The sequence below is a fragment of the Chelonoidis abingdonii genome, chromosome 15, assembly GCF_003597395.2.
Source record: "Chelonoidis abingdonii isolate Lonesome George chromosome 15, CheloAbing_2.0, whole genome shotgun sequence".
NCBI lineage: Eukaryota > Metazoa > Chordata > Testudines > Testudinidae > Chelonoidis > Chelonoidis abingdonii.
The window spans coordinates 53,673,111-53,737,732 of record NC_133783.1 but is presented as its reverse complement, the minus strand read 5'-3'; the positions used below and the strand labels follow the sequence as shown (position 1 = coordinate 53,737,732).

General features: G+C 42.1%; 1 protein-coding gene across 1 annotated transcript; it reads left to right on the top strand.

The window, feature by feature from the left end:
* Positions 1–4,000: 4,000 nt before the first annotated feature.
* FHIP2A (FHF complex subunit HOOK interacting protein 2A) lies at positions 4,001–55,033 on the top strand. Its single transcript, XM_032764158.2, has 17 exons — positions 4,001–4,266; positions 14,015–14,093; positions 16,348–16,517; positions 19,884–19,988; positions 20,347–20,469; positions 25,726–25,998; positions 26,859–27,055; positions 28,319–28,433; positions 28,545–28,621; positions 28,724–28,916; positions 32,533–32,702; positions 33,644–33,787; positions 35,923–36,013; positions 37,569–37,712; positions 48,068–48,208; positions 50,412–50,515; positions 50,601–55,033. Exons 1-17 carry the CDS (start codon positions 4,222–4,224, stop codon positions 50,704–50,706), a joined length of 2,277 nt encoding a protein of 758 aa, XP_032620049.1. The 5' UTR covers positions 4,001–4,221; the 3' UTR covers positions 50,707–55,033.
* Positions 55,034–64,622: the final 9,589 nt, after the last annotated feature.

Genomic DNA, 64,622 nt, shown 5'->3' with positions numbered 1-64,622 from the left:
GTGGGGCTTTGGGCAGCGTGATGCTTGGGGGGTGGGGCTTCAGGCGGCATGGTGCTCGGGGGGGCTGACGTGGCACTCGGAGGGGGCAGGGGCTTCATGCAGCATGGCACTCAAGGGCGGGCTTCGGGCAGGGGCGGAGGGGCAGCGCAGCGCTTGGAGGGGGCGAGGCTTCAGGCGGCATGATGCTCGGGGGGTGGGGCTTTGGGCAGCGTGATGCTTGGGGGGTGGGGCTTCAGGCGGCATGGTGCTCGGGGGGGCTGACGTGGCACTCGGAGGGGGCAGGGGCTTCATGCAGCATGGCACTCAAGGGCGGGCTTCGGGCAGCGTGGTGCTCAGGGGCGGGGGTTTTGGCAGCGCGGCGCTCACGGGGGGGGTACAGCAGGGCGGCGTTCTTCTTTTTTGCTTGGGGCAGCAAAAAAGTTAGAGCCGGCCCTGCTTGAAAGCATGTCTCTTTCACCATCAGAAGATGGTTCAATAAAAGATATTACCTCACTCACCTTGTGTCTCTAGATCAGAGGTTCATTCTGTGCAGGGGTCAAATCCCATATTCAATTATGATTTGTGGGTAGGGTATAAATTCAGGATTCCATACTTCCCTCTATCTACAGCAATCTTCTACTGAGATCATTGAGAGGTTAGCAGAGAACCTGGCCTTTTAATAACTAAACTTTTAGGTGGTGTTTGTTCAGAACCTTACACATTCACATAGTTCAGTGAGAAAATCTATTCTTCTGTAGGACTACCACCATATCTGCCCTTTATTTCTCTTCCTTCCCGCTCTGCTACGTTTTTCTCCCTTTTTCCTGTCTCCTTTGTTCTTCCCTTTGCATTTCCTCTTCTCTGCAGCTACTCCCATTTCCCACCTCCCAATTTGTTTCACTCCTACTACATTTTGAAGTCCACCTCCTAAAAGAATCAGCAATTAAATAGCTGATGTTGACACAGAAGTATCATCCCTGGGCTTTAGGGAATTAACACTTCAGAGTTATTGTCTGACTCTTTCTGAAGCTGCAGGCAGACATCACGGCATCAGTTACATTCCATTCAATTTGGAAAGTTTTCTTCAAAACCATGAGGGCTAGAAATTTACTTCTTTTTTAAATGAAAGAAGAGACTATGTCCTGTAGGTCATAGGCTGTATATTTGACACCCCTGGTCTGAATACTATATTAAATATTATTATTATTATTATTATTTGTCTTTTGGAAGCACATGGGAGACCTCATCTGGACCAGGACCACATCATGCTAGGCTCTGTACAAACAAATAATAAAATGATGGCCCTTGCCTCAAAGAACTTACTGTTAAAACAGGTCCAAACCCACTGAAAAAGGCCAATTAAAACTTTTTATCTTAATCTCACATTATGGACACTTTCCAGACATATGATCAAATGAATTAATTACCTCAATACATAAGATACATGCAGAGATACCCTCAACTTCTTTACCATTGCTCATATACAAAACATACATCTACTAAGAACATACTGTAAAATATGGCTACTTGGGCAACCTAGAAAAGATAAATTTAGTAACCTGAAAATAAAAGCCTCAATAAAAACAAAACATTTTTACTATGCCTTCTTTTGTTATGAAAAAGAAATGTCCTAGCTGTGCTCCACGGCAGCCGCTGTTCCTCAAGTACCTATGTACAATTATTCACTTGCAAAAACCAGTTTTGTTTGGTTTTAACTCTCACTTGTCATGTCACGTTAAATTTAGGCCCCAATCACACATGCACTTAGACCCCAGTCCTTCAAAGCTCACAGAAGAAAAGTTAAGCAAATGAGTAAATATCGGCAGGATCAGAGCCTTACACCAGGACTACTCAGCTGTGTACAGTTAAGCACGTGCATAAAAGCTTGCAGTGGCCCTGATTCTGCAAGCTACTCCATTCATGAGGAACCCCATGAAGTGACTGGAGCGCCCTGCGGGTACTTCCAAACAAACCAGTTTGCAAGATTGGATTGACAGACCTATGATCCCATTGTCTGACAGAGACCTGAAATTGCCATTATTTCTACACTTTGCTAATGCTTTTACTTAATATGTTTCCTTTTACCCAGTTTGCCATCATATGGGAATCTCTGATCTCTATAGGCAGGATGAAAGGGACTCCACCACCCTTCCTCCCAGTATGGGATCCTTGGTGTCTATGTGGCTGGTGAGAAGATTCCTCCCCACTGCAGGTGCACCCACCTCAGAAAAAATAATGGACTCTTGAGTCTCTGTGGAGCTGTTAGAGGAGATTTCCCCTACCCCCCCAAATATGGGATCTCTTGTGTCTATAGGCTGAATAAAAGGAATTTCCCCCCCAAAATATGAATTTTGGGGGGGAAAATTCCTTTTATTCAGCCTATAGACACAAGGAGATTCCTATAGGGCTAAACAAAGGGACTGGTGCCATTGGGGCTAGAGGTGGGGGTTCCTGTGGGACTAAACAAAAGGACTGGTGCCATTGGGGCTAGAAGTGGGGGGGTTCCCGTGAGACTAAACAAAAGGGCTGGAGCCACTGGGGCTAGAAGTGGGGGGGTTCCCGTGGGACTAAACAAAAGGGCTGGTGCCACTGGGGCTAGAGGTGGGGGTTCCCGTGGGACTAACAAAGGGGCTGGTGCCCCTGGGGCTAGAGGTGGGGGTTCCCGTGGGACTAACAAAGGGGCTGGTGCCCCTGGGGCTAGAGGTGGGGGTTCCCGTGGGACTAACAAAGGGGCTGGTGCCCCTGGGGCTAGAGGTGGGGGTTCCCGTGGGACTAACAAAGGGGCTGGTGCCCCTGGGGCTAGAGGTGGGGGTTCCCGTGGGACTAACAAAGGGGCTGGTGCCCCTGGGGCTAGAGGTGGGGGTTCCCGTGGGACTAACAAAGGGGCTGGTGCCCCTGGGGCTAGAGGTGGGGGTTCCCGTGGGACTAACAAAGGGGCTGGTGCCCCTGGGGCTAGAGGTGGGGGTTCCCGTGGGACTAACAAAGGGGCTGGTGCCCCTGGGGCTAGAGGTGGGGGTTCCCGTGGGACTAACAAAGGGGCTGGTGCCCCTGGGGCTAGAGGTGGGGGTTCCCGTGGGACTAACAAAGGGGCTGGTGCCCCTGGGGCTAGAGGTGGGGGTTCCCGTGGGACTAACAAAGGGGCTGGTGCCCCTGGGGCTAGAGGTGGGGGTTCCCGTGGGACTAACAAAGGGGCTGGTGCCCCTGGGGCTAGAGGTGGGGGTTCCCGTGGGACTAACAAAGGGGCTGGTGCCCCTGGGGCTAGAGGTGGGGGTTCCCGTGGGACTAACAAAGGGGCTGGTGCCCCTGGGGCTAGAGGTGGGGGTTCCCGTGGGACTAACAAAGGGGCTGGTGCCCCTGGGGCTAGAGGTGGGGGTTCCCGTGGGACTAACAAAGGGGCTGGTGCCCCTGGGGCTAGAGGTGGGGGTTCCCGTGGGACTAACAAAGGGGCTGGTGCCCCTGGGGCTAGAGGTGGGGGTTCCCGTGGGACTAACAAAGGGGCTGGTGCCCCTGGGGCTAGAGGTGGGGGTTCCCGTGGGACTAACAAAGGGGCTGGTGCCCCTGGGGCTAGAGGTGGGGGTTCCCGTGGGACTAACAAAGGGGCTGGTGCCCCTGGGGCTAGAGGTGGGGGTTCCCGTGGGACTAACAAAGGGGCTGGTGCCCCTGGGGCTAGAGGTGGGGGTTCCCGTGGGACTAACAAAGGGGCTGGTGCCCCTGGGGCTAGAGGTGGGGGTTCCCGTGGGACTAACAAAGGGGCTGGTGCCCCTGGGGCTAGAGGTGGGGGTTCCCGTGGGACTAACAAAGGGGCTGGTGCCCCTGGGGCTAGAGGTGGGGGTTCCCGTGGGACTAACAAAGGGGCTGGTGCCCCTGGGGCTAGAGGTGGGGGTTCCCGTGGGACTAACAAAGGGGCTGGTGCCACTGGGTCCAGAGGAGGAGGCTCCATGACGGGGCTCACAGGCCCAGCAGCAGGGACTCCCCGCCCGGATCCGCTCTGTGCCGTGGAGGCAGCGGCCCCTGCAGGCCGAGCGGGGAAAGGCGTCTCCTCAGCAGCCGGCGCCGCAGAGCGGGCGGGTGTCAGTGCCACGGTGTCTGTCGGGGAGGGCGAGGAGAAGGTGCCTGGCTGCGCCCGCAGCCCGATCCCCGCGCCCAGGCCCCCCGCATGCAGCCCTCACCCTGGAGCGGAGGCGGCGGATCGAGGAGCTCTCGCGATCCTCCCGGCAGCGGCTGCTCCAGTCCAGGGACAGGATGTTCTCCAAGCTCACCTCCATCCTGCAGCACGCCGTGGAGGCGGTAAGGCCGCCGGCCGGCCCAGCCACGCCACACCGGGGATCCAGCTGGGGCCTAGTCGGGGAGCGGGGCCGCCCGGGGGAAACACGCGCGTTGATTGCCCCGTCTCTCTCCTTCCACGTTGATCCTGTTCCGGATCCCCGCTTGCCCCTCCGCCTCCTCCTGGCTCCCGCTGCCGGGGAGGGAGGTGACAGAGGTGGGGCGCGATCCCCATTGTGCCCCTTCCTGTGCCCGCTTGGGGGGGGGGCTGTTACGGCCCCTGCAGCCCGGGGAGCGGTTCCTGGTTGGCCTGCCCCCAGGGCAGGGCGGCGAGGGGTCGGGGCCCGGGCGGGTGCGGGGTGACCGGTGTTAGCCGCACTGTTCCCTTCACCTTCCCCCGGGAAGGGGTAAATTTACCCTCCCCGCCGCGGGGGGCACAAGGAGCGCTGAGGGCAGCCAGGACACCCTAGGCCCGTGGAGAGCAATCACCCCGGCCGGGGTCACTGGCATAACCCCCCTGTCCCCGCAGCTAGCGGGGAGAGGCGAAGATCTCTCCCTCGGGCCTTTGGGACGGGCTGAGACATCCCCCACAGACCCAGCCACCGGTAGCATCGTCGTTAATAAACCCCCAATAAGCCCAGTCTCCGTCACCTGCTGCCCCAAAGGGCAGAGGGGTAGAGATGCATCTTCCTCCTACTACAGGTTTTTAGAGCCAGCGTGTAGCAGCATTCCCATTAATAGCTCCCCTTTGCCCCAAGGCAGAGCTGAGGATACCTTCAGTGGTGGTGATTAGTTATTGTTTCTGGGGGCCTAAAAACATGCTGGGTGCTTTGCAGACCCAAATAAAAACACACTTGGTTTAGGGGAGGTGCCCAGGATTTTCTCAGTCAGTGGGTGTAGCAGTGTAAGGCTTTCCTTACACCAGAGTCTCTCTTTGGTGCCCTGTGCAGTTAACAGCCTTCAGAAATTCTGCTTTTTAGTAGATAAACATTTTTTTGTTTTAAATGTATTGACTGAAAAATCAGACTGGATTTATACCAGGCTAAGTCAGTTGCATAGCCTCCAAAAAGGCTGCATTTTGGGATGTTAAAGAGCAGGGCCTATTTCTCAACCTGTTGCTTTTGCAAACTATGTAGCTATGATTTGTTTATGAAGATGGGTTTATTTTATTTTAGCTATTTGCATATAGTATTTGTTTTTCACAAGACCCAGATTTTTAAAATAGTTTATGAATTGCGTACCTTTTCTCACTGACCTGTAAGTCTTAATTTGTCTTTTTTACTGTTATTTTTTATTTATCTCTGAAAAGTGTTTTAAGATAAGTGACTATATTGACAACTTTATGAAACCTGTAAGGCACTGGTCCTACAAACACTTATGCACATACTCAGGTTTAAGCACCTGAGTAGCCCCATGACTTCAGTGGGCATGATTGCAGGATTGGAGCTTGAAACAATACAGCCTTAGTTTGGATGTTAAAGATTAGCAGTGAAATAATAGGAATAATCATAAAATTTATTAAAGTAACCCTTAATGTTCTTAGAGATGAAAACTGGTCTGCCTTAAAGTTGTTAATACCTGATGGGAGATGCATGTTCAAGTGTTAATTTAGGCTGTGATCTCTTAACTTTATGCATGTGAGTAGTCGCATTGATTTCAGTAAGACTGGTCACGTGTAAAATTAGGCTCGTGTTTGTTTTCAAGATCATCTTCTTACTGAGGCTATAGATTTTAAAACTATAAAACCACTAATGAGTGAAGTTTTTAAAAAAGAGAGTTATTTCCATGAAAACACTGTGTTGGTGACCTGTACAAATACAATAATAAATAGAAGATGTATGTAGGACCAACAAATACTGGATGCATGTCCCTGGAAACAATATTCTTGTGAGCAATTCCATTGTCTTCAGTGGAACTGCTTAAGTGAGTAAGGGGACAGGATTGGGTTAAAGACTCTTATTCTTGCTGGCTCTACAATGAAATTTAACTAATAAATATTAGTATTCCCAGAACTGGGCTTACATGATTGTTTACTGATTTGTGTGCCAGTATAATCAAAAGTACCTGTGTTCATTTTAGGGCCACAAGAAATACTAAGAAAAATCAATATGCCTATCAGTAAAGATATTAAAAGATATTATATGCAATTAGAGGATAAAACAAAATAAAATTAAATTTAAAAAAATGGGAGGCATGTAATTTTGTGACTGCTATGAACCAAAATTCTCAGCTCTTGGCATCCTGTTTACAAGTTGAAGTCCTCATCCTGTGTCTCTTATTCCTATGAGTAAGCTCAACAAGTGTTGTGGTGCTAATCACAGTAGTAGGTACTATGTGCAGTAGTATTTGCATTATTAGGATATAAATAGCAAGAATTATAACCGTATAAGAGTGAAACATGAACTCAAAAGTGAGAGGGTATCGAGCATGGCTACAACTTTCTCTCTGAGAGGGGTGTGGTATAGTAGTCTAACCACAGGACTGAGACCCAGAAACTCCTAATTTCTAATCCTAGTTTTTACTCCTTTGTGGTTTTAGTGCAGTGTGTCCTGGAAGTCAATAAACCCTGGACTATTTCCTATCAAGCAGGTGGGAAGGAAGGTTAGCTGGCTCCAGAGCAGTTTAGAATCGCCTTCTATTTGTAACGTTTATAGAAACATGATTTTCAGAACATGTTGGAGCACTAGTGCCATATCCTGCGTCTGGAAGTGATCCATGCCTGATGCTACAGAGGCAAATGTTCTCTGCTTTACCAGTAAAATTCATAGGTACATTTTACAGTGCAGTGGAGAGGGATGATGCTTTTCTGATCTCTTCAGGCATGCGGTTTTATTCATTTTCGTAATGCTCCTGTCCCACCCTCTAAGTAGAGGAACAATTAACTTTAGAAACATATATTCCTATAGTCTGAGTTTCCAACTTGCAAGGTAACAGTTGATTACCCTTATTATTTTAGCTTTCACATATGAAATAATAATCCAGCCACAGTGACTGACTGTGACCTATGGCAAGGAATTCCAAAGGTTGACAGTACAGTGTGTAATCATTTTTTCCAACTGTACTGCCCTTTAATTCATTGATTATCCTCTTGTTCCAACATTGTGATGGGGAAAAAGTAAGGAGCCAGTCATTTTTTCATTTTGCTCTCTTAATTTTGAATATCTCAATCAAAATATCCTCTAGTTTTTCTCCTTTGCTGCCTAAATAATCCTAGTTTGTGGATGCTTTCTAAACACATCTCTTCTGTATCTGCTGAAGTTCTTTATAATACAATCTTTTAAAAGTCCTAGTTGTTTGCAGTCTCTTATCGCCTGTAAATCCTACCCCTATCTCAGCTATCTTTGCTGCCCTTCTCAATCTCTGCAAAGATGAAGACAGTAATCCAGATGAGGATCCACCATTGTGTGATGTGTTATCCTGATAGCATGATCATAATAACTGTAATAGCCAAGTACAGTAGTGCTATCTCAAGACAGAGGCATCCTTGAATTTGATTTTGTGTGTGTGTTTTCCTGTTGTTCTGTGTTGTTTTAGGTCCAAATTCTTAGTGATACTACAGGTATTTGATCGGGTTGATTGGTATGTTCCAGAGTATCTGTCACAGGTTTGTTACAAACAGATGTTTTTACTCTGCCATTAGACAGATGTGCTTCCTACCAGTCTATTTGTGTCTGGCTAATCCAAAGCGTGTTGAATCTTCAGGGCTGCCAAGAAGTGAATGACAATGGACAGCAAATGGGGTTTCGAGTTGTTTTTTAGCTCTCTTTCCCCCCCTTGTCATAAATAGATAGCTAAGGGTTAATGTTTCTTTTACCTGTAAAGGGTTAACAAAGGGAACCAAACACCTGACCAGAGGACCAATCAGGAAACCGGATTTTTCAAAGCTCAAGGAGAAATTGGATGTGTCCTTTGTCTGTCTCCTCTAGCGTCTCTCGGCTCTGGAGAGAGAATCTTCTCTACCTTCAGCTTCTAATCTTCTCTTTCCCAGTTGTAAGTATCAGATAACAATAAGTTCTTTATATGTTTTGTATTACATGGTGTAGTTTGCTGAAATTTTCAATTGTATTCTTTTTAATAAGGCTGTATTATTTTGTTTCTTTTAAGCCATACCTGTATATTTGCTATACAAACCATTTTTATGTCTTTCTTTCTTTTATATAAGTTTTCTTTTAAGACCTGTTTTTTTTTTCTCTGTTAAGGCTAATGAACGAAGGGAGGGATCTCTTGATTAGAGTTCTAAGCTGAATTTGTATAGCCTCTGGAGAGGGATGAGAAACTTGATCTCTCGGTTGGTATTCAAGGAATTGAAATAGTGATCATCCCGGCATCCAGGAGAGGAAGCCTGGAGGAGTAAGAAAGACAAGGGAGGCGGTTGGTAAACGTCGTCTCAAATCTGGACTTAGAGTTCAACATCGAGTGTTTACTGTGAACTCCCCAAGCTTATACCCAGCTGGATCTTATTGCGCTGCCACCAATATTGAGCTACTTCAGCCTGGTTCCCAAATTCTTGGGGACCCCCTCTCTGGCCTCCCCACTTCCTGGGAGATCCCAGACCAGACCCCTGGTCTCCTATTCATCACCCAGCTTCCCCCTTCCTTGAGCTGGCGCTGTGACTTAACTCCTGAATGCAAAACCAAGAACTATTTACCTCCCGCCAGGCTAGGCATTCAACAGCAGTCCGCTAACACACCAGAGATTCACCCCTCCCTGTCTGTGAGAGACTAAGAAAACCTCAAACCCAAGAGACGAGGTATTCTTTCTCTCTTCCCCGGCCTGTCCTGCCTGGAACAATAGGAAGCAACACAGAAGTATGCTTCCCTCCCCCTCTCTGTTTCCCTTGGGAAACAGATACCTGTACAGAAATCTACCTTGCCGTCACTAGGAAAAGAAACTCCCACAAGTTTTAAAAAACTTATATAAAAAGAAAATACGAACAATATACTGCATTAAGAGATCATACAGCTCTTGCTTATAGAATATGAATAAACGATCTATTAAAAATAGCCCCTTTAAACCATCCAGCACAGTACACCACACATGTAACTACAAATCAAGCTCATCACAGCCGATTACTGTTTCCTTTTGTACTCCAAGATGTTTAGGAAGATTTGAAAGAAGAGGAGTTAGAAGAAAAGCTTGTTTACTCACAGCCGAGGAAAACAAAAAACCCAGAACAAAGCCAAAAACGCCAGATGTCCACCTTTACTTTTGAAAATCCTATTTCCGATTGGTCTCTGTCAGGTGTTGGTTCCCTTGTGAACCCTACAGTAAAGAAAAAGTAACCCTTACCTTACCTATCTATCTTATGACAGTTATTCCCTTTGTGTGGAGATCAGGGCATCTGAGTCGTGGTCCCCAGAAGGTTTGGGAACCAGAGTGAGCCAAACACTGGAATTTTGTTGACGTGCAGCGTATCATCTAAGCTGGTAAATAAGCTTGGAGGTTTCATGCTAGCATCTTATTTTCTGAACTCTAAGGTTCAGATCTGAATAGGAAAGCTATGACACCCCTATACTCTGCACTTTTCTGTCCATTGAAAGAAATTGAATCTCGGTGGGATTCTTGGTCTGTATTCGAACAAGTATGTGCTCCATTGTTTGGTCCGGGTTGTGTCAAGATTGATTCTGCGAATTGCTAAGAGCTTGTCTACACTTAAAATGCTGTAGTTGTACCTCTGCAGCTGCGCCACTGTAGCACTTCAGTGAAGACGCTATTTGTGCCAATGTGAGGGGTTCTCTGTCAGCACTGGTAAACAAGGTCCTTGAGAGGTAGTAGCTAGGTCGATGGGAGAATTCTCCAGTGCTGTCTACACTGAGGGTTAGGTTGATTCTTCACACGCCTGAGTGACACTAATTTCCTCATGTAGGTCAGGTTTAAGTCCTTTCAATGCTAACCTTTGGGACTTTTTAGAGATATTTACATTTAGCGAGAAAATCATAAACTTTGAGCATTTGGAACAGCTGTCAATTTCACTTCAAAGCAGGATAATTCTGTATCATTATATAGCTGATTGGCAGTAACAATAAGTGTTAGCTGCTGCTAGGGTCTGTAAATTCTTACTTAATCTCTCTAAATGCTTATCTCTCAGAGCTAGTCTACACTGACAGCTCTACAGCACTACCGCAGCAGCACTTTAATGTCCCTTGTGTGGTCGTGGTGCAGCACTGGGAGAGAGCTCTCCCAGCACTCTAAAAAAACCACCTCCACGAGGGGCGTAGCTCCCAGCTCTGGGAGCTCGGTTCCCAGCACTGGGGCACTGTTTACACTGGCGCTTTTACAGGACTGCAACTTGCTGTGTTCAGTGGGGTGTTTTTTCACACCCCTGAGCAAGAAAGTTGCACACTGTTAATTGCCAGTGTAGACAAGCCCTCAGTTGTACCTTATTACAAAGATACCTAATTTGTTTTAACTCCAGTTTCCTTTCTATTATTGTCATGACAGGTTCCTTCTAGTCTAAACTGACTTTAACAAATGGCTAGGCTTTTCTTTTAAAGAATCACTTCAACTTGCTTATACTGCCCCGAATCCTTACCTTCATCTGTATAAGTACTCAGAATGAGGTGTTGTCTACATGATTAGATATAATGTAATAACTCATGTGTTTTTGAGAGCAGATTAGACCAAACCCTCCCATTATAATTTCCTAATGATTTACCAAGGACTGTGGTGGAGTCTCTATTGCTGGTAATTTTTAAATCAGGGTTAGATTTTTTTTAACAGTACACTCTAGTTCTCACGGGAAACATGCAGAGAAGTCCTATGACCTGTATTATTTAGGTTAGGCTAGAATCCTTATGATCACAATAGTCCCTTCCAGTCTTATAATTTATGAATAAAATAAGAAAGTATTTCTAATGGTAACAGCTATAAGCTAAAGCTGTTTAGCAGCGCTTAGGACTTTGCGGGGGAGGGATGTGGCATGCTCCGAAGAGGAGGTAAAGTGGGGAGAGGTGGGCCTGGAGTGGAGCGGGGACAGGAAGAGGCGGGCCTGGAGCATTCCCGCCAAAGTCCAAGCCTGTTCTTCTCTGGGGAAGCTGCCTCAGCTGCTGCAAAGGTGCTTCCTAGTGTCCTTGCCTGTAGCGGGCTATGCCTGTGAGGGGTAAAGCCAGAGGCACTCCCTAATCACAGTACTGTACTGTACAGTATATAATGCCTTTGTCTGCCCCCCAAAAATTTCCTTGGGACCTAACCCCCCGCATTTATATTAAATCTTATGGGAAAATTGGATTCGTTTAACATCGTTTCACTTAAAGTTGCATTTTTCAGGAACATAACTACAATGTTAAGTGATGAGTTACTCTATACCAATACAAAATGTATGTGTATACCAGGGATAAAAAAAAATTATGTAGACAAGCCCTTAGTCTAGGGCTGTCAATGGCTTTCACCTGCACTAAATCCTTTCTAGCCTAAGAAAAGAAAAATCTAAAACTTTAAAAAGAAATATTTTTCTTCAGTTTGCTCTCTCCCTCTGAAGGAATGATTCATTAGTAGAGGCGTTTCACTCCCTCAAATGCCCTCCTTTCCTGCTCAGCCTGTTATTTTTCTTCCTCTCAGTCTCTTATATTTTATAAGATTAAGCCATTTGTGAAAGCAAAGAAAACATCTTAAATAAGAGGAGACAGGAGAGTGTCTGAAAACAAAGTGCTGAGCACCTTGAGCCACAAGGTGGGGATTTCAGGAGCACGTAGGCTGAGGGACCAGTCGTGCACTCCTCAATCAGGAAAACTCAGTGATGCCAATAAGAATTTTAATTGACTAAGAACAGCAGGATCTAGCCCTGAATTACCTTTTCGCCTCTAAGAGCAGTCCCTTGAGGGCTGTGTTGGGGCAATTTATTGGGGGAGAGACAATGTCTGGGAAGCTTGTGGTTGCTGCTGCTCTCTCTGTGGATAAATTGTCAGTGTTGGAAATTGAAATCCTCAGTCTGGCACAGGCTTTCAGAAACACTGAATTAACCTAGAAATAGATGAGGCTAGAATAGAAATGGAGAGGAAAATCACATCAGTCAAGGGTGAATTTTTAATATAATCTATTTTAGTGTTACTTTTGAAAATAATATGTGCTGAAAAGCTTTTTATCCCTAAGAAGTGCTCTCTGCAGCCATTTATGAAGCAAAATTTAGTTCTGACTGTTTTATTCTAGAAACCAGTACAAATTGATGGTGGTAATGGCTTCAGCCACCCATCCTCGACCAGCAAGGAAAACAAAACCTGATATGTAAAGATCTGTCCTGTGTTTTTAGTTAGTTCTCTGTTTTTCAGTAACCAAACAAGATGTAGAGTAAAATAAATATTCTGCTCAATATGAGACTTTCAGATGTTTTTTTTTTACCTCATGACATTTGGTGCACTAAAATGTTATGAGGTAAAATGTAATGTCAATGCCCCGGATAGCCTTGGGGGAGAAGAAGAGCAGTCAGATAGCAGAGAATGGATAAACAGTGTGTAAATTTGATTGCTTAGTTGACATTTGGGAGTGAGTGTCCTAACCCTGATATGGGCATATTTAGCCACGGTGCACAGTTACTTTTGGATGTCTTTCATTTCGAAGTCCTGTGTACAAAAGGTCAGTAATATTAAGAACTCTTTCCTCGGCACATGATGTGCTGTTCATATATTGGATTTTGCGTTTTTAGCCAAGATAAATGTAAACTTCATTAACTAGAGAAAAATGTTGGCTGTATAAAATTTTCAAGGGTATACAAAGGTCTGAGAGCCCTCCATTTCCATTGGCTTATTGGGATTTGAGGCGACTCAGTACTTCATGGAAATAGCCCTTAAAAGGGGAAATTGGAAGAAATGATTTATGGTTAGAAGCCTCAAATTTGAAATATCTAGACGTGAAGAATCACAGATTCCAAATCCCATTGGGGTGACAGCCCTTGAGTCTTCTAAGGGGAATATAATGAGCTCCATGGAATTGGTTCTTTCCAGTAAGGATGACCTTCCCTCCCATTATGGTGCAACATTCTACCCAGTGATTATCTACCTGGCTGCTGCATCCTTTCCTCCGAAGTAGCTGCATTTCATTTTAGCAGTGTGTGGGTGAGTTGTTCTAGGGCTCCTTCCTAAGAAAAATTCTGTATAATGAAATATAATATAATGAAATAGAGCCTAAGGTTGATAGGTTGAAGGTCTTGCGATTTTTGTTATAAGAGGTTCTATTCTGGTTGTGAATGGCTGTGAATGCCATGTCTTATGTTTGGGCCCACCAGCTGTGTGCCATGGAGCAATTACTGGTAATTGCTGGGTGGCCATGATACTGTCTTCCCTTGTCTCCAGCTGCCCTTTGAAGTGCCCAGTCTCTTAATTGCAAAGAAGAGCCAGGAAGGCTATAAAAACAGCTGGAAACCAGAAGGAAGAGTCAACCTCTAAATGAAAGGGGGACCTCTTTCAGGGACAGGAGCTCTTAGCAGCCAATAAGAGAGGAACATCCTGAGGAGAAACAAGGGAAGCAGTGTAGGCAGGGGAGCAGGGAGAGCAAGTGGAAAGAGGAGGTGACATGAAGAGCAGAAGCAAAGGAGTGTGATTAACTTTCTTCCTAAAGGACAAAATACTTAGAATATTCCTTTCCTATGTGAGCAATTCCTTTAGTTGCTGAAGTACATTGTATAATCACAAGTGGGTGTACAGGTGTCCATGAGACAATCTCACTATTAAGATGTGGTCCATGCTTAGGGAATAAGGATAGAGTCTTCTTTAGTCCTACAGGAAATATATTTTGATCATTTCTAACCACTTAGGTTATTTGTTTCATTTTGTTTCCATAGCTTGCACCATCCCTTCCATTACAAGAAGATTTTGTTTACCACTGGAAAGCAATTACTCATTATTACATAGAGACCTCAGGTAAGAGAACCTTTTTTTGTTTTTGTTTTTTTTGCATCTTCACTATGGAAAGAGGCAAACTGGAACTACCTCAGTGCTGTTTAAAAGTGAAGATTGGGAAATAGCGAAACTGTTTTCGTTAAGCAAGTTCCTCTTTCTTTTTCCAAAGTAACAAAAAGCATTTGTTTTTAAAATATCCTTTATCTTTGGTTTACCCTTGACAAAGCACCTTGATAGAGGGTGAACAACAGCGGATGAAGTACCCCTTTCCCTGTGCACCATGTTGAGAATTGTACCTTTTAAGTTCAGACCTAATTTCTGGCTTCACCTGTTCAGTTCACTCTAAACAGACGTCTGCAGAAATGTAATCCTTCTGGTAACCCTTCTCATTTCTGTTGCATTGCCTATTTTCCTTTTCTTTCCAGGGTTTTACCACAAGTCTTTACAAAATAACTTTGCAGTCATGTACACTAGAACAATCATTTCTGAAGCCAGACAGGCTTTCATACAATGCTCAGTACTGGGCATCTTTCTGTATTTTATCTTTTTTGATTTTTTTTTAGATTGTCTCTCTCCTTAAGTTATTTTGAGACTGCAGCTGTGAAAGTTCTTACAGATTTCATCCATGTGTGACAGAATCAAACCAAAGTTAATTAAAACTGTAGCGTCTGCCCTCTGCTCTTCTTCATTTAATTTAAATGCTGGCTGTTCAGTTGAATTATGGCTATATTTGCTTAATGTAAATCACATTTCCACCATTCCAACAAATACATAAATAATTGTCCTCCTAATCACTTGTTCTAGTCTGTTGTCTTTAAAGACAAATATCACCATGCCCTACTTATTCTTATCTCTGCATGCCTATTAGAGTGGCTACTGAATGATGTGTTCACGTCCTCAGGACTTGTGATTTCTTGTTTAAATCAGTATGTACTCTTAAGAGCTGAAACTTGAGACTGCTGGCCTTGGACATGCTTTGTAGTGCTTCCTAGCATGAAACTGATGAGATGCTATGTGGAAACTGATATATAAGCATGTGTGGTGCAAAATAAAAATAAATTCAGCTTTGGCTTCTGTACTAAATATTTGTTTGCAAAAAAACCCAACGTTCCATTCTTGCTAATACCTCTCCCTGACCACCACCTTCCTCTAAATGAAAATCTGTAAAAAGATCTTGAAAACTATGCGTTAAGATATGCTACCTTTTAAATCAATGGAAATTTTACCTTTGACTTCAGTGGGAGCAGGATTAGGTCTTAGAAGCCTCACTTCAACAAGTCAGTCTAAGCTAACTGGTGACAGAGAGAGAACTGAAATTGCTCTGAGGTGGCAATTCTCTTCTGTGTCCTTGTTTCCTTTTTCATTCAAATGGCAATTATTTTTAGGTTATTGCATAAGAAGTAATGACTAATTCCACACTGGGTTAGTTGTCCAATTAAAATATGGCAAAATAAAAATTTGTTTCTAAATTCCTAGAAACACACCAGTGCCATACGACACCTTGGGTTAATGCCTGTTCTCAGTTACACTGGTGCAAATTCAAAGTAACTCCATGGCCTTCAGTGTAACTGAGATCAAAATCTGGCTCTTTTCCTTTATAGAGATCTACAAGCTGAATTGTACTCTGAAATTTGAATAAAACAATACATCACCTCTGTTAAGACTGTGTAACAGTCATACTTAAGAATCTTCTTTTTTTAAAAAATGGAAGTGAGCCTGAAGTTTGGATAGATTGTGAGATTTAAAAAAAAAAAAATAGGCTTCTCTTTCTCTCTCAGTCTTGAAGGAGTTGATCGAATGGAACTGAAATAAATTCTGGATGCTGTCCACAGATTCCAGTCTTGGATTGTTTTTGGGCCATCTGACTAAGTACAGTGTCAGAAATTTAGTATTCCACAGTTTTATTTTTCACATAAAGGTTAAACTTCTCCATAATGTGTCTGGTAGTCCACGTTTTCAAAAGTGATCAGTAATTCTTTGTATCTATTTTGAGATACCTTAAAGAGAACTGATTTTCAGAGGCATTTGCTCAATCTTCTGGAAAAATCAGGCCCCTTTAAGGTGTCTCAGGTTAGGCATCCAAAATTTCTGTTTCGCTTCTGAAAATTTGGGCCAGCATATTTATGTAGATGTGAAAAGTCCAGTTAATACTCTGTTATTTTGAATAATAAACATAATGGCCATGTTTTTAAACCAAACCAAATAATTAAACTTCAAGGAAAATGAAAATTATGGTTTTTATTTTTATCATTTTAACTGAATATTTTTTATTTAGATGACAAAGCTCCTGTGACTGATACCAACATTCCTTCTCACCTGGAGCAGATGTTGGATATTCTAGTTCAAGAAGAACATGAGAGGGAATCAGGAGAGACAGGGCCTTGTATGGAATATTTGCTTCATCACAAGATCTTGGAGACATTATACACACTAGGGAAAGCTGATGTAAGTACATCTCAGGCGGTGGGCAAGAGCCTCATCCTTTGACATACTTAGGACCTTCAACTGACACAATTCTAATGGGATTGAGGATGGTCAGCACCTGGCAGGACAGGACCCGTAAGTTCTGTGACATCTTGCTGATGATCATTTGTTTCACACTATCCAAGAATGTTGGTGGAGTTCCAAAGTAACATGAGCAAGTGAGTGGTCATTCAAGTCGGCCAAAGTGAAATAATATGGTCCTTTGGTTAGAGCACAGGATCTGGGTGTTGGGAATCCTGGGGCTGTGCTATTGACTATGTGATCTTGAGCAAGAAGTCACTTTGGCTCTCTGCATGGGTTTTCCCACCTGTGTATGGGGGTAATAATACTTGCTCTCCTTTATACAGCATTTTGAGATCCTTGGGTGACAGATGTTTTGTTGTTCGTTTTTTCTGAAAACAGTTGTGCAGATTACAGAAGTATGCTGTCCCTGATTTAGTGCTCTGAGTTGCAAAAGAAATTCAAATTATCCTCCATAAAACAGTCTCTCAGGCACTGTGCTGTTTAGATAAGTTAATAAAGCAGAGTGGGTGAGATTCCATACGGCAGTGGTTCTCAAAGCCGGTCCGTCGCTTGTTCAGGGAAAGCCCCGGGCGGGCTGGGCTGGGCCGGTTTGTTTACGTGCCGCATCCACAGGTTCGGCCAATCGTGGCTCCCACTGGCCGGGATTCACCACTCCAGGCCAATGGGGTCTGCGGGAAGCGATATGGGCCAAGGGATGTGCTGGCCACTGCTTCCCGCTGCCCCCATTGGCCTGGAGCGGTCAGTGGGAGCCGCAATCCTCTGAACTTGCGGACGTGGCAGGTAAACAAACCGGCCCGGCCTGCCAGGGGCTTTCCCTGAACAAGCGGCGGAGCAGCTTTGAGAAGCACTGCCATACAGCATCTCAAGTCCTCTTTGCTCTGCTCCAGTGCTGCAAAGGGGATTTAATGCTGCCTTAAGGCACCACTCAGAATTTCCCAAACAGTATTCCCATTTCTGTGGTCTCCTCCCTGGCACAGGGCGTGGGACCAGAGCTCAAGGCACTCTATCAGTCATGGCTGGTGGAACAGCCCCTTTGGGGATGTAGCATGAGATAAACCAGCCCTGAGTCTACTCTGATTTGTGCCAGGGTAGTTTTATGGCTGACAGCCTCCACAACTGGGAGGGTGTGGGGGACCAAAAGGTGTGTAAAGCCACCTGTGTTCTGTGCCCCATTCTGAGTCATGCCATACTGCACTTCACAGCTTGGCCCTATATATTTAAAAGCCTTTTCAACTTCCTAAAGTTCTGAATTGCATGGGACCAATATATATATTTTTTTAACTGTAGAGAACTGAATGGCGCAGGACTAGCAGTTAGATGGGGATAGTTAGCACATAATTAGTACTTTATGCAAAAGATGAGACTGTACAAACATTAATTACACTAGTCACCTTAGAGCCTTTCACATCTATGTCACTGGTACAAATCTAGCCTGGCTCAGTAGTGACCAGTTGGTGTTAAGTTTTCATGTCTATTCTGTGGCCTGTCTAAAGTGTGTTTTGGGATCTCAGTCCATTTCCCAGTAACAGGAATTGTCCTCAAAAACTGCCACCATCACTGTTGGTGCCCTTCTTGACAGCCTTATGTACTGAAAGGCCAAGGATTGGCTGGACCATGGAGACTCAATTACTCTTTCATCCCTCATGGTAGTACTGTCATGCCATGGTGAAAGTCCATCAGTTGGGCAGTGTAACAGAACTTTCACTTTGAAGATAAACAGAGCACTTCATTCTCCAGGATTGCCAGTCTTGCACCTTTCACACATTCACTTGATGTTTCTTCTCTTGTCTGGTTGGTTCTTATGTGTATAGATAGTTTTCAATTTCTCTGAGCCTGGGGGGCAGCAATCTCTTCCTTCTGGGATCATCTTCCTCTCAATAGTCCTATCGTGGCAGCTGTCTTGCAGCCTGGTTAATGAGGTGCCATAATACATAATATGGCCGGGGTATTTCATTAGAAATATAGTTGGTTTGCTGCAACCACAAATTCTGTGAGGAAAACATGATGCGGCTGAGCTGTGTGAAATGCAAAACTAGCAAAGTGCTCTGAGAGTCAAGAGAAGTCATTACATTTACAGTAATATGTCTGCACAAGTGATTCTTGGACAGTATGTCATTTATACTTTACCATTTGTGAATAACAATTCATACTTTACCATGTGTGGACTAGTTGACCTTTTGAGGTCCCTTCCAGCCCCTACAATTCTGTGATTTCAGTACACCTGAAATAAATACATGGTTCAATGTGTACAGAGTGTTACAGTTAACTCCAGTTAGGGAATACTCTCACATTGTTCTGACTACAGGTATGTCTACACAGCAGCTGGGAGGAGTAAATCTCAGCTTGGGTAGACATACACATGCTAGCTCTGCTTGAGGTAGCACCTACAAATAGCAGTGTGGCCACGGCAGCTCAGAGCAGCCATCTGAATACAATCCCACCTGACCTCCTGTGTACATACTGGGGCAGCTAATCTAAGCTCTGGGGCCACACTGCTGTTTTAGGTGCTAGCTTGAGCAAAACTAGTGCATATATGTCTAAACCCAAGCTGCAAATCACACTTCCCAGCTGCTGTGTAGACATACCCCTAGGCTTGTTACATTATTCTACCATCATGGTATGTCTCCACTAGACTTTTTTTAACTCAAGCTAATTGATTGTCCGTTAACTAACTAAAGTTAACATGTTTGGACATGCTACTCTGAATACACCTCAAATATTAGTGATTTACTTTAGGCTGATTACAAGCTCTTTTGTTGTGGAACAAACATTTGTGGAGTGTCCAGATTAGCATGTACAAGAGTGCTAGGTAGTTCAAGTTAACTGGCAGTCAGTTAGCTCAGATTTTAAAAAAACCCTCTAATGTAGACAAACCCTTAGTGAGGTGTTAAGTGTGATGGTTTTACTTGCAGTAGAGCTGTACCTAAGTTGTTGATTATGATGTTGGGCTTCTGTAGTGACATAAACTTTCCCACAACCCACTCTCTGTGATCTGTTATAACTGAGTTGGCCAGGCATATGCTCTGGGATGTTAAAAGTATCAAGTTTTGTGAAAATAAATACAGTTTAAAAGCACACATTCAATTAATTAATTTAAAGGGTGTGTTTTTTAATTAAAAAAAAGTATAGTTAGCAAGACCTAATATTTTCAGTTGTTTTAGATCAACTATTTAAATTGATCTGTTCGTTTATGATAAAGGTGCAAAAGGATGTTAATCTTATTTCAATTTAATCTCAGTTGTTTTGGATGATGAGTTTGTATGTTGTTTGTTTAATCTTTGTTATATTTCTGTTGTGGTCTAGTGTCCTCCAGGAATGAAACAGCAAGTTTTGGCTTTCTATACCAAACTTCTAGGAAGAATACGACAACCTCTTCTCCCACATATAAATGTATATAAACCAGTGCAGGTACGGTTCAAGTTTCAAACAAACATTTATGTATGACAGGCTTTTTGGATGTCAAATGTAATGGTTTCTCTCTTGTGTGTGGTTTCTGTTTGGGGTTTTTTGTTTTGTTTTTGATCCCCTAGTGCACTAACAAATTACCAGTTGGGACCTCTGAGTGTTACTGCAGTTCTACTAGTAAATAATAATATCTCGTTTACACTGGTGTAAATCTGGCGTAACTCTGTTGAAGTCAGTGTACCTTATGTCATCAGAAAACCACTTTGAAAAGAGAATTCAGCCTAGAGTGCCTACCAATAGGCTATTGGGGGTTCTTCCACTTTTAATTGTCCACTTTTCTTTTTTTTTCTCCCACCCACAGAAATTAATCAGACTTTGTGGTGAAGTTCTAACAGCACCAACAGAAAATGAAGAAATTCAGTTTCTCTGCATAGTATGTGCAAAGCTGAAACAGGATCCATACCTGGTCAACTTCTTTCTTGAGGTATGTTTACAAGTATATTTCAAAACTGTTCTGTTATAATCAAAAGCTTCCTGAGAAATGATGGGAACAAGGGTTTGGTGCTGCACTGGCTGCTTTCAATTAACTGAGGGCTGGTCTACACTAGCGGTGGGGGGTTTGAACTAAGATACACAACTTCAGCTATGCTATTTGCATAGCTGAAGTTGAAGTATCTTAGTTTGACTTACCTGGCCGTCCTCACAGCGGCGAGTCAACTGCCGCGGCGCCCCTGTCGACTGCGCTTATCCTCCTGCCGAGGTGGAGTACGGGCGTCGATTAGCAGATCGATTTATCGCGTCCAGATGAGACGCGATAAATCAATCCCTGACACATCAAACACTACCCGCCGATCCACCGGGTAGTATAGACGTACCCTGAGTGTCATTTTCTTTAAAGTATTCAAGGGATTTTCTTTTATTTTTATTTTCTATTAGAGAAACAGTCTCATTCTTTTGTGTCACAGCTTCATTCAGAGCTCACATATTTTTCTGCTTGAAACCATGCCTAATGCAACCTGTAGAGGGCACTCTCCAAATTATAAAACCAGCATCTTGGTCAGTCAGTGGGGAAGGAACAGTGTCGTGAATGTAACATGGGAGCCCTGCATTCAGGAGTGAAATTGGACTTCTTGCTTTGTTCTTTGCCTCAGGCTGTTGGAGAATAAGTTACTATCCCATGAGGCTTTTAATATACCTTGCAAAGTGCTGAGGGCCTTGGAGGATTGGGCCCTTAGTTGGTAGTGATGCATGTGGTCTGGAGTCCTAGCCTGAATAGCTGCAGTGTTGACTGACATCATAACTGGAAAGTTCAACAGCAGGAAGATTTGGAAACTTAAGGATACTACTGAATTTCAAAGGGAGTTCTAGGATCACTGAATTTTGTCTAAGAGCTCAGACCAAGCCTTAAGAGATTATTGGAAGCTCCAGTGCTTCTAATCATAGTAGCCCATGGCAGTCCTTTTCACAACTTCTAGCAAAGAGTTATTTTCACAGAGGACATTTTAGATTCTTTTAATTGGAATGCAGAGTTTTTTGATTCTGCCAGTCCATTCCCCTGGCCTTTCAGAGGCTCTAATTTGTAACTTGATATCCCTCTCAAATCTTGGAAGACCTAAGAGGGTAAATTCCCAGTATGCCATCTGATACTTAACTTGCAAATTCCATTAATAAACATAATTTGTAGCTGAAACTCTGGTGCATCACTCCAAAACTGTACCTGCAGGTATATCTAAATATAGCATCCTGCTGGAAGTTTCTTTATGGAACTGTGCTGTATCTCATCTACTTCTAACTTTGGAAAAAAAAAAACAGGCAGGCACCTATTTGATTCCCTATTTAAATTATACCTCTGCCCTGACATAATGCTGTCCTCGGGAGCCAAAAAATCTTACCGCATTATAGGTGAAACCGCGTTATATCGAACTTGCTTTGATCCGCTGGAGAGCGCAGCGCCCCCTCTCCCCCCCCAAGCACTGCTTTACCAAATTATATCCGTATTCGTGTTATATCGGGTTGCATTATATCAGGGTAGAGGTGTATCTGCTTTTTTTCAGTTGTTCACTAGCATATTAGTCATTCTGTTACAGACGTTTTCAGCTGTGTTGCTTAACAAACATTAGGATCAGGGACTAATTGCATAGCTGCATGTCTTGAGAAAATAAATTTGCTAGGTGAATGACAGTTGAAGTAACATTCAGTAAACCATTTTTGAATCCTACTTAGATCTTGTGGCAGTGAGTTCCATATGCTAAATATGTGTGGTGTAAAAAAGTTTTTCATCAGCTTTAAATTAGTTACCACTTAATTTATTGAGTGTCTCCTTGTTTCTGTACTGAGAAGATACATAGAAGTGGCTGATTTACCTTTTCTGCCTCATTCATTATTTTATAAACCTCTGTCATGTCCCTTCTTACTCATTTCCTTTCTGAATATTCCGTACCTTTGTAATCTCTCCTGATATGGAAGGTTTTCCATGCTGTTGATCATTTCCACTTTCCTTCTCTGGACATTTTCTATTTCTGCTGTATCCGTTTGGGTGGTGGTGGGGTGACCAAAATTGAATACAATATTCAAAGTGAGGCTGTACCATCAGTTTATAAAATTACATTATATTTTCAGTATTCCCTATCCCTTTGGTTACTGCAGCCTAACAAGCTGTGAAGTGACTTAATGATAAGGTGAAGTTGCACCACTCTCAGCAGAACTGACCCCCAGTGTTTCTGTGTCATGAAAATATACCAATGTATTTTTATATTGCCTACTCTCTGTTGGGTGTTTTGATCAGGTGGTCACTCAGAGGAGAGCTTTGCTAGAAAGCATGGAATATGTATTTTATGTAACCTTTTCTATTAGGTGATTCAGGATCCTGTCCTGCACTCTTGCAGGAGGCAGGTGAGCAGCTAGACTGCAGAACTGCATGATTAGACACATGCAAACTTAAATATCCACAAAAATTCTGAATGCATGTGTTCTGATGTACAGAGGCTGACATTACCTGCACCTATCAGAAATAACTGAGTTTGAACATAGCACATCACTCTAAGGGTTCACTTGTGGAATTCAAGCCTTCTCATACAGGGGTTATTGCTCTCGATACATTGCCATTTATAGACAACAAAAAATAGACTCTAGGAGGTTCAGTAATTTTAGTTTTAAGGATAATGTACATTAACATACTGATTGCTTTGTATCCTTAGGCCTTTCACAGTGTAGAAAAAAAGACCTACTTGTAGAAAAGACAGTTTTGTGTTATTTGAAACCATAATCTTTCAGACATACCCAAAAATCATACTACTGTTGTACCATGGAGTAGACGATAAATTGTGACCCCTGGGTTACCTCCCCTAGGACTTCAGTATATCATTGCACAGTAGCAATGCAGAACAGTGTCTCCACAAAGAATGCACATCAGTTAGGCAAGTGTTCAGAGAATTTCTGTAGTTTGCTTTCTGACTGTCATGTATTTATTCCCTCCTGATTTGTATGTACTAAAAGCTGGTAACCCAACTGGTGACTCTTTTCTAAATGTTTAATGTTTGTGCAGTATTTGAAATAACTGTGGCCTTATCATAGATGCCATAGGATTTATAGTCTTCTTATTGTGACCACTTGAAAAATTGGTCTTAAGATGAAGTCTAGTGTAGGAGTCTAATACAGCATTTACTCATCTATGTCTGTGCCAGAAAAACAGAGAATCCTTACCCTACAGCCAATCTCTCACTTGGTCATGTAGAAAACTAATGTAAATATCTTTTATTTGCACAAAACAGTAGTCTCGGTCACATTCTTTCAGTGTAACAAAGCAGATGTAGGAGGAGTGGTAGATACGCTGGAGGGTAGGGACAGGATACAGAGGCACCTAGACAAATTAGAGGATTGAGCCAAAAGTAATCTGATAAGGTTCAACAAGGACAAGTGCAGAGTCCTGCACTTAGGATGGAAGAATCCCATGCACTGCTACAGACTAGCGACCGAGTGGCTAGGCAGCAGTCTGCAGAAAAGGACCTAGTGGTTACAGTGGACGAGAAGCTGGATATGAGTCAACTGTGTGCCCTTGTTGCCAAGAAGGCTAATGGCATTTTGGGCTGTATAAGTAGCAGCATTGCCAGCAGATTGAGGGATGTGATCATTCCCCTCTATTCAACATTGGTGAGACCTCATCTGGAGTACTGTGTCCAGTTTTGAGCCCCACACTACAAGATGGATGTGGAAAAATTGGAAAGAGTCCAGCGGAGAGCAACAAAAATGATTAGGGGGCTGGAGCACATGACTTCTGAGGAGAGGCTGAGGGAACTGGAATTATTTAGTCTGCGGAAGAGAAGAATGAGGCGGGATTTGATAGTTGCTTTCAACTACCTGAAAGGGAGTTCCAAAGAGGATGAATCTAGACTGTTCTCAGTGGTACCAGATGACAGAACAAGGAGTAATGGTCTCAAGTTGCAGTGAGGGAAGTTTAGGTTGGATATTAGGAAAAGCTTTTTCACTAGGAGGGTGGTGAAGCACTGGAATGGGTTACCTAGGGAGGTGGTGGAATCTTCTTCCTTTGAGGTTTTTAAGGTCAGGCTTGACAAAGCCCTGGCTGGGATAATTTAGTTGGGAATTGGTCCTGCTCCGAGCAGGGGGTTGGACGAGATGGTCTCCTGAGGTCCCTTCCAACCCTGATATTCTGTGATTCTATGATGATTCTACATATTACAGCTCTCGATAAAGTTTTGCATGAGTACTAGGTGTCCAGTGATAACTTGGACCCAACTCCTTCCCCTCTATGAAATGTACTAGATTTTTAAAAAAAATCTAATAGAAAAAATATCACTTGAGAGTAGCTCACAAGTCTTAGAGAGGCTTTTTTTCACTCTGAAGGCAAAATCTCTAGAAGTGAAGAATCAATTTCATTTTATGATTGGATTTGGAAATGGTGTTTCCATAGTCACAGAGATAAAATGGATTGAAGTCTTGACCTGAAAAGCCATGTGCTAGTGTCAAAACGTGCCTGCATAAAGTAAATATGAAATTCATATTGGAGATTGGACAAATCAAATAGTTATCCATTTCAGCTGTTTGATATAAAGAACAAGGCCATCTCTTTTCATTTGTCTTGGACAGACTAGCACAGAAGCAGCCTTAAAAAGGATTAGTATAGAGTTTGGGAAAATTTTGATAAAGTACAAAATGTGTTAAATTTAAATATTAAGATGCTTCTGAACCTATAATATAGTACACAGCTAATACATCCAACCTTGTAAAGAGCCACAGTAGAACCTCAGTTACGAACCCCAGGGTTACAAACTGACTGTTTAACCACACAACTCATTTGGAACTGGAAGTATGCAATCAGGCAGCAGCAGACACAAAAAGAAAAAACCCAAATACAGTAGAGCACTATGTTAAATGTAAAAGACTAAAACAATAAAAGGAAAGGTTTAAAAAAAAAAAATTTGACAAGGTAAGGAAACTGTTCCTGTGCTTGTTTCATTTAGATTAAGATGGTTCAAAGCAGCATTTTCTTCTGAATAATAAAGTTTCAAAGCTGTAAACTTTTGAAAGAACAATCGTAAAGTTTTGTTCAGAGTTATGAACATTTCAGAATTATGAACAGCCTTCATTCCCAAGGTGTTTGTAACTCTTAGGTTCTTCTGTACTTGGTGTGTGTTACATAAACCTTTATGTTAGTAAATTTCCGCTTTAGGTCAAATAGCATTTTGTTCAGTATAATCTCCTGTCCTAATGTAATGCTTTTCAGAACAAGTTAAAAGTGTTGGCTTCCAAAGGATCAGCAAGTGTAATTACAGAAGACATGCTAAAAGGCCAAGATTTGTTGATGACAGACACAGGACAGTCCATTCAACCTGAAGAAATATCTAATGCTGCTGGAGCGGAGCACACAGAGAAGGAAGATGATCTGTCCACAAGTCTGGATGAACTTAATGTCACTTCATCACCTGAGGCCTCAGCTATTCGTCTAAACCAAGACTATAATTTAGTGAATTCTTTGCTAAATCTCACAAAAAGCCCAGTGAGTCATTTTCAATTCTACTCAGTGTGGTAAAATAAGTAAAGTGTTTTGGATGTTCCTGAAAGGGAATCTTTTACAATAGATATGTGCGGGGTGTGTGTGTGTGTGTGTGTGTGTGTGTATTTAATTCTTAAGAAATCAGATAGCTTTTTTTGGTAGACCATTTCTTTTGCAAATTTCCAGGTGAAAACAAAACAAAAAAAAATTCTAGAAAGTGAATTGACTGCAATCTGATATTCATTGGGATCAAATAGTTTAAAGATGTTATATGCTTCCAAAGCAAGTTGAGTGGGTTAATTATATCACAAAGGAATATGTAAAATGGAAGAAAGGGCTAATTTAAATAGCATCAATTAAACCAAAGTAATAAACCAAACACACTTTTTGTAAAAAAGCTTCAATAGATCTGATTCCGTCTGTGAACTTGATTTCTTGTCAAACAACCACTATGGGTCTGATTCAAGTCCCGCTGAATTCAAAGGGATCATTTAGAATTAACTTCAAGGGAAACTGGATAAGTAAGGCCATGTTTACAGTAATGGTGTCAAGAACAGAAAACTTGACATACCTCATAGTTGTAAAGTGATGTTTTACATTAGATTAGGCCCAAGCCAGTGTATACGCCTTAGCGCTGGTTATATAAACTTGTGTGTTACGCTTACCATGTCAATAACCCTCTTCAAAAGAGAGATTCTAAAACAAATTTAGTAGAAATAACTGTTCTAATTTCTTAACACGGAACATCAAGAAATCCATTCAGTCCATTTTTTATTCCGTTTGAAGATCCTTTGGTTTCTGTTGCTTGATTTCAAATGAACATCATTCCTGATTTATTTAACTCTTCCATGTCTATTTGACAGGATGGTCGAGTAGCTGTAAAGGCATGTGAAGGCCTCATGCTCTTAGTAAGTTTGCCAGAGCCAGCAGCAGCCAAGTGCTTGACTCAGAGCACTTGCTTATGTGAATTGCTGACAGACAGGCTCACCACACTCTACAATGCCCTGCCTCTGTCTGTGGATCCACTAGATATTGAATCGGTCGAGGCAGTTAACTGGGGGTAAGAATATTGTTTCTGTTTTTAATATTTTAGATGACTTTGTACCACAAACTGAAACTAAATTTCTGCCATTAGCTAAGACCTCTAGTACAGATAAGGCACCATGCAAGCAGTTTCATTAACAGAATCCAGATACAATATAGTAGTACTCTTAAGACTTGAGACATACATTGCACTGATTATTGAGTTATGGGCAGATTCAGCTGCTAGTCCGTGCATGGTCAGTCATCTGAGAGCAGCTCTCTCATTGAATTAGATTAGAAATGGTATAACTGCAGAATCAGGCCTTGGATTATTTTCCTGTTTGAATGTCAAGGACATAGGAAATTAGTATACAAACTTTTTGGTGCGTACAGTGAGCACACGGATCCAAGAGAAGCAGGAAGTATCTGTTTGATGAAGGACTGTTGTAACATTTTGATAGTAACAGTCAAGAGGGCAAATGCAATTATTGTATATTTCATCAACATGGGGCAAAATGTTGTAGGCAAAAGACAGTAATCCCATTGTCCTAACTACTTGTCTGTTAGACTCTAAAAATACTTTTTACTTTGGAATTCACTTCCCTGCACTCTGCCCTGCCGTACTCTGTCTTTGTCCCAGTATTTGATCATGGTCTTTAAGTTTCTACACAAGGATGATATATCTGATTTGAAAAAGTTCTTTAGCAGCCACAGGTGATATAAGATCTAATGGCTGGAAATAGAAGTAATTGAAAATAAGATACAATTTTTAATAGTGTAGTCCACTGTTAGAACAGCGTACTGAGAGATGTGGTGAATCCGTCATCACTTGGAGACTTCAGATTGAGATTGTTTTTCAAAAAGATATGCTCTAGTTCAGCCCCAAACTATGGAGTGGACTTGGTAGTGTTCACTTATGTAGTAGGTAAGAATAATCCCTCTACCTCAGGAATGACTAGGTCAATTTCTATGGCCTCTGGGAGGTGAGATTAGGTGGGAGGTGAGATTAGGTGACCCTTCTGTTTTAAAAACCTGTTAAAACATTCTGGGTCCATCCATGTAGAATTCTTCTGCTGGCCATACCAAGTATACTTTAGCATGCCATTGAAATCAATAAACTAGTAATGATAGCACTAAATTTTATTTCAACTAGATAAAGAAAAACTGATCTTAATGCACTCCTGCTCCCATTAAAGCAGATGGAGAACGTTGCCATTGAATTCAGTGGGAATAGCATTGGGCCCAGTGTTCTTTAAAGGTATCTAAACTATATATATATATTTTCTCTTGTGTCCTCCAGTTTGGATTCATATAGTCACAAAGAAGATGCATCTGCTTTTCCAGGGAAAAGAGCCTTGATTTCATTTCTCTCTTGGTTTGACTACTGTGATCAACTCATTAAAGAAGCACAAAAGGTTTGAAATGTTTGCTGGGATAAATATGAGTAATCCAAAACTAGTTTGGCAAATATATTGTTCCACATCTCTTGAGTTTGTAAGGATAACATTTTGTGGCCTGTGTTTTAGACTACTGCTGTTGCTATGGCAAGATCTGTACGGGAACGATTTTTTGTTGGTGTCATGGAACCTCAGCTGATGCAAACGTGAGTGGTCTCTTTGCATGTGTAACAGTGGGATAGAAGCAAGTCAAGTTGATATTTTCAGTTGGAATCCAGTAGCTTTCTAACATTAAACTTCTTGTTCAGTTCAGAGATTGGGATCCTTACATCAACTGCACTGTTGCATCGTATTGTCCGTCAAGTCACTTCAGATGTGTTGCTGCAAGAAATGGTTGGCTTTATACTTGGAGGACACAGAGAGCCAGAAACCCTGACAGACATCAACAGACATCCATTGCGACACAGGTTAATCGAACACTGTGATCATATTTCTGATGAGGTGAGAAATCATCATGTCAGTGTGTCTCAAATGCTGTTCTGCTGTGAAAAGTGACTGCAAAAATGGCATTGTGAAGTCCCATGTTTATTGTGTGTCAGTCACTTCTAGCTGAGTTTTACAGGAAAAAAGATGGCGGGTGAGAGGGTTCTACAGAACTTCCCTTGGGAGGTGAAACTCGGTGTTGTCTCTGACTAGCACATCAGCTTCTCTGTGCCATATTCTGCCATCATTTGTACCTGTGTATGTCCATTTGGGGTTGCTTCTATACGTATTACTGAGAATAGATTCGGGCCCTGCATGTGGCATTGAGTTTATAGTTCTACTGATGATGCATCATCCCCTCTCTCCCTTAGTTGTGCTGGTTCTGGAATGCGGTCAGATAAAAAGGAGTAAAAATGTATTCTTGTCACTAAAGTCAGCAGATAGGACAGAGACTATACGCAGTGCAGATGTGCTGACTAAGAACGTGCCATCGTTCCTTTTACACCCTGATCCTTAAGCTGTTCCATGCAGAGCCATTTTGAAATCACTTGACTGCAGCGAGTCTCCCTCTTGGAACAGCTTGATCAGTCAGCCTTTTCAGAATAGTGCCACACATCACAAATGCTTGTTTGTTAAAGTCCTGGCTTTATGCTTTCTGTTTTTTGCCACCCCTTATGCGTAGAGCAGCTTGTCAATTTAAATAGTCCAAGCCCTTGCCCTTTGCTTCAGAAAGTCCTCCCAAACCTGCTTAAGCTAAGAATCTGTGCCTTTATATGTCTATTTCACCTGCCTACTTAAATGCAGCAGCCGATGCTTACAAACCAGGGCACCAAAAGTTAGGTGCTTAAATTTGTATTTAGGCATCTAAATGAATGAACTGAATATCAGATATACTGAACACCACTCAGATCCTACTGAAGTCAGTGGGAGGTACAGGTGCACAGTATTGCTGAAAATTAGGCCACTTTTGTTAAGGTGTCTAACTTCAGGCATGCTGGTTTGAAATTTTCAGCCTATAATTCCAGCCATAAAATCCCCATGGTACTCTCTGTCAGTTCTGTATTGTATTGTAGTAGAGCGGGCCCGGGGCTCAACCCTCCTTGAGGGCGGAGGGGAGCCACACCGGCTCACCGCACTCCTTCGGCCTCGGGCCCGTCCCTTGCTGCGGGGCTGAGCGAACCGACAACTGTTAGTAAGTGGCTCAGGCCCTCGGGTGCAGGGCTGAGCGAACGACTGGCCTCTAGACGCCCCCGGCCCTGGGGTCAGGGCGGTGTCATAAACAGGTAGCTAAGGGTTAATGTTTCTTTTACCTGTAAAGGGTTAACAAAGGGAACCAAACACCTGACCAGAGGACCAATCAGGAAACCGGATTTTTCAAAGCTCAGGGAGGGAATTTTTGGGTGTGTGTCCTTTGTCTGTGTCTCAAGTGCTCTCTTGGCTGAGAGGGATCTCTCTATCTCCAGGCTTCTAATCTTCTGTTTCCAAGTGTAAGTACTGGTATACAGACAATATAGGTTTTTATATTGTTTTTGTTTACATGTGTGTATTTTGCTGGAATGTTTTAAATTGTATTTCTTTTTGGATAAGGGTGTATTCAGTTTGTTTTCTTTTAAGCCAATGACCCTGTATATTGTCACCTTGATACAGAGACCATTTTTATGTCTTTTCTTTCTTTTTATATAAGCTTCTTTTTGAGACTGTTGGATTTTTTCCTAGCTGGGGGCTCAAGGGATTGCGTCTGCAGCTCACCAGGGAATTGGTGGGAGAAGAACAACAGGGGGAAGAGAAAATCTATTTGTGTTAGAGTTACAAAGCTTGCATTTTCAGGGACTCTGAGTGAGGGTGAGAAACCTGATCTCGCTGGTTGCATTTCAAGGAATTGAGATAGGGTGATCGTCCCGGCCATCCAGGAGGGGAAGCCTGGGAGGAAGTAAAGAGAAGACAAGGGGAGGGGGGTTATTTCCTTTGTGGTGAGACTCAGGGCATCTGAGTCATGGGGCCCCCAGGGAAGGTTTTGGGAGACCAGAGTGAGCCAAACACTGGAATTTTTGGCTGGTGGCAGCGCTTATCAAGATCTAGCTGGTAAATAAGCTTAGAGGAATTTAGCTAGTACCTCTATATTTGAAACTCTAAGGTTCAGATTGAGGAATTATACTTTGACAGCGGCCGTAAGCAGTTTCAGCAGTTGGCCCTTTCAGTCGGGCTGGGCACTAAGCCAGGCCCTTGGGCAGGGCGGACAGCATACAGTCTAGGCCAGGCCTTTCAGCAGGGATGCAGCACCAGATAACAGTGTATAAGTATATATATAAATATAAGTCCAGGCCCTTGGGCAGGGCAGGGTAACACACACAGTCTAGGCGCAGGCCTTCAGCAGGGCTGAGCACAGGTAACATATATATATAAGCCCAGGCCCTTGGGCAGGCGCGGGCAACACACACAGTCTAGGCTCAGGCCTTTCAGCAGGCTGAGCACAAGAGACCGTGGATGGCCTCTGCAGGCCAGGGGAGGGGGAGTCTGCCACCTGGAGGGTGTCAGGGGGAACGCAGGCCCTCCCACTCCACTGCGTTCCAGCCCGGGGCCCTAGCAGCGGTCACACCGCTGACGGTGCAAGCTGGGGAATCCTGACCGAAATCACACTGACATGGGCTCAGGTGAGTCTGCAGCCTGACTGGAGTCGGCTTGCCCCCCGGCCACTCCAACCTCCCCTCACTGGGTACCGCCCTTCGCCAGTGTCGTCCGGGGGGTCCCAGATCATGGGTTCCTCAGGGTGTCCGGCGCCGGGGGGGCCCGGTCCACTCGTTGGGGTACCGGGAGGTCCAGACAGCTCCTCCACAGGCCGAGCGTCGGACAGCTCAGTCGGCTCCTCTGAGTACTGGCCCCAGGGGAGGTCAGGCCAGTACCCCTCCGGATACCGGGCACGGGGTAGGCTGGGCCCAGCGAGAGCTCGGGCCCCAGCGTCTGCCTTCTCCGGCAGCCTCTTCCTAACTGAGCTCTGGGGCCGGGCTTTTGTCCTTCCTGTCCTGCCCCTTGACTTCCAGGGGGCGGGGACAGGCGGCGGGGGCCTAGGACTTCCTGTCCCGCCCCTTGACTTCCGGGGGGCAGGAACAGGCAGCGGGGCCTCTGCCTGTGGCCGCACCTTCTCTGGCCTATTCCCCTCAGGAGCGCGGGGGAGTGGGGCCCCCTCACTACATGTATCCACTAGTGTTTTTAGGCCTTGATCCTATATTTGGGTCTACACAGGTGCAAGGGCCTGCTCATGTTGGTCTGATTGTAGACTTAAAGCCTTAGATTGTTAAGTTCTTTGGGCAGGGTTACTGTTAGTTTGGCATGGTTCTCCTCTTTTACAGAGCTGTGTCTGTCTGATGCTTTATAAAAGATAAAGGTTGTCATGGATAAATGTGTATATTCTTTCTGACTCTTTTGTGTAGTCTCTTCATCTACATTAATAGATCACCCAGTGTGATGATGTTCCAGTCTTGGTTGGGATATTTGGGTTTGGCTGTAATATGAAAGACTAATAAAAACAATCTCCCATCATGCATTAACCCAGCTACTCTTAGTAAGCTAAGAACAGTGGTTTAAGGAAACAATGCTTACATTTATTTTAATCCTTTATTGTTTTTTTATGTTGCAGATCAGCATAATGACTTTAAGAATGTTTGAGCATCTTTTACAAAAACCTAATGAGCACATTCTTTACAACTTGGTTCTAAGAAATTTAGAAGAAAGAAACTACACAGAATATAAACCATCCTGTCAGGAAGATAAAGATGTAGTGGAGAATGGACAGATAGCAGGAGCAGTGTAAGTGTTTCTGTTGTATAAGTGAGGGACTTCAGGATGGCTGAGTACACCTTTCACTTTTTATTTAAAAATAGGTTTAAAAAAAAAAGCTTTAAGACCAGTTTTTCTTTCTTTATCTAGTTGAAATAAAATTGAACCCAGATAATGTTTAGTTTTCATCATTTGCCCTCTGTATTAACAGCATTGTAAAGATTTAACCATAGCCAATGTAGATTAGTTGTTGCACAGTTTACTCCACGAGCAGCTTATGTATGTGATTAGAACAGAGATAGATGATTGTAAATTAGCAAAACTGTCTTTCTTACATTTAGCTGTTTACATAGGCTTAACTTTAAGCACATAAAGAATTCCAGTGACTTCAGTGGGGTTGCTTACATAATTAAGGTTAGTCATATGCTTAAGTATCTTGCTGAATCAGGGCCACAGTATCTTTAAGCTTCATAGTGTTTCATATGTAATCCTTACAAACACCCTTTTGTGCTTGGTATATAAGCATTATCCTCTTTTTACAGGTGAATGAGGGGTCAGGGAATTGGGTCAAAGAGATTAAGACCCAGATCCTCAAAGGTATTTAGGCTCCTAACTTTCATTGAAATCAATGGAAATTAGAATTAAATACCTTTTGAGGATCTGGGCCTCAAAGTGATTTGATAATGCCGCGGTATTCAGTGTCAGAGTCAGAACCAGAAGTTCCTGGCTCCAACTCAGAGCATTAGACTATGCCTCTCTCTCTCTTTTTTTTTTAAGTTAGTCATCAATTTATAAATGTTGATATTGCATAATAATAATTCAGTGAAGTGGTATGTAAACTGTGATAGTCTAGAATGTGTGCTGGCTGGTCAGAGAAAAGAATAGAGAATGTGCCTTTGATTCAGAAGGCTTCCTGCCTTCCATAACATTCTGTGAATTATCTTGTGTCTCTGTCTAATGTAAACTTACAGAGACCTGGAAGAAGATCCGTTATTTGCTGATCTTTCTCCGGATAACACATTGTCGAATCAAGAGTGGCTAAGTGTTTCTCCTCCCATCAGCCCAGAACATCCAAAAAACGATGGGAAGACTGAAGTTCATAAAATTGTAAATAGGTGAGTTGAAAAAATAATTTAAAAAAAGCTGTTTTGTGTGTAATTTTATATCAAGGATGTTGTTAGCATAGTGCTGATGGTCTGTGTAACTTGGAGGAATGATGCACCAAAAATAAATGGTTTAATTCAGTAGGCTATTCCATAACTGCTAGTGTTTATAGAAAAAAAATAAAATAGTTCAACATAAACCAAAAGAGAACAGAAAATCTTTCTAGCCTGAGGTCCATCCTATGTCTTTGGTCTCTGGAGAGGGTTCAGAGAAGAGCTGCAAGAATGATTAAAGGATTAGAAAACATGCCTTATAATGATAGATTCAAGGATCTCTAAGTCACTTAACAAAGAAAAGGTTAAGGGGTGACTTGATTAATCTTAAGTACCTATGTGGGAAACAAACATTTAATAATTGGCTCTTCAGTCTAGTAAATAAAAGAATAACATGATCCGATGGCTGGAAGTTGAAGCTAAACAAATTCAGACTGGAAATAAGATGTAAATGTATTACAATAAGGATTATTAACCATTGCAATAATTTACCGAGGTTAGTGGTGGATTCTCTGTGACTGCCAATTTTTAAATGAAAATTGCATTTTTAAAAAGATAGCAGTAGTTCAACAGAAATTACTTTGGGGAAGTTCTATGGCCTGTGTTATCCAGGAGGCCAAACTGGATTATCATAATGGTCCCTTCTGGCTTTGGAATCTATGAATCTGGATGTAAAGCTATCCCTTCTCATTGATATTCATTCTGTTTGGCATCATAGAATATTAGGGTTGGAAGAGACTTCGGGAGGTCATCTAGTCCAATCCCCTGCTCAAAGCAAGACCAACACCAACTAAATCATCTCTCAAGCAGCCTCTCTGACAGGGCTTGACCATAGTCCTTCCCTGAGGGAAGGGGAGGGAGAAGCTGAACTATAGTTAACCCATTGCTCACTGGGGACCATGTCACACCTCTGTCCCCTGTAACATTTGGCTGTGCACACTGGACTCCAATGTGTCCAAGAGGACAGACTTTCTGATCTAAGCTATTTAGCTGTTGTAATTTTTTCAGTCATTAACATGAAAATTGGAGTTAGATGGTATTTGGTCAGTTAATACATGTTAGTGAGGCAGCACTGGTATTTTGGTGCTGACCTACCTACATACCCAAAAATAATCAGTCGTGTGAGAGGCAAGAAACAGAGCTAGGCCAGTGGATATAGAATTGAATACTTGCTTTTTTCCCCCGTATACTGTTGCATCCAGTTTATGGTGGACATGGTTTGGAGCACAGACAAAAAACAATCTGCTAAACTGCCCATTTATATTTCCATCAGTAGAATGTAAATTTTCCAGGTATTTGCACTGCTTTGATGGAAGAATGAACTTTTTTTCCATACATAATAAGATCCACATGGCAGATTTCAGACTCCGGTATACAGAACTCCCATTGGTGGCAGTGGTAGTTCCATGCATATAGGGAAAGCTGAACATTGAATACAAGATTTGTAAGCCACATTTTCTCTGACTGTCCAGAAACTGGGTAGTGAGAGCCACCATTTCCTGTTTGTGCTACATTCATGATAATTCTGTGACCGCCAAAGTAGTAGTTTTTGTATAACAATAAATGTCAGCAAAGGAACACTTTATTACAGATAACCATGTAAATTCTTCTTTCATCACAGCAAACTAACAAACTAATGATTTATTAACTAAAAATATTAGTAATAACTTTTTCATATGAAATCCCTTCCTTTATTTGATTCATTTGCCAATAGACTTTCCATCTAACTCCGCTTTGAGACGGATGTAGTCTGATCTTTAGCAAATGCTTGGAATTGGTTATGATTCTCCCCTTCACTTTTGCCTCCCTGCTTTCAGAAGTCACTAGCCCTCTATTGGCTTCTTCACATTCAGTGCTAGATATACAAACACTTATGCACCCAATTCATTAGCACAGACAGTAGTTAAATTGATAGACGCTTCAGTACATTTCATAGCCCTTCTTCCTCACACAATGTTATGGGTAAACCTCTCTGTTAACTTGAAGAGATGGGTCATTATTGTATCTACCACTAATGTACTGAGAATGAAGAAATATTGTCCTGTCATTGTAGGACTAGATTTATTTATTAATGTATTTTTGTTCCTTTTTAGCTTCCTCTGTCTAGTACCTGAAGAAGCCAAATCATCATACCATGTAGAGGGCACAGGTTATGATACCTATCTCAGAGATGCCCACAGACAAGTATGTCACACGCCTTATAGTCTTTTTCTTTCTAGTTTCATCTTTTTCCCCCTTCATTAGCCAATGCTCTGGGTTTTGAATTGCTTGTGAGAATTTACAAATGATTTGGGGACATGTACAGTTCTACTAAAAAATATCTGAAGATAAGCTAGTAATGAGAGAGGTGAAAATTCAGTTGCCTTGGACTAATCAGGAGTTTACCTTCAGAGATTTTTTAATTGAGTTCTGAATCCCCATTACACAGCTTTAACTGGAATTATAGATGACTTTAAATGCATTAATATTCCTGTAACAAACCTGCGCTACAGATTCGTTCATAAATTGCCTTTGCGTTTATCTGCATTCTTCTCCAGTAGAGGACTGCCTGGAAAGATCTTTGATAGAACTTAGTGGATGTTAAAATGCTGCAGAAGAGTTAAAACAACCCAGTGCTTTAAAATAATGGTTCAGTGAGAGTAGTGTGCAACCTAAGGCATGCAGGTTTGATATTGAGAATATTAGTGGAAAGGGAAAGCTTTAATGTTGCATATTTTGAAATAACAAACATAGATTTTATTTCTAAAGTCTCCTTGGTTAGAGGAAAATCAGCATTCGTTTGCAGCCTTCCTCATGAAGTCCTGTAACTCTCCTGTAATGGAACAAAATTGGGCATACAGGATAAATAGGAGGTGGGGGTAGAGTAACGAACAAAAATACATGCAGCGGTACTCTAAGGATTTCCTACTCTCTGAATTTTGATACGCTCACATTCAAATAGAAAGCTTTGCTTTCTGTGCTTCCATTATGGTTTTAGCCACAGCAGTTCCTGAAAAGAGAGGAAAATGTGAAGGAAAAAAGTAGCAGGAACAGTTGCCTAAAATTCTCATAATGGATGCAGGAAAGGGCATACTGTCTTCTCTTATTTCTTTCTTCCTTTGGGGAAAGGAAGATTCTGGGAGCCATTTGGAAGTAGGATTGGTTTCTGCCTCATATTCTCAATGATACGCATGGTCTCAAATTATTCCACCCACAAAAACATAACCCTCCACATTAGTGCAGTTACACACAAACAGCTGCTCTGCTTCCTTGAATCTGTGCTTGGAAGCCCAGTGGAAGATGCACAAGTACCTATGCAATGTGCACTGAAGAAGAATTCCTGGGTCTGATTCTTCCCTCCCTGGTACCAGTTTAACTCTATTGACTTCAGTGGAGTTACTGATGGTTTAGGTTAGGTGGATCACACCCAGTGTATGTAAGTTACTGTGACTGCCCAATTTGTGTAAAGCAAGTGGCTAGTTTAGGTCTCAATTCTCCCCTCTGTGTGCCTGTGTAAGTCCCCCATAATGTAGCACACATGAAGAGGAAAATAAAGTGCCTGAATGAAGGCTGATAATTTTTGTCATGGATGTTTTCAAAATGGGAATATTCTGAGAATAGGAGTTCTCAGATAGCTGCCATTCACACTCTCAAGTAATGTAGGTTATTAAAAGGAAATAGTTTCCACAGAGGTTCGTAGCTTCTTGCTTTTTTCTCTCTTCAATTGTTTGAGTATGTGTTGCTGACTCTTTCTTCCTAGTTTCGGGATTATTGTGCAATCTGTTTACGATGGGAATGGCCGGGGTCTCCCAAATCGTTGGAAAAGTGCAATTTAGAAGCATCGTTTTTTGAAGGACATTTCTTGAAAATTCTGTTTGACAGAATGGGCAGGATTCTCGATCAGGTAACAAAACACATTGTTATGATTCGTTTCTGATGCTTTCATCTCTGATCAATGACTGATCTCCATTTTTGTGCAACACTCCCACCAAATTCTCTGTGGGTTGACTGCACTAACTAGTAGCTGTAAAGTTGTTGGTTAATATTGGCAATCTTGTCAACATGCTGAGAGAGCATTATCTATCTTATCCTTGCTTCAGCCTCTCTAGATTACTAAATACTGAAGTGATTGACACTTTATCAATAGCAAGCGTAGATTACGACATTCTCACTTACACTGACACCATAATTATTTGTGTTAACTGCCTGTTTTGTGTTCTAAATGGCTTCATGAATAGTGCCCTACATTGAATGTCGTTTAAAGCTACAGATGATTCGTAGAGTAGAAATGTCACTACAGTATAAGGAGGGCAACATGATGCATAGGATTTCCTGTTGTCAAATTAACAAAAGGACAAGTCCTTCTTGCATGTTTGTCCTTCCAGGAGGAGATGGGGTGTTATGAAGGAGTAAAGGATAGGAGAACTTTTTAACTACCTATAATAATCCTTTATGTTTTATAATTACCATATATACTTGTTCATAAGCCAAATTTTTTTAGTAAAAAAGGGAAGCACCAGAGAAAGGGGTCATCTTATGAATGGGTATAGAGAGGGAGAGGTGGGACACAGACCCTCTCCCCAACAGAGGGAGCAAGGAGAGGCAGCACAGGCAGCAGAGCCAGAAGGGAAGAGGTGGGGCCAGAATCTTTCCGCTTCTGGCCACACTCCTCTTTCCCCCAGCCTCCGAAGCAGCTGCAACTCAGGGCTGGCAGGCTGTGGCTGTGCCGCTCGGCCCTGTCCCCCAGAGCAGGTTGTGGCTGTGCTGCCTGGCACGCCGGAGCATGCTGCGACCGTGCCGCCCGACCCAGCCCGCTGGAACATGCTACGGCTGCGTCACCCGGTCTGGCCCGCCAGAGCAAGCTGTGGCCATGCTGCCCAGCCTGCCAGAGCAGCTCCAGGCAGGCCAAAGACATCCTCCCTGGCCCTCCCCAGATAAGGTGGGAAAGGATGGGATGGGGAGAGTGTGGGGGTCCCGGGCTAGGGGTGGGGTCATGTAGGGGGTGGTCACAGGGGTTACTCCCCTGACTCCCAGCTTCTCTCACCCCCCCCTCCCCCCCAAATTTTTTCGCCACCAGTTGCTGTCCTGGCCTGTCAGGGTAAGCAGCTCGCACTGAGACACTTTGTTTACTAAGATTTACCTCTGTGCCTGCAGACGCTTGAGGTAAACAAACCATCTTGGCCCGCTAGTGGCTTATCCTGATGGTCCAGGAGCCAAAGTTTGCTGACCCCTGAATTATAGATTCGGCTTATGAAATTTTCCATTTTTACTTATCCATCTTGGGGAGGGGTCAGCTTCTAAGTGAACTGGCTTATGATCGAGTGTATACGGTACATGGTCTTTGTGAGTAACAATCTCATTTGTTCTATTTTGAATTTTTCCAGCATTTATACATGGCTATACAGGTAGCCCTGTAAATTCTTCAGTACATAGAGTATTTTACAGTCTAGATCTCCTATATTTTAATAAACTTTACTATATAATATTGTTCTCAAAGCACTGTGCTGCAAATTAAAATCCAAACTGTATTACTATATCATCCACAGTGTTTCCCACAGGGTTTTTCAGGGCTAGAATAAATATTCTCCTCATACCAATGGTGCAAGGAAATTTCTAGGGGGTACTTTTTCTAAGCCCCCAACGGATCACTTTAAAAATAGGTCTCTCCACCGTTTCGCTATGTACCAATGTTAAAAATGTGGTTATCAGGGGTGAACAAATTGGCTGTGTATTTGACTGGCACTTCTTGCTGAAAAAACGAGTCTAATAGATGAGGTCCAGATTAATATAGTGGAATTTACAGAATATAATTCTGGATAGAAAAGAAATCCTTTTTGGTTAACCCTGTTTCACTTTTTCTATCTTAACACCCTTCCTCCACTACCAATCGCTCTTCCCCCCCTCCCTCCTTTGTATTCATCTCCTCTCCTTTCTGCCTTTTTCTCTCTCCTTTATGGCTGCATCTTCACTTATCAACACAACTTGTTTTTTTTAACTTGATATGCAGTAGCATATCACTGGCAATAACTAATTTGAGGTAAAATCCTAGTGAAGACAAGACTGTTTATAGTTTGTACACAAGTTAGTGGGTCGATTGATGTGAAAACTATAAACAGTCTTGTCTTCACTAGGATTTTATCACAAGTTAGTTAACTCCAGTTAGCTGCCTCAAGTTAGGAACACACCTTTTTTTCCTAGTTAAGACAAGGCCTGAAACATAAATTATTCCCTCAGTAGTGCTATGTGGGATGCTTTACAGGTGGTGTTGCTGTAGATCCTTTACAGGCGAAGGATATGGTATTAGAGACGCAAGGTGGGTTAAGTAATATCACAGATAATATTCTTCTAAGCATGTGAGACTATTCAGTTTCCCTCTGCAGCTAGCTCCAAGCGTAAAACTAGATGCTGCTGGTACCAGATCTCCTGTGAGGGTGTACCACTTTTGGTCAGGAGCAGAAGTAGACAGATCAGGGATCGTGGCAGAAGGGCAACCGTGCACAGCAGATCTGCCATGGGAGTGTGCTTTGAGAAAAATGCGATGTGATGATAATTTGTAAAACTCAGGAGATTGAAAAATAACGCTGAAACACTTTCATTGCTACACCACTCTATCTCGGGGTTGTGTCATTTTCAGTTCTGTCTGCTCTATCTGGGCACAGTATGCCGAGGACATGTTTTCAGCCTTAACATTGGTTTTCCTTGTTTTGTTTTTTTAATAGATCAGGTTCGATGCTTAATGCATTACTTAATACTGAATGTTTTCCATGTTAAATAGGATTGATATGAATCTCAAAGCAAGTAAACCTATGTGTACATATATACCGTGAGCTACTGAACTTTAATATTTCAGTCCTTTGACCTAGTTCACTGCAATTTGGGGGCTATGAGAAATTTTACATTTTGAAGGAAACAGGGAAATATTCCTCTAGCATGTGGATTTTGTATCTGTCTGACCTCTTGTATCCAGATTAAGTTAAAGAACATTGTGTGTGCTCCCAGGGTCTTGCTTCCAGTAAATATGTATTCTGCACGTTATTAACTAAAGCAATACTGGTTTTAAATAACAGATCTGAGTGTCATCTGCTTTTTGGAAAAGCTAATCTTATACATATGAAAATCTTATCTCAGTGATGAGACATAAATTGTAGCGAATAAAGGGACCAGAATATATCCCTACGGGATATCAGAGGAACAGATACCTACTATTAAAACAAAAATAGCATCGGTTATTGAAGCACAATGTCAATTTGATATAGTACCTGTCAGCATGGCAGAATTTCTGAGTTAGTCAGGCAAGATGTCATGGTCTGTGGTGTTAAAAACAATACTTGACTCCAAAAGAATTAAAACAAACTGCCTCAGTCCACCAGCAAGCGTGAATTGCTAAAGCTATTTCCTACCAAAAAGCCCACACTTAAAGCCAAATTGAAACTTGCCCTGGGGATAATTGATAGTGAAGTGCTAATGTAACCCAGAAAAATAAAATGTTGGTTCTATCAAGTCAGATGAAAGTGACAGATTTGATATGGTGTATGGTTATTTAAAGGTCCGCAGCAAATGACAAGTTTAGGAAAACATTCAGTTCTGCTTACAGATTGTGTTAGTCTTCCTTTAGGCTTTATCATAATAAATTAATTAATCCATAGCTTTTATTTAGCACTCTTCATGATTCGATATCAAACTGCTTTACAAAAGAGGTAAATATTGTTGCAGTTTCAGGGGTAACTGCACCTGAATACCCCCTCCATGGTCCATTCCAGTACCTCCCTGGCAGGTCTCAGAACTCCAGCCATCACCTGTCTCTGGGCAGGGACCATGGTCCCATTCCCGTCTCGTCCTGGTTTTTCAGGCTGCACAGTCCCTGCCTTATACTCGGATATCCCCAGCAAGTGGTTCTGCCTAATGGTCAACACCTGTGCATTGCATTCTCTCCAAGGGCAATGAACAGTGTACCACACAGCTCTTTCTCAGCAGAGTGCATTTATTTTTAAGAAAAAAGCAATAAAATCCCTGCATGCTTACTAAAAGCTTACCAGCGGTCACCCCCCATTCCAGCGATGGGCTTTGAGAAGTGTTGGTCTCTCCAACCCTTCAGCAAGCGCTAGGATCCCCCAAGGTCCTGTGAGTTTGTTGAATCAAAAGGAAGACCACAAATCAGTTCAAGATCATCATTTTCTATCAAAAGCCCTTTTGTTGTTTCCTAGTCTCTTAGGGTATTTCCAAGCTGCAGCTGGGACCAAGCCTCCCAGCCCAGGTAGACAGACTCGCACTAGCAAGGCTTGAGCTTGCACACTAAAAATAGCAATGTGGACATGGCATCTTGGGTAGCAGCTCAGGCTCTCAAGCCCACCTGATCCCCTAGACTTGAGAGTCCGAGCTCTAACTCAGACTGCCATGTCCACATTGCTGTTTTCAGTGCACTAGCTCAAACGCTGCTTGCACAGATTTGCATGGGTGTTCACTCCCAGATGCAATGTAGACACACCTTGGAAAACCCAGTCTGAACCAATATATGCAAACTACCCCAAGGGGTGCTGCTTTTTTGGAGTTCTCAACAGTCCCAAGAATAATTACCTCTTACTGGTTTTAGTTCCTGGAAGAGCTGTTGTAACTCTTTCCCAAGGAGTAGAACACAATCATATATAAACCATCTATAAATGTAATACAGTGGTCCCCAAAGATACTGCATGGCATTGCAATATGTCACAAGTGTTATTATCTTCATTAACAGATGAGGCAGTTGAGGGACAGAGAGGTGAAGTGACTTGTCCAAAGTACCCCAATCAGGCCAGTGGCAGAGCGGTAGTAGAATAGAATCCAGATCTCCTCAGTCCCTGTCCAATGGGTCTGTCCACTGGACCACTCTGCAGCCCCTTGTTAGTAATATACAGTATGCTTGCAAGAAGCTAGGCTCTTTGTTTCTTAAAAGCTTATCTGGGCCTGTGTTTTCTTCCCTTCCTCCAGTTAGAAAGCTTTGTTTGTTGTAGAAATAGGTTGGATTGAACGGCTTCTGGCAGGTATATCATAGAAGCAGTTCTCCGGTAGGCCCATTTGTTCCTGACACACTTAAAATTTCATTTAAAATGTTACATTTGTAGCTCCTGTGGTTGTGAAAAAAATAATTTTGGCTCTTACTTGATGCACTTGTCTTTCTGAGTCTGCTGACAAGGAGACAGAAACAGTAGCTCTGTGAGAAGAAACTACAGCCCTTAGAGGTCCAGCTAGTTCAAAACTCAGCAGTCTGTCTCTGTCTGAGCAGCCCAGCCTGCTGAGAGCACATCATTCCTGCGCTTCACTGTCTCCTCATTAAATACTGGGTTATATTCAGGGTTTCAGTCATCTTCTCTTCAGAGCCCTTCATGGGATTCATTGGCTCAGATGACCAAGGACTTCACACAGCAGCTCTATTCCTCTCCAGCAGTGGAACTGTCAACTTCAAGAGGGAAATGCAGGCACTGGAAACTTGTGAGCTTTGACAGTAGCTGGACTCACACTGTGGAATTTGCTTCTTCAAGAAATCAGGGTGAACATAGAGCAGGAACATTTGTGCCTTCAGAATGACATGTAAATCACACTTGGACTTGCCTGTCCCACAAGAACACCACCTCCAGATTATAATCCTCCTAATACCTAGCTCTTACACAGCGTCTCCTAAAGCTGTTTGCAAAGGAAGGCAAGTACCAACCTGTATCCCCATCGTACAGATGGAGGCTGATAGACAAATATAATTCCCATTGGCTAGGGTTGGAGAGAGAACAAAGAAGTTTGTACATTTATTTCAACTAATCTGTAAGGTACTTGAATCCCCCTTTGAATGGCATGTGATTAAAAACATAGAAGAGAGGTGTTAACTGGTCCCTCACACTTCAGTGGGGTATTATCTCTGAAATATAATGATGACATTTAAAATGTCAGCATTAAGTATTCCACTGCCAATCATTTTAGAAAGATCATCCAACTGTTTTGAGATTTTTGTGCTGAGTTAGAATATCACCTCTCTCCCAATGGGATTCCTGCGTGGAGATAATCACTAGCTGAGGAATAAGCACCAGGAACAAATAAAAGCTGTGATGAAGATACAGGTTTCATGGAAATGGATTCGCTTTGTGGGTTGAGGGAATCCTCTTAAAGCTACCCATTGATTACATCCTTTTCCCTGAAAATCTTTCTTATCAAGGAAGGCAGGAGCTTCCTTCAGTACTTGATAGTACTGCCTTTTGCATTTGGTTAGGGTTTGTTTGGGGTAAAAAGGTTACTAGAAAGCAGCACAAAATACTTCCTGCACGAGGGACTGATCTTGGAGGTTTCCTAGCCCCACATCCAAATCTTCTACTCCAACTTGCATACTTGGTGCTGTCACTAGATGGCCTGGCTACCTGTGGGTGTTCTTCCTAGTACATAAAAGTGAAAGAAGATAAATAAGTACAAGCCTTAAACATGATTTTGTATTTCACATTTTCCTATCTCTGTCTTTTTAATATATGTGTCAGTGTAGTTAGCAGTCATTGAGGAAAAGTCAACAGCACTTTAATCTTATTCTAGAGAGATTTTCTGCTATTTCTTTAATAGATACTTCTTTAACGGCTATTCCCAAAGAATGGTGCATAAAACTGTGTTCTCACCTGGGGGATCCTGAAATTCTCAACCTGATTTAACCCAAGGCTGAGCTCGAACTACAAAGATTCTTGGGCACTGATCCGGCATTGAAATCAACAGCGCTCCATGCAGTTGCAGCAATCTTCCAAATAATATTAATCACAAGATCTAGCTCTTTCATAGCACTTTTCACCAAGAGATCTTGCATATTTTACAAAGTAGGCCAAAGTATCATTATCAACATTTTACAGATGGAGGCTAAGGTAGAAAAATAATTCCCATTGCACGGTTATTATTATTTATCATTTGCATTGCATATAAAATCATCTGTCCCTTAAATTAGAAACGGGGCCATAGGTATGATAGCTGACTTGTGATTTCAGATTAAAATAAAATAAGTAGTTTGAGTGCTGCCTGAAAACAGAGATGACAGTGATTTTAAAGTGTTTCTCTAAAATTCAGGCTGAAAGATGCCCACTAGAATGCAAAATGCTGATAATGGCATGTATTTGTTGGAGGATGCAGTCCAAGATGCACATCCATATGTTAAACAAGTGTTAGAGAGAATTCTGAGACTTCAAACTGTATGTGGTTTTAAAAAAAACTCAAAAACACCACCTTCCAGAGAAGAGTATTTAAATCCACGAACATTGAATGGTGTCCAGATATTTAAATTATATATTGTGACGAGGCAAGGCCAGATGGCTATAGTAAAGTAGTGGGAGACAGATATATTAGCCACAGGCTAAACAAATCCCTGTTACCAAGATAAGCGAATGGCAGCTGCTCCAGGTCAATTAAGACATCTGGGGCCAATTAAGATCTTCCCAGAAGGCAGAAAGGACATCTAGGTTGATTGGGACACCTGAAGCCAATCAGGGGCTGGCTGAAACTAGTTAAAAGCCTCCCAGTTAGTCAGGTGTGTGTGGTGGGGGCAGGGGGTCAGGAGATGGAGGAGGAGGAGGCCGTGCTGTTGGAGAGACTGAGAATGCAGACCATATCAGGCACAGGGAAGGAGGCCCTGAGACAAGGGTGAAGTAGATACTGAGGAAGTGGGGGCTGCTGTAGGGAAGTGGCCCAGAGAATTGTATGTGTCCTGTTTCTAAAAGTCAGCTACCATAGCTGATACTGTTAGGGTCCCTGGGCTGGAGCCCAAAGTAAAGGGTGAGCCCGGGCTCCTCCCTTTCATTCCCCTCCCCGATTAAGCACAGAGACTGGGAGACAACAGAGACTGTACAAGGATGATAGCTTCTTACCTCCCTTGCTGGCTGATGATGAAAATGGCTCAGTAGGCTGTGACCCTTGCCTCTAGAGAGAGATGGGCTACGTGGAGGGTCACACTGAGCCTCTGAGGCTAGTGAAATCCGCTAGGAAACGCGGGACCCATGGAGACAAGATCAGAGCTTTGTCACGATGTGTAGGCATGTGTGCACACACACTCTGAAACAGAATCTAAATCTGTTACTAAAGATGTAAATTAACCCAAAATATTAGAGATCAATTCTGCAAGGTGCTAATTGCCCATACCTGCCTTTGGCTTCAGTGGAAGCTGAGGGTGCTCAATAGTTTCACAAGGTTGGCTCCTAAAAGTGAGCTAAGAGAAGCCTCCTAATTCAGGCCTGCTTTGTCTTAAGCTACAACCATACATCACCATTAATTTTACTGTAACAGAACTTCTCTTTGCACCTCTAGGTTCCTTCTTCCTGTTTTTCATACAGTCATATTCATTTTGATGGAACAAATGGGTCCAGAGAGTCAAAGGTGTTAATCTGACCTGAAACTGTCCAATATTAAATGGCATACAAGATTTGGTATACAGAGACCTCTGCCTGCTTAGTACCATGGAAAACACTCCATTAAACATCCTTTTAACCTTTTATTAATGATACAGCAAAGAGAAAAAAATGCAGTTTCTGTTTCTGCTGTTGACTCTCACTTGCAGTCTCACCGCTGGACAAACACAGGCCCAGCACATGGTCTTATCAGCCACCGGGAGACCTGGCAAACGTGTATCAGCATAGATCTGTTTAGGTAGGGCATAGCTTTTAGCTGCCCGTTTCTGGTCACAGGCTTACAACACTGTTGCAAAATATGCAGTTTTGGCTGGCTGAGCCAGAGTCTTATTAGACAGAAGGCAAAAGGAGAAGTGTGGGGAGGAAAAGAAGACACTGGGGAGGGTGGGGCGTGACAAGGTCTCATGCCCCAAGTACTATTCGGGATTGAGCTGGAGCAGGTGGCGATGTCATCTGGCTCCCTCTCTGACTGGGTTTGGTCAGGATTAGGATGAAGATCCATTCTCCCAGGAGATGGTGGGGATGGCAGCCATGATGGTAAAGCTTGTTCTAGTAGCTAGTTTTTATCCCCAAAGTCTCTATCTTGAAGAGCAGCGAAGGGGAGTGATGAGAGTAGAATAGCCCATCCCCTTATTCTTTTGTCCACATATTAGGCCTAATTTCTGACATAACAATTTTGGTTCATTGATCTCTCACTGTTTTTGTTTTCCAGTTATTATCTTAATACAGGTATTGAGTTATATCAGAAAGCCTTTTTGTTTGGTCTAATTTCATTTGTCTTGTTTTTGTACCTTTTCCCATCAATATTTGTTGTTATAGGTTATTGTGGCATTTTATTAACTTTCACTCACTTTGTACAGTTGAGCTCACAATTAGGGTACGTTTGCAGGCCCAACTATCACAATACTCCCTCTAGTTTTGACAGCAACAGCTTCTATAACTAGCCTCTGTAATTGCTGCCTCAGCACATGGTTATTGTTAGTTGTCTCCTGACTTTCCTGAGAATTCTCACTAACTATGGGGCAGCTGGTAAACGCTCTCACTCTGTATCATTCTGTGGTTTTTCTGGTGAGTTTCTCGACCACTTTGATGGTCTGCTACACAGTTAATGCCAACAGTACTTCTGTAAGTGATAATTCCACAGCCATTCATTCTGGGTTTTTTTCCCACTGCAGCATGGTCCTGCCTTCGCAAGTGTTGTGAGCTTTGTCCAGATATATAACGTAGATATCAGTGAAGGCCTTGGCAGAGCTATAAAGATCCCCATAGCAAATAAAAACAGTTAAAAAAGGATTTTCAAGTGTGAAGTCACACAATGAAAACACATGTAAACGTTGGCAATTATAGACTTTCCGTTCAATAGCAAAGAGCCTGAGTAGTAGCCATTGCGAACTGGTCACATTCCTACCCTATTGTTTCTTTCATGTAGAAATCTTTTTGACACTAATCATTTGTTTATTATTGTGAGGAAAATTTTAGTTAACTTATATCTACCTATCTTAGGTCTTTATATGGCTCCCATTACCATGTAATCTGTTGATGAGTTTCTTCTGTTACGACAATTTATTAGCGATCAGATCTCAAGAGCATGTGTATAATGCAGCTAGGGCGTAGCTACTTTCAGTCCATTACACTTCTGTAGCCAGCCTCAACTCCTGCATCTGATATATTAGGTAATGATGCAGCTTGCAAGAGCGGGAAAGTCCAGGGCTGATACACCTCAGGTGTGTTGTGAGTCTGTTGTGGGGATGAGAGGATTTGGGTCTGACTTGATACCTATGATTTAGAGGAAAGTAGCTGCATAAGCATGGGTAGATGAAGAGGGAGTCATAATGAAAATAACAAATAATGTCCTTTTGTCTGTTCGCAGCCATACGATGTAAATTTACAAGTTACATCAGTATTGTCCAAACTATCCCTGTTTCCCCATCCACACATCCACGAATACCTTTTGGATCCCTATGTAAATCTGGCTTCAGGCTGTCGATCTCTGTTTTCCGTTATTGTCAGGGTGAGTAAATGACCATCTAACATTTATATGTAGCTACAGTGATGATAAACTTAATAGCTTTGTAATGAATGCTAAAGGACCTGAATATGGATTTTCATACCAAGTAACACTGGAGAATACACTTTTCAGTAAATCTATTTACTTTCCATTGGTCTCTGAAATTCTTTTACTTGCCATGTTTGCTAAGTTTCAAAGATGTGGATGTAAAATGATTTCTTTCAAGGTTTTACCTTTAATCCTGAAATAAAGTTGTTTTAATTCTGAATGGATCCTGTTGGAATCATTGACATGGCAGTGTCCTGTAATGCCATAAGTACAGGCATATGTCTGCACTAGAACTGGATTGTGAAAGAGCTGGTTTTATTGAGGCACAAGTCAATTACACTCCTGAACATGCTGTGCTTTTGGATGGAATGCTACAGCATATCATCATCTCCCGTTCAAGCCTGATTAATTCATCCTATCCTGCCTGTAACCCAACTGCCAATCCATGTCCACTATAAAATTGCTATACTTCCCTCAAGTCTCCCATATCTCTCTCTGATCTCATCTCTCCCTCTAGTACCAGGTACGAAGAGGTCTGCAAACCACACTCAAAATATAGGCAGGAACATGTTAAGAACCCTTCCTGCCTGCAGACAGCAAAACCAGCTCCCCTGGGGATCCTCTGAGAAATGTCAATTATGAAGAGAACTGGTCCCCAATGGCTGTAGCTAATCACTGCAAGCCCACATATAAAGAAGGAGGAAGAGGATGAAAAGGAGCAGGGGCAGAAGAGCTTGAGATGTCCAGGGAGCAACAGCTCTCTGCCAGAGGAGCTAGCACCATGTTACCACTGAGAGATTTAGAACCCGCAGGAAGCACAAGGGAGGTAGATGAGATAGAAGCCCTGAGGGCCAAGGGCTTTTTGACTTGTTTATATGACATTTATGGCCTCTGGCTTCCTTTACTTGATTTGATTTAAGCCACTGTTGTGTGGTCAAACACCAACATAAGCTGCTCGAACTGGGTTTTTGCACAAGATGATGTCCATCACCCCTTCTGCAGTCCCTAAAGCCAATAAGCTATTGGCTAGTTTCCTATACCAATATTTTTTGGGAATCCAAATTAACCACTAAGATAACTGTGGAGTCAACAGAGTTCCACCTATTCACAGAGCAGTGAATTGGGCCTACAGTTATTGGGACTTCAAGTCTCCATTCATCAGTTGTTCACACATCTCTAAGTCCTACTAATGTTTTTAGTCCTTATGCACCAACACTGTCTAGCAACTAGGTTTCAAATTGGTTTACGAGTCTGTACAACCCAAAGGCACATGATTTTAGATTCAGAAATCCCTAAGTTCAGTTCCTCCACCCATCAGGGGCATTGTGTTATGTGAAGATGACTGTAGTATGATGGCTGCCACCCAAGTGCTTCCTCATGGCCTCTGCAGTGCCCTGCCCCTCTTTCCCCTTACTCAGGGCTCTCTAAACAAAGTCAGGGCCCTTCATGGGGTCTGGGTTTTTAATTAAGTTAACAATTTTGCCAAAATCAAACACATAAGAAATCTCCACCCACCCTTAAACAGGGCATTGCCCTTCCAGGAAGACTGTCCCTTCCTCAGGGATGACCTTGGGAGACCCTCTCTCCCTCCATCTTCACTCTGCAGTCCGCTTCTAGCGCTGCTCTTCCTTTGAGCTCTTTGCTGTCACTCATAGGCTTTATCTGGCTAGGGCTCTGAAGGAGCCAAACTTGTTCCTTGTAGCTGCTGCTCCTCACCAGTCCCAGGTCCACTCAGTCGCCTCTTTCCTGAGCTTTCTCAGGTTACTAACCAAGCTTCCTGCCTTGGGAAATCTGAACTATACAACCACCTGCAGCTTCCTGCTGCCTTATTTATTGGAAGCATTTGATTCCTCTCAGCTGGGTCTCATCTTGTAATCAGCACTGGCTTAGCCTCAGGCTCTCCAGCCCAGGGGCAAGCTGCCCGGTTGCCATGGCACTCTGAAATAACATAAGGGTATGCTGTAGACGGCTGGGAAACTAGATCAGTCTGAGCCTGAGGGATTCAGTGGCAAAAAGATTCTGAATATCTCTCACCCATGTTGGGCAATTGTAAAGATGAATTAACAACCTTATAAGTTGATCATTATTTGAACTCTCATTGGCTGTTTCTTTGGCTTTCACTTCATATACTACTACTTTGCCTCTGTGTGATTTGCAGGTTGTTGGAGATCTTATGGTGAGGATCCAGCGCATACCAGATTTCACTCCCAAACTTCTGCTGGTCAGAAAGCGTCTGCTTGGATTGGAGCCTGAAGGGCCCATGTAAGTAAATACATCTCAAATCCTCCACACAAACTGTTTTTGTGTCCGGCTTCTCCTTAGCTCCTGTTGTTTTTTTCTTTCTCAGTATTGACCACATGACGTTGCTGGAGGGTGTGATTGTACTGGAAGAGTTCTGTAAAGAGCTAGCAGCGATTGCATTTGTGAAATATCATGCCTCATCTACACCCTAAGCAGCCACTTGAAGTGACTGGGCTACAAAATCGAGCGTGTTTCAGTCAAAAAAGACTATTGACTTCACCAAACAAGAAGAGAGAGAGCCTTCTAACAAAGAGTTGATGTAATTTGACAGTTGTTATGGATGGCAGTGGAGGGTGAGTTCTTGGCCACTGTTCCTGATTTCTTGGCGCACTCTGCACTCTGATGGAGATGTAATCAAATGGACATTGAACCCAGGATGCAATCAAAGGGACTTCAGGGCAGACAAAACAACATTTCCAGTCACTGTTTGAAGAACTGAAAAAAATGTCTGAAGAGCCACAAACTTCAGAACTTTGGTTACCAGGCCATTGTTTTAACAACATTTTAGGGGGTAAGGATTTTTGATATGCTCTGGGGCTCATATACTTAAATTGTCTTATGTGATCCCTATTACTTTTTAAAATATCAAGCTATTTCTCTAATGTTTTCATGTCATAAGTTTTTTCTCTTCAGTTGAAAATATGAAAGGAAAAGAGTAAAGCAGCACGCCTGTACGTATGGCATTACAGGACACTGCCATGTCAGTGATCCCAACAGAATGGTATCACATCGGAGAGAGGATGAAAAATGCATATGTAGTATGATATGATCCATGTGGGATGAATTCTACTTTTGTGAATCTTCTTATATTGTAGTGAATTCTGGGCCGGTGAATTCTGATTCATCACTGTGTTGTTCCAGTTTTAGACTGATGTAATTCCTTATATTAATGAAATTATACGTTGGTGAATCAGGGCCTGTATGTAGACAACGATCGTATCCTAAGTATGCATGTTTCTAGTACTGTGCTCTTTGTCTTTCCAAATGATTTCTCCTGAGTTCAGCTGTGTAACTAGACTTGCCTTAGATTTTTGTATGTGAGCTCCAGTTTGTTTAATCCATGTCATCTTTACAAGGATGCTATTATACAGGTCATTAATAGTAGTTGCTAAAACCAGTATTTTTTTTAAATGCTATTTAACATTGATTTAAAAATATTTTGTGCCTTGAAAAATTGGCAGTCTAAATGTTCTGTTATTTTAAAAATGTTTTATTGCTTGTCTGAATGTAACCATAGTGTCCAGACAAAAGAGTGACTGATACCATTTTGAGCAGAAAAGGGATGACACAATATTTAGGACCAAAATTTTCCACTGGTTTTCACAACACTGGGATGCAAAGATGTTTCCCCAGTGCATTCTTTGCAATGTGGATTCTACCAGCCAGAGCAGGAATTTCCATTGCAGGCCAAGGATACTCTAGCATACTTTGCTACTGTTCCTCCTGAATAACTGCAGCTAGCACTTGCTGCTGACATCATCATTGAAGCGCTAGCAAGCTGGGAGGGCTGGATGTGCTCCTTAACCTTCATATCACTCTTGGTGATCTCTGTAGAGAGACCTACCTGCCTGTTTACACAGGAGAATACCTTCATATTGACACAGTAGTACAGACAGACCAAGCAGGATTGAGCCCTTAATGTTCATATTCCATTTCTTTGTCTTTTTTAATATCCTGTTGGACAGTGAGTGTCAGTTTCTGATCTCATTTCACTGTAAATCTGGACTAATTTAATCAGTCAGTAATGTTCCTCCTGATTTCCATGAGCGTTAACTGGGATCAGAATCTGGCCCTCCATGATTTTGATGTCTGTTTTTTACATTGATGGCATCTGGATTTTGAACAACTCCTGAAGTTACCAGGTGGCTTGTCCAACAAAATTGAACATTCTCACAGTTAATGGGCTAAATTCACCACTTATTCACAGCATAAACTCCAGTGGAGGGTCCTGCTGGTGAAAATTACAGGGTTACAGGCAGATAGAAATATGGAGTACCACTCCAAAAGAGAAAAAGCATTGCCCAAAAGTGGCTGTGGCCACGGAGTAAAATGATTCGGTAGCTCCCTACAGGTCCTCTCATCAACAGAACTCTGGCACTTCAGCTAGAATGAAAGATGTTCTCAAGAGCGGGTAGCGGCAGGAGCCTGGGATTTAGCAGCCATATGCACCAGCTTTGCTGAATGTGGCCCAATGTTTTCATACCAAAATAGCTTAGTAAAATAGAATTTAAGAAAGGATACTTTCTCTTTGTACCCGTTCTTTACATGGGTATTTGGAAAGTAGCAAGTGATTTTTTTACTTATTTTTTTCAGTGCAATGTGTACTACAGATGATCCATTTTGAGAAGCTTCATTAATATAATGTACCTGCCTGTACACACAGTATAAAAAAGTATGTATATGTGTAGATTTATGTTTAATGCATACATTTTTGATAATTTAGGCCCCAGTTCTGCAAAGCACTTAAGCATGAGCTTAAAGTTAAGCATTTACTTAAGACCCATTTAAACTGAATGAGTTAGGAAAACACTTGAAGTTAAGCCAGTGTTTAAATGTTGTGCTGAGCAGCAGTGGAGTTATGCATGTTCTTAAATGCTTTGCTGAATCAGGCCTTTGTTGTTTTAGGTTTTAGCTTGAGTTTAATTACACTTGCTGCAAAATTTAATCCTGTTTTCATTATTTATTTAAAAAAAACCCAACCCTCTGATATTTAGAATACTCCTAAAGTCCCATTCACAATGTAAACTCTAGCAGACATAATGCTATGAAAAATGAGTGAGAAAAAATCCACATTAGAGCATTCCAGACAATATGAATCAGTTGCTGCTATCGGAGCTAATTACACAGTAAGGGATTGCATCAGTTAGTTTATGCAAGGATAACTGCAGAGTCTGTAGTTTTTAAATGCAAAATGATTTACCTAGCTAGAAGCCCAATTGTTTAATGCTTGCAGTTGAACAATAAGATATCACTCTAAATATTCTTTAAATTCAAGATGTAATTGTGTAGCATTCAGTCTTCAGTGTGTTTAGCACCCATGGTGATATTATTTCGCAAATCAAATATTATTCAGGCCACAAATTATAAAAAGCTGATCCGTCTTGATAACAAGTGAAGCAATGCTAGGGAAAGCTTGAGTCCTTCTGGTTTGTATAGGTGCTGCTTACAATAATTACCATAAATTGTGACAGTGACATTTATTTTTGTAAAAGCGATTGACTCTTCCTTAAGAGATGGAAATAGTTTCGTTTTATTTCTTGGTTTTTATGCACTTTTATTTTTAAAAGTAAAAATTAGTTGAACTCCATATTTTTACTCATTGAACCTATGCATGTCATTGAGTGGATCAGTGTGTGTGTGCGTGTGCATGCTTGCGTGTGTGGTTATTTATTACCCACAAGTGGACACCTGAGAAACATGGCCTGATACTCAGAAGTTCAGAGCACCCGCAGATTTTTCCAGTGTCAATGGGAACTGCAGATGTTGATCACCTTTGTAAAAATATGGCTAAGAGTATTATTTTGAAATATTTGAGGGGAAAATACTGGGATAATTTTGGTTAAGTAAGCAAATTCGAACTGCATTTTTACCCTGATGCACATTTCTGTAAATAAGGACACGTTTTTATTTTTCTGCCATTTATTGTATGTATTTGATTTAGACTCTGATGTAGAAATTTCTATAATAAGCAACATGCTACATCTGCTAGAACAGAAGTTTGTCCTTAGTCTATTTCCATTATGATTGTAATCTTCCTAGTGTTCAAATCTTGTCTATGTAATGTTCGTATAATGTGTTCATTCGTGCAATACGGGAGCTGTGATTTGATGCATAGCTTCAGTCTGGTTGTACATCACCTATGTATCTGTAAGGACCGAAATCGTGAGCTTGCTTACACTATTGCTAGTGTAAAGATTGTTACACTTGATTTTACAGGGCACAAGTAATCATGGAATTGCTTTGTAAATACATGATTATTTGCTACCATGCATTGCTGTATGAATAGACCGTTACCATTCAATTATGAAGTACATCATTATTTGTCTTAGAGAAATGTTACAATGAAGTACTATGTAAAGTCTACAGATTGCGTGGTACTTTGGGTTGTATGATAAATCCAGATACATATAATGCATATCATACAGGGCTTTCCAACCATGATCACTAATATTTTCTGTGCCCTGTAAAATAATTTACTCTCTCTATATATACTTTTTATTTTGCCTCCTGCCTTGTTTACATTAAACAGAGGATATTCAGTAAACCTTTTTTATTGAACTTTATATCGGTCACTGACTGACAGTGTTGCCAAAGTTTAGCAGACATGGGATATGCAACAAAGGAACTGTTGAAACAGCCACATTACTATAGGTAAAGTACTAACTTTTACAAAGGAGGCTCTGATAAAATTCAATTTTTGTGCTAAAAATGCATGCAGGATTAAAAGGGATATTCTAAAAATAAATTAATTTAAATGAAGTGACTTATTTTTTCAGAATTCTAAATAAGTTTTGTATGCGTGTTTAGAGGAAGAAAATGGCACAGAGTCATTGAAGTGATGATGATGATCTTGCTTGTCTTTCATCCTGAAGGATTTTCAAGGATGTAACAAATTATATAATAATCACGGCAGCCACATCTGGGGTAGAGCACGTTGGATTTTGAACAGAGTACACTACTGTTTAGGATACAAAGTGAAGCAGTATACTCGCTCCCACTTAAATTGGAGGTAAAATAAGACAAAATGTAATCACTCAGAACACAAGCTAGTGCCCCCTACTCTTGAGAAAAGTCCATTAGGAAGTTTAAAGATTGCAAGTGGTCAGGACCCCTGGTCTCATGCCACCCCAAGAGTACAATGCTCTCTATCACAGTACGGGTCTATTGACTCTGAAACAAAAATGTCACCTATGTGAATCACTGCCTTTACTTCCTGAATCTTATCATTCCGGGCCTCCCCGATGTATGCTGGGGTGTGTTTGTTTCTTCCTTCCACTGAAGTTTCAGTGAAGGCTATGGCTGGAGAAGGGACACCAAATGGAGTGGGCTTATGTTCTGAAGTGGTATGGAGAATAGTAATCTTTCTCAGATGCCTGGCTGGTGGGTCTTGCTCATATGCTCAGGGTAAAAATGATTGGCATTTTTGGGGTCAAGGAGGAATTTTTCCCTAGGGCATCTTGGCAGAGACCTTGGGTTTTTTCACTTTCTTCTGTAGCATGCGGCACATGGCACCTGCTAGGATCATCTGGGTATATCTCACCAAATAAATTCCTTACCATTTTGTCTTGTCCAACACTGGCCCACCTCAGTCCCTTCTATTCTTGGCCTGTGGCACACAAGAGTTTGATCTCCTGAGGGCTGTAATACTTTAATATAATGCAGTTTGCTGGCTCAATACAGGGGTAACTGGGTGGAGTTTACTGGCTGTAATATACAGGAGGCCAGACTAGATAATGTGATGGTCCCTTCTAGCCTTGAACACTGTGCTGTTAACCTTGTCTGGCCAGGTTTAGCTTCTCAGGTCTAACGAAATCACTACCCGAGTTCGTTTGTGGTACACATCTCCACACTAATGTATGTGGCATTCAGTGTTTGAAAGAGGCGCTTGCTTTGCTTTATTTTCTTTGTCAGATACTTTCCCTTGAAAACTCCTTCAATTTTAGTTGCATTGCAGTTTCCATTAGCTTAGTAAAAAATCTTTTATTTCTTGGGGTCCATCTTTATTTTTTATTCAGTCAAGATGGAGAAATGCCTTTTGTTCTGTTTGTACAGTACCTAACACAATGGGATCCTGTTCCATGACTAGGGCTCCTGGAATGACAGTAATACAAACAGTAAATGCTCATGTAGTGTTAGCAGTTAGATGGCAATGCTTGCATCACCTGCCATAGAAGTATCTTGATAGAGCTTTTAATGGACTCATGAAGTCTCAGGCTTTTTATCCTAAGTGTTGAAAGTTTGTCATTTCCTCCGAATCATTTAATTTCTCTGTGTGCATAAGGCATTCAAAGATTTTACCATTTAGGGATGGTTGATTTCTCTAGCAATGAGGAAATTCCTTCAAAACACTCTTCTTAAACCTCAGTTCTTTCCCATGATTTGCTGTTGCTTTGACATCCTCACAACATTCCATTGACATTGAAATGCAGGATTGCAAACTGATGTATTGAGGCTTTCTAGTTTTGATGAACTATGACCTAGTCTTCTGCTTCAAGACTTTGAGTCTTTGCATACTTTTTTTTTTTTTTTAAGTCACAGTAGCCCACCCAAGTGCGGCCTCTACTATAATGCTATTAACCTGTTTCATGGAATCTGAATAAAACTCAGTGCAGGTATAGGTAATGCAGGATCTACTGGATTTGTTAACACATTCGGCGCTAGTAGTGTCGAAGCCTCAAGGAGTTTTGCGTATTTGAAATGTGAAGCAAGTGGGTTAAGGTAGATTAATGTTCAGTGCACTGAGTCTGGCATAATTTGTATCTGTCCTTTGGGCTAAAACCATGTGCTGCTGATGAATGTTTTTTCTACTAAAGCTTTTTTGTTTGAAGGAGGACTATTTGGAACAGGAAAGCTGAAGTGCAATTCAGAAATCAAGTGAAGCATATGGTGGATTAGAACCTTCAGGTGTCCTAAGCGTCTGGGGAGTCTCAAAAGGAAGGAAAGTGTGAAAAGCTGAATGTTATAAGTTGGGACAGATGGCTGGCCCTGCCTTTGGAGTCAGAGATCTGTAAGGATACAAAGGTGCAGCTAACTGAAATCTTACAGTTTGCCATCTACCCAAGTGGCAGGGCCCATTCCCACTGCCCATAGACTCTAGGACTGGAAGGGACCTCAAGAGGTCATTGAGTTCAGTCCCCTGCCCTCATGGCAGGACCAAATACTGTCTAGACCATCTCTGATAGACATTTATCTAACCTACTCTTAAATGTCTCCAGAGATGGAGATTCCACAACCTCCCTAGGCAATTTATTCCAGTGTTTAACTACCCTGACAGTTAGGAACTTTTTCCTAATGTCCAACCTAAATCTCCCTTGCTGCAGTTTAAGCCCATTGCTTCTTGTTCTATCATTAGAGGCTAAGGTGAACAAGTTTTCTCCCTCCTCCTGATGACACCCTTTTAGATACCTGAAAACTGCTATCATGTCCCCTCTCAGTCTTCTCTTTTCCAAACTAAATAAACCCAATTCTTTCAGCCTTCCTTCATAGGTCATGTTCTCAAGACCTTTAATCATTCTTGTTGCTCTTCTCTGGACCCTCTCCAATTTCTCCATATCTTTCTTGAAATGCGGTGCCCAGAACTGGACACAATACTCCAGTTGAGGCCTAACCAGCGCAGAGTAGAGCGGAAGAATGACTTCTCGTGTCTTGTTTACAACACACCTGTTAATGCATCCCAGAATCACGTTTGCTTTTTTTGCAACAGTATCACACTGTTGACTCATATTTAGCTTGTGGTCCACTATGACCCCTAGATCTCTTTCTGCCATACTCCTTCCTAGACAGTCTCTTCCCATTCTGTATGTGTGAAACTGATTGTTCCTTCCTAAGTGGAGCACTTTGCATTTGTCTTTATTAAACTTCATCCGGTTTACCTCAGACCATTTCTCCAATTTGTCCAGATCATTTTGAATTATGACCCTGTCCTCCTAAGCAGTTGCAATCCCTCCCATTTTGGTGGTATCTGCAAACTTAATAAGCATACTCTCTATGCCAACATCCTTGGCAGGATGGTTTTTGTGTTATGTGACTGATGCTTTTTTTTGAGTTCTGTTTCATGGAATTGTTGTTCATTATTTACAAGAAATGCTGCTGGCTGTATCAAATTCAATATACTGCTATAGAACGACAATTATGACGTTGGGTGTTTTTAATGGATAACGTGGTCTCATCTTGCTGCTTCACCCTTTCTGCTCCATGGTATCATAATTAAATACGGGTTTTTTCCCCTGGTGTAATACACTTTCAAAGTGAAAAATATTAAAACTCCTGGAAACAACAAGATGTGGCCCCTACCAAAGTACTGTGTATCAGTGTGTCAGGTTGTAGGACCCTGTAGAAAAATACAGAGCTAGTCTTCTGACTCACCCTAGTAGCCAGATGAGATCTCATTACCATCAAACAGCTCTGAGGAATAGAAGAGCTAGAAGAAAGGGAAGAAGGTCCTTCAGAGAGCCCCAAATCAGCCCACTCTGGAGTTAAGGCTTATATTTGTAAGTATAATTCTGTCTTAGAAATTTGTTACATTAATAATTAAAGGCAAACTCCAGGAAGTCTCTGGGGGGTGGGGAAGAGATAGAGTGTTGTATTGGTGTGTTTCAAGGGGGTGGAGATGCCAGCAGCCTACAGTATCTCAATCCCCAGTTCACCAGAATGAAACTGCACAACATTCAGGTCTTCCTTATACTTGATAATTCATAAATGTCTATGCCAAAATAGAACCGGGCTGCGAAGAGCAACAAAAAATAGGAGGCCGGATTGATTGGAGAGGATGGGTTAAATATATTTAGCCTGACAAATGATGACTACAATGCACGGTGCTTATAAATCTTCAAATATATGAAGGGTTAAACACCAAGAATAGAATTGTCTAGCATAATTTAAAGGAGTTTAATGAATAAAAGGATGACATTAATGAAAATTGAGACTCAGTATCAGTGAAAACTTCCTGACAGTGAGATCTGTGGAACAATCTCCGAAGTAGAGTGGTAGAAATCCCATCACTTGACACATTTTAAAATCAGACTGGACAAAGTGCTATTAAATGTACAACAGAAATCCAGCCTGCATTGGCAGGGAAATGAACTAAACCAGTCTTACATCTCAAGATTCCAAGCTAATTATGAGTTCCCGAATAAGTTAAATTGGTTCTGCCAGAATGCGAGGGCTGGATTCTTCTGCTTGAAAAATCTCTTGTAAACCAAACAGTTCTCTGTGATCTGAGTAAAGCAAGTTCTAGTCTCCTAGATGAGAGACATGAGTAATAACCTCATTCCAAAAATTGCCCGCTTCACAGATAGTGGGGTGGGTTATTGCCTGATTAGCCTTGCCAAGGAGTCCTTCATGCTGTGATGTGTTACAGGAGAGAAACAAATAATCCAACTCCTGAAACTTCATTATCCTTTTCTTGAGAGAACCCATTGCTACCTCTCTCATTTTCGTATCTACAGGAAGCCCCTGTCAAGTTTGTATTTCTTAATTTGATTTTATTTTCTAGGTCATGAATTGTTACTTCCTGGGGTTTTCAAAGACTTTCATTTTCACTGTTAGCAGGAATGTCCATCAATATTGTATTTGTTTCCACAGCTTCAGTTTCTCTCTAATCTTCCTGTAAAAGTATGAGAAACTTTTCTAACGTTCGTCTTCCTGTCTTCTGAGACACCCTTCCTGTTCCCTTGCCTTTTTAATAGGGTTGACACATCCAAGACTCAGGAGGGGATCCCTTGAGGGCTGAGGTAAGGGTTTTTTTCTATCATCCCCTCCCTCCTGATGAGCCTTAGGTCTGTCCTGCTTCCCAGTGCTGGCAGGAGCCACGCAGCAGTTACAAGATCACTGTGTGGCTGCGTGTGCATGCAGCTTATGAGGAATGTTGGTCCCAAATGAAGAAAACCCAGCATATTAAATCTTTTCACTGGCCAGGCAGTACAAAAACCAGCCAGGCCAGTTAAAAATCAGCCAGGTGATGTTGGATAGGACATACACTACGCAAGCAACCAACTAACATCACTAGACAGGCACTGCGGTGGAACCCCCAAGGCAAGCGGAAAAGAGGCCGTCCAAGAAACACCTGGCGACGCTACCTTCAGGCTGATAGCAAAAAAATGGACTATACTTGAAACCAGCTAGAGCGAATGGCCCAGGATAGAGGACTCTGGAGATCTGTGGTTGGTGGCCCATACCCCGATTGGGGTGACGGGCGTGAGTGAGTGAGAGTGATGAACCCTGCTTGTTAAATTCATCTCTTCAAATTTCTCAGAACAGCTTCTCTCTGTCTCGACTACCACAATCAGTTGTTGTTTCAACTTAGTAAAGCAGTGAGCTGACAGACCCAAAAAGGAGCCTGATGCTGTAATCTGATCCATGCCTGCAGACGTTGGGGCCTGCACACACAGTCGTAGGCTCTGCCCACACAGATCTAGTTGCAGGCCTAACATCCTATCCACAGAAGTGAAACTGGCTTGGATTCCTGGGGTGAAATCCTGGCTATAATGAAGTCAATGGGAGTTTCCAACTCATTTCTGAGCTTTTGGTTGTGTTTCAACTTTCTGACAAGGAACAACTGCAGAAATGATGTAGGAGGAAAGAATCAAGGTGGCAGAAAAGCGCCACCCATGACCTTAAACCAATCTGTGAATGGAAATTGGCCTGGGAGGTTTTAATTATTTTATTATTATTATGGCTGAGAAAATGTTAAGATTGTCTAGGTTTGGGGGTTGGTTTTGTTTTTCATGGAAGTTTCTTAGTCTGCTTGTTTTACACTTGGAATAGAGGGTCTCGTTTTTCCTGTAGCACAGTGTGACTGGCTGAACTAGTAGCATTATGATGTCACAGGTGGGACAGAAGTGAAATTTGAACAACAGAAGAGGAGGATTTTTAGTCAGACTGTTCAAAACTTTATGGTGGTTTTTTTTGTTTTTGTTTTTGTTTTTTTTGGTAGGTTTGTTTTTTAAGTAACACCTATTTAACTCAAATACCTGACAAACATTGTTAAAGATTCAGTCACCAGCACCCCTTTTAGGTCTTGTCCGTGTAGGGACATTTTTTTTTCAATGTAAACTAAGAAGTGAAGTTAAACTGATGATAATACAGGTTGTGATGGGGTGTGCTCCCCACACTGGCCCTGCAAGAGCTGAATTGGGCCAGGAGGGCCCAATCAACTAATTAGGCTGCAAACAAGGGAGTCTTAGGAGGCAGCTAATTAGAGGGAAGCTCAGCTGTGCAGGAACAGATGCTTACAATAGAAGAAGCTGGGAGGAAAGGTTGCAGTCACTCTCTGGGAAGAAGGAGTTGGAGCAGATATATCCAGAGAAAGAGGAGGAACCAGAAGAGAAGGAAGCAGTCTAGGGAAGGAGCAGTGAGGTCTGAGAGTAAGGACCAGTACTGCTGGGTTGAGGTCCCTGGATTGGAACCTGGAGAAGAGGGTGGGCCCAGATTCCCTTACCAGCACCAAGAGTGTGGCATAAACTGGTGGAGCAGTGAACCCGTAGACTGCCTGGGTCACTATGGGAGTCAGAGAATTGAAGGACTGAACCCCAGAAGGGAGGAAACGCTAAACAGCATAGATGGAAGGCTGCATCATGAAGAGAACAGCTGCAGCTCCTGAGAGCGAGAGAGGGGCTGCAGAGGAGAAACTGTCAGGATGTAACTGCTGCAGGGGGCATCAGCCTGACCCAGCTAATCCCCAGAACCATCAGGAGGCAGCGCTGTGACACAGGTATGTATAACCCTTCTCTGGACACTCATATACTGAAATAATCATGTCTGCCTATGTGATTATATCTGTATAACTATACTGGTATAGCTGGTAAAACCGTCCTGGCTAGATAAGGCCTTACAACAAGGACAGACAGAGAGAGCTCCCATTTCACTGCTGTGGCCCTCAATCAAAATCAGGAGAAATAATAATAGTGATACTCTGTAATTCATCTGTTTACATTTTTAGCCCTTTGGGGTAAGGTCTGTCTCTCACTTTGTATGTACAGTGCTGATTATAGCGCTGATTGCCATTCTGATCTCGGTCGGGGTTACTTTAATAACAAAAATAAATCCATAATAAGACTTTGGTATTTCTAAGGTAAAAAAACAAATAGGAAAACAAAATTTGCTGGACCTTATCTATACCTCCTAACAAATCAAAAAAAGGGGCACAAACCCCATGTTCATTTTTAACTCATGATACCAATTTGGTCTGCTCACCCGCTTATTGTCAAACTTCTTCTAAAAGAGGCTGTTTTTCTTGTTTTTTTTTTTAATGCATCAACCAACTCAAATAATACATTTGAAGTATTCCTTTAATAAAAACCATACAGACCTTTGCAAGATTAAATGTGCTCTGGTCACCTAGTCAGAAGGTACCTTAGTTTCAAAGCCACACGCTGAAAGTTATTAAATTCCTGAAGTGAAATTTGACAAGCAGAGTTCTGGCTGGTTCTTTAAAAAGGATAAGCTGTAACATCAGTATTTATATAATGCATTTCTGTGCTGGTGGAGGCAGAAAGCAAAAATTGACTATCAGAGGTAGCTTTAGACGACAGTGTAATTGACATTGATTCACTGAGCTTTGAGCAGCTATAACGTACTTCTGATATTTATCCAGTAAATCACTGTTTGTTTATCTTAATTTCATTTCAGGGGAAGCAAAGAAAGTGGGAACTGTAACTAATGTGATACTAATTCTAGACAGAGTCCTCAGTAACTGACACCATTAAAACCTTTCCTAAGTTTACTTAGTGCCCATATGGCTTCCGTTACTAGATTCTTGCTGACTGGTCACTGTGTCTTGTTCCCTTCCCCATTTAACTCCTTTTTAATCACCTTTATTATTATCCTTGCATGACAATGATATAGAATACCTGGTTCCCAACAGAGCCATTTTGTTCTGTGTCAAGAATGCTAACTTCTTGGGTTTGTGTTCTTGAGTAACTTAAGTGTTTAACTCTTGGTTTGAGGGCTGGAGAACTCTGACCATTTATACCATCTGTAGCAAGTGATGTAGCAACATCTAGTGATCAACTCTCATACTTCTGGGTGAAATATGATGAGGGTTCAGGAAAGAATTATTTACTGTTAAGCATGTACATTATGGATTTTTTTCACCTTCCTTGGGTATCTGCAGCATCCAGTGCTGCCTGCTGCCACATATGACACCAGACCAATGGTTCTGTAAGGATTTGTCTGTGTTATGAACCTAAGGCTAGCAGCTGCTGATGTGCTAGTAATGGTCAAGTGCTGCACAGAAGGACCTATAATTAGTTTCCAGTGACAGAGTAGCAACAACCCTACTTTTAAAGGAATCTCTACTGTCAGACAGTGGTAATGTCCTGGTCTCTAACATGTTACCTAAATGAGTACCTGCCCTTTGTTAATGTGAACTGTGGGAGAAGCAACAGATGACTTTTAAATCTGTCTGCTTAGTTCTTCATACACCTGCCTATATCTGATTGCTTCAGAGGCATCTTGACTTCCAGCTCATGATTGTTTTCTACAGAAGCTTTTCATACTGATGAACTGAACATCTGTGTTCATGAGACGTTATCTGGGACTTCACAGAATTCTCACTAGGCGCCATGGTGGGACCGAATGGGCCTGGACAGCAAACTACCCTCAGATTCCTAGATATGCTCTATCTAAGAATGGCCCTGCTGGGCTAGATCAATGGTTCATCTAGCCCCTTGTCCTGTCTTCTGACAGTGGCCAATGCCAGATGCGTCAGAGGGAAAGAACACGGTAATTTATCGAGTGATCCATCCCCTCTTATACAGTACCAGCTTCTAGCAGTCAAGAGGTTTAGGAGCACCCAGAGCATGGGGTTGTGTTCATGACCATCTTGGCTAATAGCTGTTGATGGACCTGTCCTCCATGAACTTACTTAATTGTTTTTTTGAGCCCAATTATATTTTTGGCCTTCACAGCACTCTCTGTCAATGAATTCCACATGTGGACTGTGTATTGTGTGAAGAAGTGTACTTCCTAGTGTGTGTTTTACACCTGGTGCCTATTAATTTCATGGGGTGACCTCTGGTCCTTGTATTATATAAAGGAGTAAATAATACTTCTTTATTCACTTTCTCCACACCACTCATGATTTTATAGACCTCTATCATGTCCCCATCTCCCCCCTTAGTTAGCTCTTTCCTAAGCTGAACAGATCCAGTCTTTTTAATCTTGCCTCATGCAGAATCCATACTCCTAATAATTTTTGTTGCCCTTTTCTGTTTGTTTTTCAATTCTAATATATATTTTTAGATAAGGTCACCAGTACTGCACTCAGTATTCAAGAGGTGGGTGTACAATGTATTTATATAGTGGCATTATGTTTTCTGTCTTGCTAGCTATCCTTTTCCTAATGGTT

Excerpts from the sequence above, each read along its gene's own strand:
- FHIP2A (XM_032764158.2), top strand. The coding sequence starts at position 4,222 with ATGTTCTCCAAGCTCACCTCCATCCTGCAGCACGCCGTGGAGGCG. Across the intron at positions 4,267-14,014 it reads TGCAGCACGCCGTGGAGGCG|CTTGCACCATCCCTTCCATT; the intron begins GTAAGGCCGCCG and ends TTGTTTCCATAG. Across the intron at positions 32,703-33,643 it reads GGACAGATAGCAGGAGCAGT|AGACCTGGAAGAAGATCCGT; the intron begins GTAAGTGTTTCT and ends GTAAACTTACAG.